Consider the following 72,089-nt stretch of genomic DNA (forward strand, 5'->3'; position numbering starts at 1 on the left):
CGAGAAACGTTTTAACTTGTAATTGAATCTTAAAATATTTTTTAAAACCATCTTTACCATCGACTGAGGCTTCAGTCGAAGTAGAAAACAACCAACTTTAGAGTAGATGTACCTAGTACTGTAAATGAAAGCAAACTAAATGAAGCTGTTGTAAATGATAAAGCTGATTCTGATACTGGTGTTCGTGTTAGTAGGCCTGCTTCGTCTCCGTCTGCTACTGCTATGCCCCAGTCATCCCCATGGCCATACAGACACTTTGATATGGGGATACTTTTGATGCAAGTCGAGACTTAAAGTATGCCCATGTTCAAACGCCAAAACATTTCCCTGAAGACTCTTTAGGGTTTTCCGCGCCAACTTCGGTATTTAAAAAAAAACAATGGCAAACTGATTACACGAGATTGGCTAGTTTGGAGCAAAGTCAAGAAAGCATTTTACTGTTTACCTTGTAGGATATATAGCAAGCTAACACAGCCACAACGTTCTTTGTTGGCACTTCCTGAAGGTTTCTCGACAGAAAAACGGAAGAAACTCTTTGATAAAGTGCCCGAACACGAAAATAGCTCTAGCCATAAAAACTGTTATATTCAGTGGAAGTCAGAGGTGATAAAATCGAAAAAAGATAAATCGCTGAAGATTTACAATTGCACTCTATCCAGTAGGAGAAAGACAAGTGGCGCGAACTCTTAAAGAGACTGCTCATTGTCACTTTGTTCCTAGCTGAAAGAGGGCTTCCTTTTCGAGGTAATAACGAAAAAATCGGGGACCCATCTAATGGAATTTTTGGGAGAATTTTAGAACTGCTTGCTAATTATGATCCTATTTTGAATGAGCATTTAAATAAAGTATGCTCTTTGCAAGACAAGGCAGAAAGAATGCAAGTTCATTGTCTCATGACATTCAGAATGAGTTTATTAGTTTATATGCTGCTCAAGTGACAAACAAAATTCTAGAAGAAAGAGAAAAAGCGAGATATTACACTATAATAGTTGATGCAACATCCGACTTAGCAATATCGAACAAACCGCAATTTTAATGAGATATGTCAATTTGACTGAAAAAGAAAACCAACCTTACCAAGTTGAAGAAAGATTGTTATGCTTCACTGATAGTTCATAAAAAGTGGAGAAGCCATTGCTGAGCTGATTGTGAATAAGCTGAAAGAAATTGAAATCCCATTGGAAGACTGTAAAGGCCAAGGGTACGACAATGGAAGCAACATGAAAGGAGCATATAAAGGAGCCCAATACTGTCATACTCTCAGCCAACTATGAAGCTGTTTACTCTGCTTGCACGTATCATTCTTTAAATCTCTGTGGAGAACAAGCAGCGGAGAGCTGCTCAGCTGCAATCACTTTTTTCGGAGCTGTTCAAAAATTGTATAACATTTTTAGTTCTAGCACCCAAAGATGGGAAATTTTAAGAGAATTCCTAGCTCTCTTCACTCAATGTCAAAGACACGCTGGTCTGCTACAGTAGATAGTTTTAAACCAATTGCTGCACATCTTCCAGCTATAATAGAAGCCCTTGAAGAATTAACTCTGCTAAACCTTACGGCGGAATGTCGTCGAGACATAGAGGGACTGAAAAAAATATTTTAACCTTTATTTTACGGCTTGTCAGTACACTGCCAGAATAGTAAATCCGTTCTTTCCCGCGTGGCACTGTACTGACACAGGCGAAAGGTCTACTTTGACCCGTGAGCACACCGGTTGAGAACCAACGTTTTTGGTTCCTTTCACTATGGACTATCTCTTCATACAATAAGGCACATCATTTAAAAAAAATGTGTGCTCGCGGATCAAAGTAAACATTTCGCCTGTGTCAGTACAGTGCCACGCGGGAAAGAACGGATTTACTATTCTGGCAGTGTACTGACAGCCGTAAAATAAAGGTTAAAACCTTTAACTGCCTTCTTCTTGCATCTATGTGGTTCAAGATTTTGAAGTCAATAGACATCGTAAATCGAGTATTGCAGCAGCGTGGTGAAACAATGGATGTTGCGTCAAAATATTTAAGTTCTTTATTAGAAGATTTGAAGATGATTCGTAATGAAGGATTGAATCCGATATTTCGTGAAGCTCTGGTAGTAGCTGAAAACATAGGTTGGCCCCAGCATCTTCAAGAACAGAAGAGAGGAAGGAAACGAAAGAGACTAGCTGATGAAGAAGACGGCGATAATGCAGATGATGATCCTGATCCAAAAACAGTTTTTAAGTGTGAAGTGTTTAATGTTACTCTGGACAGTGTCATAGGAGGTATGTCAGTTCGCTTCCAATCAGTGCGCTCTTTGTGTAACAATTTTTGAGTATGTGGTCTTGCAAAGAAATGACAGATAACCAGAGACAAGAACAACCAACTGCACTAGCCCAAAAGATTTAGGAGATGATCTTTCTTATGAACTGCATATCCTGAAATTAATATATTTGGCTAATTTTGGTGAGAAAACTCTTTCACCAAGGGGCCTCCTAAATAACATCAAAACTATGAATCTAGAAATTTTATTTCCAAATCTGATAGTGGCCCTTCTATTTTCGCCACAGTCCCTGCTACCGTTGCTAGAGCAGAATGCTCTTTCTCTGGGTTAAATCGAGTAAAAAATGTTTTACGATCTACAATGTGTCAAGACAGATTATCAAGCTTAGGCGTGTTGGCAGTGGCGACAGAACTTGTAAAGTGTACCAACCTGGATGCTATTATAGATGAATTCGCTCTGAAAAAGGCCAGAAAGGGAATTTTGTATAAATATACTTAGAAAAGGATACATTGTAACTGTAACAGTTGTCTAGTAGTAACACATATAATGAATTTCTCCTACAGACAATTACTATTAATATCACATTATTAATCACAGTATAATTAATTTGAGCAATATTTCATTGAAATAACTAAATTAGGCCTAGTGCCTCATGTCTCTATTTAAGGAAGACTAACTGCATAGCTTACTTCTATATAATTATTTATAGCAACAATTTGTGCAAAGATATTCATAGTACAGGGTAGGTTGGATGGTTGAGAACATTTACTTTCTCACTTTTGTTAACTATTTAATACGTTCTTTTTGTATTTCCTTCACAAATTATTTTGTTTTGAGCATTTGATTGAGCATTCGGGACAACTTTTGCTATTACAAATAGATGTTTCTGTATTTTGATACTATTGTATTAAATATATTATTTTTTATTCATTTTAGTTTTGAAGCCTTCAAAAATCTTAGAACCAAAAAGTATAGGGTCTAAACAAAATAATAAATAGTGAATTAATAAGGTTTCTTTTTCGGCGAACAGGGAACATAGGCTAGGTTCAGAGTTCTTATTATTCACTTATTTGGAGATGTAGCAATACTGTTTAACATGTAAATTAAAATCAGTAATGGTTTAATAAAGAGTTCAAAATAAGCCCAAATGTTCATTTTAGTCTACCTTCGTTCTAAGTGGTAAGTACGTAAATAGTCATAATGGAACATGTAAGGGGCCTGGGATTGCTCAGCCCCGGGGCCCGCGACCGCTCTCGCCGGCCCTGGGAATAATCCCAGAGGACGAAGGAGATCATACTCTGGTGAAGAGCAGGTTAACAATCTGGAATTCAGTAGGGGTAACGGTTCTTCTAATGCAAGTGAAAACCAAAGATCTAGGTCACAGAGCCCCCGGAATATGGGACAAACAATTTCTAGACAGTGAGAAACGTACGCACGCTGTCTAGGAGCTACAGATAACTGTTCTCTATCTGATAGTGCTAAATTTTTACCTAGTAGTGTGCGTAATGAGGATAGTTCTTATCATGCTGAACATAATAAGGGAGAATGCGAAACTCTTGTCAAACAGTTAGAAATCATGAGATTGGAACGTAATAGCGGAGATTGCATACAATGTGACAAATTATTAATAAACAATATTTTTCGGATGATAAAAGTGCCAAAGGTAAAGATAAAGAATTATGCTTGCTTTTGAGAAGTGGAAAAGAGATTAAATTAAATAGAGATCTTTTTGATGAATCAAATGCCATTTTTCGAGATTTATTGGAAACAGATGAAAGGGAGAATGTACCTACCAACAATGTTATAACGTTACCAGAAGTAGAAACTTGTTTATTTGGTAAAAAAGTATGTGCTCTTCTTGACAGCGGAGCATCAATTAGCGCAATTAGCAGTGACTTATGGGCACAGGTAAAGAATACCACCCCACCCCCTGCATTCCTAAAAGCAAACAATATAAAGGTTAGTTCGGCTTTTGGAAAATCTATAGCCAAAATCCTTGGGCAAGTGATGCTAGTAATGACATTTAGTAATCAAGAATTCTATACTGTGGGATTAATTGTACAAGGATTAAATCGTCCCTTGATTATTGGGTCACAGTTCTTTGCTGAGAGCAAGGCTGTGCTAGATTATAATGTGGGAGTTTTGAGACTAAATTCACCAACTGAGGTTCAGGTTAGTTTTCGAGATGTAGAAATCGAAGAGAGTGAGTTAGTGGTCAGGAGTTTGACTTTAGAGTTTGAAGATGAAGAGAGATTTTTCATTTCCCATAGGCGAAATAGGCGAAATGGGCGAAATAGGCGAAACGGGTATAGAACCCATCTATGCATTTCAGATGGATGATGTAAGAAATAGAGAAGGGCATAGTAAGGAGATGACTTCTCTCAGAACCCGTCTGGATGATGGAAAATATCCGACAGCTACTGAACTTGCCAATGTAGTGTACAGCCCGCATGAATGGAATAAAGTACAAACTAAAGTCACACCAGCTGAGATTTCTAGCCTCGTAGAAGGGTACACTGACCTCAGTGTGGTCGAAAAGCAAAAATTAATGAAGCATAGAGAAGTGTTCGATTTAAAACCAGGGTGTATAAAGGGATATGAACACAGTATAGAATTGCGTGAAGAAGGGAAATTCAAAGCTAAAATGTATCCATATGCATTGAAGTTTAGGAATCAGGTGACTAACATCATTAATCGGTGGGAAGCATGGAAAATAGTGAGAAAATCTGAGACTTGCTACACCAGCCCGCTTGTTGTAGTTCCAAAAAAGGACGGAACGGTTCGTATTTGTTCGGATGCGAGACGTTTGGCAGAGGTCACTGTTAGTCAAAGGGATCAGCCAGTCCCAGCACTTAGTACACTAAGAGACCTATGTGATAAACGTTGGAAAACTTCAATTGACTGTGTAGAGTCATTTCTGCAAATCCGAGTAAAATTTGACAGTCAAAAATACTTAGGATTTTTACATAACGTAATTTCTTACGTATTCCAAAAGTTACCTTTCGGCACCAAGAAATCTCTTTCATCATGTGTGAGAGCAATCGATTCAATCCTCTCGGAGTGCAGAGAGTTTTGCGGTTATTATGTTGATGACGTCATCCTTGGAAGTTCGTCTTTTGACGAACATATACGTCATATAGACATTGCGTTAGGCAAAATTAAAGGAGCAGGCATGACTTTACGCCTGAAGAAATGTGAATTTGCGAGACGAGAAATTAGCGTCTTGGGATATAACTTGTCCCCAGATGGGATAGGAAAGTGCCCTGAGAAACTTGAGAAGATAATGACATTTAGGAGGCCCAGAAATGTGAAAGAATTGCGTAGTTTCATTGGATATTGTCAGTTTTATCGCATATTTAGTACAAAGTATGCAGAAGTCCTTTTTCCTTTATTTCAACTTTTGAAAAAAGGAGCAAAATTTCAATGGACTGAAATTCATGAGGAGGCATTTCGAAAAATAAGGGAAATCTTTCAGGAAGATGTGGTGTTAAAGAAGCCCCTTCCGGACAAACAATTTATTCTTGAATGCGATGCTTCAGACGTCAGCTGTTCTGCGCACTTATATCAAATAGATGATGATGGCAACATTAGAATTATCGAAATGACATCGCGAATTTTTAACGCTGCTCAACGCAACTATGTGATAACTGAAAAGGAATTTGTTGCGATAATATATGGTGTAAACAAATTCAAGCACTATTTGATAGGGAACAGGTTCAAGATTAGATCTGACCACTTATCGATAAAATTTATTTTGTTGTGTAGAATAACTAATCAACGTATAGCAAGGTTCGTGTTAGCGTTAAGCATGCTAGACTTCGAATTCGAGTAATCATTCAATGATGTTCAGAATAGTTTAGGTAGAACACTAGATTTGGTATTAACAAATTTAGATAATGTAGTGGTTGAGAGAAAAGAACCCTCCGTACTTAAAGAGGACAAACACCACCCTGCGCTGAGCTCCTCCGTGGCTAAGCGGTGAGCGTACGCGCCTTTGGCGTGGGAGTCCTGGGTTCGATTCCCGGCGGGAGCTCATGTGGTTCGGATTCCACGTTAATCAGTAGGTCCACGTCTCATATAGCCTCGCTGCTGAACGGGACGTTAAACTCAAAATCAACTCAACTCAACCATCCTGCGCTATTAATTAAAATCAAACAGAACAATAAGGTAAAGATAAAAAGTCAAAGTAAAGTAATGGGTTATAATTTCAGTAAGGCAAACTACAATCAACTATATCACGAATTGGAAAAGGTAGAGTGGGAGGTACTGGGTGACCATACTGACGTTGATTTCGCTGTTGAAAAGTTTTATTCCACCTTATATAATATATTTGACAAATGCATTCCGAAAAAGAAACAGAGCACGGGAAACTATCCTAGCTGGTTCACGCTAGACATAATAAATAAAATTAAAATGAAAGCACGTCACCGCAAAGCGATAAGACTCGGAAAGTCAAATATAGATTTACATAAACGCGAATTTAATAAACTTCGAAAAATGATTAAGAAAGATATACAAGTCGCATATACAAACTTCGTTAAGGGAGCGGAATATTTAATACAAGAGGACCCATCTACGTTTTGGAACTTTATTAAGAGTAAAACAAAGCATTTAAATGGTAATGTATTGTGTTATGAGGGTAAAGAGTTAGCATGTGATAAAGATATAGTAAACGCATTTGCAACCTACTTTAAATCAGTGTATACAGATGGAGCACCACTGCTAGTTGAAAGAGATGATTCGACATTAGTTGAAATGTATGAAAAAAATGATATGTTGCAAATAGCGGTAATAGAAGTGGACGAGATTCGAATGGCAATCAGAAAACTAAAATCAAAGTGTTCGATAGGTATCGATGATGTACCATCATATGTAATAAAAGGTTGTGAAGAGAGTTTCTTATTACCTTTGCACATGCTATTTAACCTAATACTCCAAACCAGCACGTTTCCAGCAAAATGGAAACTTACCAAAGTTTGCCCTATTCCTAAAAATAATGAAAGTAAAGAAATTCAAAATTATAGGCCGGTTTGTATTCTAAACTCATTTGCAAAGATATTTGAAAGCATAATTTATAAGCGCATTGAAAACCACATTAAACCAGTAATATCGGATTATCAGCATGGATTCGTTCCTGGCAGATCCACCGTAACAAATCTCGCTGTCTTCACTGACCATCTAGTTGATACATTGGAGAGTAATAATCAAATAGATGTAGTTTATACAGATATTGCGAAAGCATTTGATAAGGTAAACCACACGTTGTTAGTGAATAAACTTAAATTTCTCAACTTTTCTGATCAGTTAATTGCTCTTATGAAGTCATATTTGATGGACAGAAAACAATATGTGGTTTATAAATCCTGTAGATCATTTGAATATATTCAATTTTCTGGAGTCCCACAAGGATCTAATTTAGGGCCGTTACTTTTTATAATATTCATTAATGACCTTCCTAATTGTATTAAAACATCACATAAACTACTCTATGCAGACGATCTAAAATTATATAGGAGAATTACAACAGCACAGGACTGTGTCAGTTTGCAGGAGGATCTAGACAGAGTAAAAGAATGGTGCAAGAGCAACTTGTTAAACACAAATTCAGATAAATGCAAAACCGTGTCCTTCACTAACAAACGGAATGTTGTTAAATTTCAATATAAGATAGATGGTAAAGAGTTAAAGGGGGAACAAACTATCAAAGATTTGGGTGTAATATATGATAACAAACTATCGTTTGAGCATCATATAAATCAAATTGTAAATGACGCAAACAAAAATCTTGGATTCATTTTGAGAATGGGAAGGGAATTTAATAAGTCGAATGTTTTACTGAAATTATATTTTTCATTTGTTAGATCAAAATTAGAATATGCGTCTATTATATGGAACCCCCACACAAAGAAAGACTATTAGAATAGAAAGAGTTCAAAATAAATTTCTGCGGTTTCTGGTGTACAAGAGAACAGGCATCTTCCCCACATATGAAAATAGTACTTCTCTTAATGAAAATTTTAACACAATGTCTCTCAATCACAGAAGAGTGTTAAATGACATGATATTCTTGTACAAAATATTAAATAACAAATTAAATAGTAAGGATTTGGTCTCTGCCTTTCATCTCAGGGTACCCAATGGAAACATACGTGTGGGCAATGGAAATTTCTTTTATTGTAAGAAATCTCGAACAAATGCAACAAAACAGTCACCAACGTGGAGGATGGGTGCAGTCTACAACAAACTGACTAAATGTAAAAATGTTCTGGATATACATAGTATGGGTCAGAATAGATTTCGCAAATATATTATAGATATTCTATGTAACACTGGTATGAACACTGTAATTGGGTAGAATAACCTGTTGTGTTCTTCTTCTTAAATAAATAAATAAATAAAAATAAATAAATAAAAAACAGAATTTAAGTGATCATTTTTCGAGATACACCCCTAACACAGGAAAAGAGTTCGACGTTAATAGAAAACTAGAGATAAAAGAGTCATTGATGACAATTTTGACAGGGATTCCCGGGGAATTGCGCAAGTTGATCACAATCCTTCCTGAAATGCAATCATCTGATGCATTCTGTGGAAAGATAAAGAAGTGTATAGAGAGCGGAGATGTTAGTAAGAAGATAAGAGGTGATAAGCACATTTACGAAATAAGTAACGGAAGATTGTGTAAACGCGATTGTAACGGTCTGCGCATCTGTATTCCCGAAGTGCTGGAAGAACCTTTGCTGCAGTACTACCATGACGAGAGAGGTCACTTATCTGCAAGCAACCTTTCTCCGCTTCTTTCTGAATATTTCGTTTGGCCTAAGATGAGGAACATCATCAGAAAATATACAACATCATGTGACATATGTCAAAAGGCATCACCGCCTCAGTGTTACCAACCTGGACCACTGAATCCAGTGCTAGTAGAGAGACCAAACCAATTGATATGTTTAGATTGGCTAGGGCCACTTCCAAGAGGGGTTGGTAATGTAAAATATGTATTAGTCTGCATGGATGCTTTTTCGAAATTGATCGGCCTATATGCATGCAAGACAGCTACGTCATGTTCGGCCATTAGAAAGCTTAGAGAGTTCCTGAAACTATGTCCAAATGTGGATTTTGTGTTAACTGATAATGGGACTCAATTTAAATCTGAGAGATGGAAAAACGAGATGAGAGAATTAGGGCTAAAACACATTACTAGTACGCCTTATTATCCCCAGGGAAATATGGCAGAAGTGAGTGTCAAATCCACAGTGCGAATGCTGAGAAAGTACTGTCACGACAGACAGACTCAATGGCCAAAATTTTTAACGAAGGTGGAGAGGTGTTTGAATTCGGCCAAACACTTGTCAACAAACCTTAGTCCATATGAAGTACATTTTGGACAAACAATGTCAAAAGACATCGCACGATTATTTGAAATTCCAGAGATAGAAGATAGAAAGGACATAGAGTATTATGTAGAGATAGCATCCCGAAATCTAAAGAAAAGTGCAGAAAAAAGAAAGAGGGAATTTAATAAACGGCATGCAACAGTGCAATACGAGGTAGGAGAACTTGTTTTAATTAGGATATTCCCAAAATCTGATGCATTTTCAGGAATTACAAGGAAAATGTTGTTATTATATTCCGGGCCATTTTCTATCCTCAAGAAGACAGAACACAATGTGTATGTTTTGGGTGGCCCTGTGACAAAAGAAGAGAAATGAAGGAGAAACGCCTACCTGATCAAACGATACAAGGCAAGGACACTGCAGGAAGTCTGAGACAGGTAGTGCGGTTAACAATACGAACTTGAGGTACTCTCGAGAGAAAAAAAAAGAAAAGAAGAAAAATGTATTCACGTTCAGACTCAGATAGCTCTGTTAGTATACATTTAACTATTTAGAGGTTAGATTTGTTTGTAGCAATAATTACTTGTATATGTATGTAGAAATATCAGGTTATTTAATATGTAGAGGTGTTGAAATTTTAAATGTACTTAGGAATACATTAAAAATTTCAAAGGGGGATGTTATAAGAGGCACACATATAGCTATTTTCTATTTAAAATTTTTATGTTAATTTCACCCAAAATTTTTGCATAATATTAGAATAATTTACATATCTATAGGTTAATTAAGAATATATAAGTTAGTTAGGTTAATTAGTATATAAAATAGGTGAATTAAACATTGTCATTTGGAATATAAAAATATATGTAGGAAAGAAAACTTAACTTGGAAAAGTACCACTGAGTAAAAAAAAAAGAGAAATTGTTCCGTAGCAGTTAAAAGCTGTGTACGTGCACCCAGGATTGCCACAGTTAAAGAAGAATTGTGGTATGAGAGAAATTTTATCTAGGTCATATATTTAAATCATACTTCTAACTCAGTTAGGTAGAAGTGAGCAGAGTTGCTAATGTTGCTGCAGATAGTGCCCTGGCGACATAGATCCTACCCCATTACCTTTGTGTATTTCTGCTCAGATATTTTAGCAAGTGAGTTTGAAGTCTTGGGAACAATAAGGTGTTATTTTTTTTAAAGTGACCATTTTTCACACTAGAAACTTCGATAGCTTGGGTTGGATCCCGCCAGAAAACTAGCCTATATTTTTTTTCTTCAAAGCGCGGTTTCGACAAGGAAGAGTTTCTGCTCTTCCTGCGAGTGGGTTTTATCCCCATTGAAAATTATGAATGCATCATATTCTAGCATTATTACATATTTAGAATTGTAGAAATGTAAGATAAGATGTAATTTTGGTCAGAAAAGATGTTTTCGTTGTTACCTTTACTTTAAAACAAAAGCTTATTACTTTACTGTGCTTGGTGTTGACATTGCTGTAATTGAGACGACAGCGATACGCAGTACCGTGAATATCATAGCAGCCGATATGTGTATATTTATTGATTATTAATTCTAAATTGAATGTCACTGCTGGAATCCTATGTAAATATAATCAGAGGAATATTAGATACAATGTAATATAGAATATATTGTTGATTCATGATGATTATTGTGAAAAAAAAGTGAAAAACCAAGAACAAGTGTGTATGTGGAGGTTGCGAGAGATCACCGCTAGAGTACTCTGGCGAGGTAAACAAAAGCACATGGACTGGTTCGGCAAGGAAGATTGTTTACAAAGAAAATGTACAGTGACGCCGGGGAAAACAATACGAAAACAAGTATTCAACATTTGAATAACAAAGTGTATGATACACCGTTTTAAAGCTTAGTATTTCCTCTATCCAGTGGTCAAACTCAATACAGATGACAAGCAATAATAATTTAAGAATAACTGAAAGATTACATGAAAGTGTACTACCCAGACATTTTGGCGACAAAACCATTAGGGTCCGCGAAAAGGGTCTATACATTGAATTTTGGGTAGGTCAGGAGCGAGCCTTTGAAAATCGTGTTGTTTCCTCTGAAAGAAAACTGTTTGACAGGGAAGGAGCGAGTTAGTTGGTGTTAAGACGCGATATACAGAGGTCATCCTCTGTAATAGTTTGTGCAAGACTCATCGTGACAATGGTCTGTTTTGTGAGATGGGCACATTTTAAATAGCCGAATTGCGACGTTACTCGAGATTAAGTTTTTTTTTCTTGATCTGAAATATCAACAGTAGTAAGTCTATCTCAGTACTTAACGTCATCTCAGAACTTAACTGTGCTTTACAGGAACACATGTTGTGAGACGAGATGTTAAAAAAACAGGAGAGTTAGAATATTTTTTTTTTATAGATGCAGAGACTGAGTTTTGAATCTGCAGCTAGGACAATGAATACTAGCATATAACTCTCGTATGTAGTTTGCCGTGTGATATATGTATAAAATTCGAAAAGTAAGATTTTAAGTGCGTCATATGTGGCCGAAGTAGTGAGAACTTTGAAACTGGACCGTAGAATCAGTACATTTCCAGAGACTTTTGAGGCAATCCAGATGAAAATTATTCAGTAACACTGCATAAACCAGATGTCTTCAAATGGATCCAGAGATACTAAGAGAGAGACACCAGTGCAGCGGAGAAACAACCAGAGCAGCACCCAGTAGCAGCAATTGATACCTTCTAGGAGATTCCAGGATGACGAGCAAACTTCAGTGAGAAGAGAAAGGACTGAAGGAAGAAGACAATGAAGAACACGTCAAAGCAATACGTGCACAAACTATGAACAGAAATATATAATGGCCAAATTTTCATAAAAAGAAAAATAATTCATTTTTTTTGTTTTGACCGGTCACTTCAATTTAATATTCGTGTGAATATAAAATAATTTCTTTTTGTGTGTGTGTGAATATCAGTGTTTAAAATCTGTATGATCTCTGTGGAGGAGTGGAGTGTCTATTTTATCAACATTAAAAATTCGACAAAATAACATGGAAGTCTTTCTTGTACGGATTCCAGACATCAATTAAGGTATGTGCATAATTTCGCATATGTTTTTCTTTTACAGCATGGCAAGAACATGTACAGAGATGGGTGTATGGTTGTAATCTGACCATTTCAATGGAGCATCTGAGTTGAAGTAAAGCCACTGATTACCTGAGTTAAAGAATATTTTGTATATTTCAAATCACTTATTTTTTTTTAAAAAAGCCGAATATTTCTTTTATATCTTTAATATTTTAAGTAATCACAAGTAATTCATATAATTCATTTACATAATTTCTGTTAATTACTTTATTTAAATACTTCTTGGGACTGTCCATTCAGGGCACTCCACCATTGTGGTGCAAATATTTAAGTATTTTAATTTCGAAATCTGGCTATGTCCAACACGTTCACTTTAGCCCACCACAATTACCAAGTACAGCATATTTTGATAAGCTATTCGCTTTTCTTACAAACATTTAGTTTATTTAAGTAGAAAATACCGTATCCTAAAGAAAAATCAGATATTATATATATTTAAAAATAGTCTTGAAAATAAATTAAAATTTAATTTTATTCTGCATTAACTTAAAAATCTCTGGTTAAGGGTTTTAAACCTCCCATTCCCCTTGGTACGACCTCGGAAAGCCGTAATTTTGTATGTTCCATTAGTGTACTTTTATTACGAGAAATTGACATAGGCGTCTCTGGCGGGGGGACGGGCGGGTCGCGTCCCCCCAATATTTTGAAGTACAAAATATTCAATATTTCATTCTAATTTAATTTATTTACCAACGACAGAATAACAAATAAATAAATAAATAATTATTATCATATTTATTTGGAATATATTATTCAGGCTGTGGAACGATTATATCAGAGTTCTTGATATACCTTAGGGTCTCCGTAAAGGTAAGCAGAAAGGTAACAAATGGAATCGAAGATAATAAAATAGGTTGGGCTAGGTAGCACCATTTTAATCACTTTTTTCGATGTCTCCTCCGAATTTTACATGCCAGAGACTCCAGTGGAAATATAGATAAAAAGAAATATAGATAAGTGATTGAAAGAATGAGTTGTATAGTACCACTATATTCTTCTATATATTTTAAGTTGCAGTTCATTGTTTGATTCTGTTTAAAGCGGCATGTTACTGGAAATAAGTCAACAACAGTGCTGCGACGCTGCTCGTGCAAATCTTGATTTGAACGTCAGAAGACCTCAGTTCCTCCCCTCAGCTGCCCGCGTTTCTCTTCCGTACTAAATACAGAGCAGCCTATCACGGTCGCTGCTCTGTTGTGGACGTAGTGTGATGATGTAATGCATATACGAAAGGGGTAAAGTAAACGAAGAATGGAAACGAAACGACAATATAATAATATTCTAAATATTATTAAATATATTAAGGAGCAACAAACAGCTCACGACACTTAGTGATTCACGTGCTCTTGCGAACTGCACAAGGCGACGCCACTGTATTAGCATTCACTTTCCAGTGACGGTATGTCTTTATCACTGAAGAACCAGAGATGGTATGTCTTCAGCACTGAAAAACCAGAGGCAGTATAGTATACCACTGCATACCGTCTGACTTCGACCACTGCTAAGTGTGAATTATCAGCATTTTCGTTGTACTACTTTTTGCCAAAGTGTATTGAAAATCATTCCGAGGACCTCTGAAACCCTTACTGTCCGGAGACATATTTAAGATAATTGCGACGTGGATTTTCTCGGGATTCTTCCGTTTTCTTCCACATTATCATTTCACTAATACTTTCATAATCATTAATTTATTTTCATAAATCATATGTCTCCTTTAGCCTAAATAGCTTAATCGTGGAATGCAAAACTAGAAATTTGATTTTCATTTCATTTTAAGGTAAGAGAGTGAATTGGAAATTTCGTGGCCTGACCTACAAAATTAGAAAATATTTTATTTTATTTTTTCCACGTAATTCCCCTTGACCCAGATACATTTACCCTCCTCTCCAGTAACGCTTCTATACCACTTTTTAAAAAATGATTTCTCCAGGCCTGCAAAATATCCCAGTAAAGTACTTTTCACCTCTGCATCCGAAGAAAATCCCGAAATTTTTAAAAGTTTCTAAACAAGTGAGAGCCTGCGATGCCAGGTCAGTTGAATAGGGCGGGTGCAACAATAGTTCCAACGTACAGGAATGAATTTCTACCATGGATGCAAGGGACGTTTGAAAACGCGCATTGCCCTGGTGAAACATCTTTCTTCGCAGCATTCCTGGCCTTTTAATTTTGATTTTCTCACACAAAAGTAACAGAAGGGCACTGTACTGTTCGAAATTGACAGCTTTTTCCCTTTTCCAAGAAATCAGTTTAGATAATACAACTATTATAAAAAAAAAAAAAATGCCATAACCTTGTTTGCAGACAAAACTTGTTTGGCTTTCTTTGGGACAGGAGATCCAGGTCGTTTCCATTGCTTCGATTGTTGTTTTGATACCGATGTATGATGGTAAACCCACATCTAGTCCATAGCCACAAATCTGGCAATAAACTCCTCAGGATCATTTTCAAACAGTATCAAACAATCACGGAAAAGGGTGAGTCGATTGCACTTGTGAATCAACTGAAAGCAACTTGGGTAATATCTCGCGTACACCTTAGAAAAACCTAATATTTTGTGCTCGCTCATAGGAAATACTTACAGTCTTAGCTATCTCTCAGATTTTGATTCTGCGCTCATTTAAATTCAGGTCACAAATTTGATTAATATTTTCTGTAGTGGTCAACGTTGAAGGCCTGCCACTGCGGGGCTCATCTTCAATGCTACTTTCGACACTCTTAAATTCAGCTACTCACTTTTTCACCATGGAACAGGAGGCACAGAGCTTCCTAGTGCCCCAACCATGTCCATGTGAATTTCATGTGGTGTTAATCTCCTTTTTGCAGGTATTTAATGACAACTCGATGCCCGATTTTCTCCACGCCACAAATTTCCGTTACTTCCGTCTTATAAACTCTTCACCAGGAACAATAGAGAAACTAAATTTTATTCAGTGACTACCAACAGAGCTACGCAGGTAATGTACACAAACACAATAATTGCTTTCTTCCTAGTCAGGCCACGAACTTTCCAACCTTTCTTGTATCTGTTTGTGCGGACATCTTGGGTTCTGTAATAATATCCCCACTTTAACCAGCTTCATAAGGTACGGATATTTCCTTCAGTTTTCCGCAGACACTGATGCCGTCTGCAGGAACGTACGCAGGGTGGGTCCTGGGGGTCCAGACCCCGCTGAAATTTCAATTTTTGTGTAAATTTAGCCTAATATTAGGGGCAATTTTAGGAATTTTAATATAAAATACCCTTATATTGAGTTTGGAGCCCCTCCGAAATAATTTCCTGCGTACGCTACTGGCTGTCTGTTTGTAATACAATTTGTGATTTTATCTATTTCACTTTATTTTGAATGGTGTAACGCAGGCGCGCACCCAGAAATTTTTGCTGGGAGGGGTCTAAAGTTTAGAAGCGGCCCAATACTATAGGACGCTACGTCTGTGTAGTATTCAACCGGTGTTCCGACAAGGCGAAAGAAATTGTTTGCTATTATAAGAAAAAAAGGAGGTATGACGTGTAAGATCAAATTTTTAGACTACACCAATCATTTCTATTAAACAAATATATTTTATTAAGAAAGTAGTATACAAATGTATTCCAAAAAAGAAGTATTTTTCTGGGGGAGGGGAGCTCGGAACCGTTGGACCCTCCGCGTGGGTGCGTCCCTCGTGTAACTGATTTTCCTTTTCTTAGTGGCATTTAATCAGTGGTGTTATTATAATTTTTAACAACCGTTTCTTTATATATATATATATATATATATATATATATATATATATATATATATATATATATATATATATATGTCTAGGTAGAGGGAGAGAGAGAAAGAGTAGATTAAGCGGTTAGCGTACGTGCCTTTGACGTGGGAGACCCGGATTTCATTCCCGGCGGAAGCTCATGTGGTTTGGATTCCACGTTAATCAGTAAGTTCACGTCTCATATAGCCTCGTTGCTGAAAGGGACGCTAAGCTAAAAATCAACTCATTTTAGGGAATCTTAAAGAAAAACTGGGGGGCGGCTGAAGTTAGCGGAGGCCGGATCCAATCATATTATAGTTCATCACCATATTATATTTCATTTGCAAGCCTACCGTGAAAATTTTAGGGGGCCGGCAAAATTTTAGGGGTGGGCAGGCCGCCTAGACCCCCCTGGATACGAACCTGCTATGAGCTCCAGACGAGTGAATAGAGTTGCATCGGGACGAACGGACGGACGAATGAACAGACGAACAGACAATCAAAAATTCGCTTTTTAATGTATTCGCCTTGAAACATGTAAACGTATTGAAATTCTGACTTTGATTTTTATAGATTGTATATTGTTTCCTATCCGGCCGTTTTATTCATTAGATGAATAATTTATGCAACTTAAACGTGATAGTTAACATATTGTAACATTTTGTTGTATATTTTGACGTTATCTATTGCCATAATTGGTTCAAAGACAATAAAATTTATTATTATTATTAATTTACAGTAATACGACATTATGCAGAATCTGTGTTTATATATATAAAAAAAAAACTTTAAAGTAACGTTCTTTCATTACTTTTACTTTCATTATTATTTAGCATCATATCGGAAAATTGCTAACAAAATAATTATTCTCGGTAATAACGACAATTTAATTTATTTTCTTTCTTGAAAATAGACCAGCAGATCTTATTTATACACCGCAGTTCCGTCGTCAACTGGATGAAACTAATTCCTCTGCCATCTGCTGGTAACAAAATGAACACGAGTGGTGTCAAAAATGACTGTGGTGTAATGTAGATGGAGGAGGTTTTGCAAGTGTTATTTTCCAAGTAAAAGTTAAGGATTTATTTTACAGTACGGCATTTTCAATTCGAAATAGAGTAGTTTGTTTCAAAACATAATACGGTGAAGAATTTAGTCAGGTGTTTGAATCGAAGTGCTTCTTCAGATTTCACGGAACATTTCTTCGCACATGAATAGTATCATTTGGAGGAAAATTTGAACTAAGTATTTGTTCCAGCGAAGTTGAATTTAGTTTTATTGTTTTGGACTATGATTTCGGAAACTGCTGCATCCAGAAAACCAAAAGGAAAGGAAAGGAAATACTGGTTCACAAATATATGTAGGAAAAAGAAAAGATGAAAAAAATAAGGATGAAAATATTTTTTGTGACTTGAACACTGAAATAATCAAGAGTGAAATTAAGCCAGGTAAGATAGTATAATGCGTCGTTCGCAATAATAATAATAATAATTTTCGCTAAGGATTCCTGCGATAACTGTTCTTACATCTAAGTATGTGAACAATTCCTAGGTTTTGTCTGTACAGGGTGGTCGCAGAGTTTGTGTATTATTATTATTATTCACTTCGCTACTTGTCATAGTTTGTCCCTCACAGTGTATAGGCCACATATCACCTATCCTTAAGCTGGTTGTTTTAAAGCTTTTCGGGCTACGTGCCAAGTATTTTGTTATATTCATATTTTTTCATTATTCATTCTTATTAGTAATTGATGATAGATCTGTGAAAGCGTACAAGAAGATTCATTCAGATTTTAAATCCGAATTGCTTAAGAGTTCCCACTTTTCGATTTGGGATATAGGACACTCCCACAATAAACATGGTTTCTTAGAATTCTTTATTGGTTGTGCTAATGTGCCGTACTTATGGATGCTTCATGGCATGGTCCAAAGCCATGCCTAAGATGTTTTCCGCTTCGTATATTGCTATTGGAAGATAGGGTTAATGAGAAGTTAAACATTTTATCGTATGCACGCTAGGTGCCAGTGATCTCTTTCTTGTATTTTAGTAAAATTCTTGGGTAGAAATACAGTATGCAATTTTAAAGACGATTTATTACGAGGTGAAGTCTTTATTGAAAAGTTAGAAACCCGATTTTGAAATTACAATCGTTTGATTAAATTTCTGTATTCCTAGCAGTGATTCAAACTAGATCACTCCCTAAATTATCCTTCCACTCTCATACAAAACACTTTGAATGCCAACGCACAATACGTTGCCGAGACAAGAGAGATCGACATCATAGGTATTTATCATTTATAGAGCTGCACACTCAAGAGTGAGAAAATATTCATTTTTTTTTTTAAGAGAGAGCGAGTTGCGATGATTTGTGTGATTTCTATTTTATCATTTCCTTTTTTGTTTCTGTGTTAATTAATGCCGTAATCGGTAGGATGTAGGATTCGCGGGTTCTGTCCACAATAAGAGCAGGCTTTATTTTCTCTTTATAATCACTACTCCAAATCCGGTTCAGGAGTTCTAAGCGGCCCAAGGATGGTGCTGTCCTCATTATATCTTCTGTTTGTCTAGAGAGGGGTCTTTCAATCCGAGGTTTGCGAACGGAAGTGAAATAAAATATGTACAATTAGGATAGAACGGGGGACGAGAGATTGTTCGCGCTTGTTCCCCAACGGTACAGGCACTAGTGCTGCAAACGTTCGGTGACAGAAAATTTAGAATCTTTAGCAGCAACGATAATAAAATTAACGCTTATGTAGCGTACTTCGTAGACTATTATATATCCGTACTTTGCGTTCTTTCGTTTATAATAGAGTGGATTTGCACGTGTGTACGAGCGCGAGTAAAGATTGCGGGTGCTATTATTTTCAAAATTTAGGAAAATATAGGAAACTAGTATTTTATATTTACAAATGTGAGGTTGTGTCAAATCATGGCGGTGCTATATTAGTGTTAAAGGAGTAAGTACTTTTGAAAGACGATGCTTACAAATGTAAGGTTACGATGTCACACCATGATATCGCCACTTTTATGCGATATAAGATTTTTCTACCATCCTTATCTCTACGCGTACCCACCGTCACTGACGCGCCTGCTCCCTACGGACGCGCAACCGCGCCCAATCTTCCTGCGCCCCTTCCCTGGTTTAGTTAAGTAGCACTCTTAATTTTTGTACAATAGTTATAATGGCATTCATTAGAACATATAATTGTACTCGTGAAGGATCACATCAGTTTGCAGGCATATTATCAATCTGTACACGCATGTATAGGCATGAGCCAAAGAAATAAGAGTCCACACTTTCTTAGGCATCAATTTAGAGAAGGAAAGTTAAGTATACAGTTTTTTTATCTATCTATCTATATATATATATATATATATATATATATATATATATATATTGACCGACTATTCTCAAATTGCACAGTTTACTATTCCATAATCTGTTGCCGAAGAAGGCTGGGTTTAATATGTCCTTTTACCTACACCGATTGTTATTTTTGTAGGGCAAGCACTGGCGGGAATCCCATGGGTTTGAGGGGGACATGTTCCCTCCGATCTTGGAACTGGAGGGGACTGTCCTAATCGATTTGAATTTTTTTTTTTTTTTTTGGGGGGGTGATTTTTGTGATCATTTGTGTCCAATTGTCACAAAGAAAAGAGAGATGAAATTGATGTCCCCCAGAATATGCCCCAAATCTGCCCGCCTCCCAATGTAGAAAGCAACTGTGTTCCCCTGATCTTCCACAGCATTGTCTTTCAAGTTCATAAATATTTTGAACATCTAACCCCCCCCCCTTGGTGTTGAAGACGGATTTGGGCCGTTGGGGGCAAGAGAATACTTACTGCCTCTCAGAGCATTATCTGTTTGTGTATTTATTTCTGTCGTCATTATGTTATAGAATTTTAAATTGGTTTCTGTGTGTATATGCTTGCATTGTGCTTGCACATGCAACAGCCGAGGAACACATATTTCGCTTTTCTGTCTAGAACTACCGTTTATTAATGTGTGATGTATTTCTGAGTATATAATTTATTTTCAGGTTCTAACTAGCTATATATAGGCTTAAATATACAAAATAAAATCAGTTGCTTCTACCAAATTAAAGGCAGTCCTAAACGATATTTCTGATTCGTTATTGTCACTGTGATCCTGATGGCCTGGCTACATTGCTTATTAACTCAATGCGTAATACCTGGGCAAGTCATGGTAGAGAAGAATATCTTGTCGTAAGTGTAATATTCAGTTTTATTTGGAATTGAATTAGTATAGATTAAATTATAGTTGATTTGCTGTTTTAGTAGATGGGAGTGTGTTTTTCTCATTTTATACCAGAAGTGATACAAAATCAAAGAATTAGTTGTAAACGCGAATAACGTCAAAAGGATTCACTTGAGACTGAATGGTTAGCGATTCTGTCTGATGCGCAGATGGCTTTGATTCGAGATGAAAGCTTATGGTTAGACATTTGTTTCGTAGTATAACACTATCCTAAAAGGTGGGATATTGCATTCTTTAAGAACTGTATGTTGAGGTAGGAACGTTAATCTAAAGTCATTCAAGTATACAGTTTAAACTTGCGTACTATTACTGTACTTGCTGAAAAACATGAATTAAACTTATAGTGCAACGGTTCATACATGGATAGAAATTTTAATTGGTTGTTCATGTGAAGAATTCTTACTGCAATTTCTTTGTGAAAAAAGTGACAATATCAAAGTAACATCGTGAAAGACCTGCAGACACAGACTTGAGATTCTTTGCAGATTTAAAATCGGAAGCCATGCCTAACTTCATTGTGTATATTATATATATATATATATATATATATATATATATATATATACACTTCTTTTTCAGTAAATCGACAGCTTTTACTTGAAACAATCATTTTTCATGTGTGGATTCGTACCTCTTAATTTGAATTAACTTTTTGAGGGCTTAAGCGTTATGCGTATAAATACAGAGTGTGTGCGTTTACCATAAAAAGTATAGTTCAGAAAGCACTAAGCACCTTGTGCTAAATTATCACTAAAAAGCACATACGTTATCTCACCGAATCGGTATAGAAGCCCGGCAGTGTAGCCCGCTCCATGTTGCGTGCGCAGGGAATAAGCATGTTAGTGACGGTGGGTATACGCATAAATGAGAATAGCGGGAAGTTATTGTGTGGCGTTAAAACTTATTACTTTACGGTTTGGATTATATATTACGTTATTATGGACGTCAGAGATAATGTCTCAATATGAATTTTTTTATTATTTATATACCTACATTTGTCTAAAATGGGTAATTTGCATTAAGCCCCGCCACAATAACTGAATATTTGCAAAATTTACCGGGAAGGATTGGCGAGTGGTTTTGTAGTGTGTGGTAGAATTTAACAAAAGGTGTAAATTAGTGTATAGTTATGGATACTGGTGATAGTGAAGAATGATCTATTTTGCTATGGCTGACGTTACCGCGAAAGGTTACCCTCTTGTGGAGGAAGCATATTGAAAAGATGGCGATTGCTGTGACTTAAAAGTGTTTACCTTTGTGCTGTTATATACTAACAACAAAGAAAATCTGCTGACTGTGGGAAAGTTCTGTATTATTGAAGGTAAGTACTCGATGTCGAAAGTGTAGGGAAGATAAATAAAGTTAGGGTTTCAAGTGTTATGCAAGATTCAAAGGTGTGCGTTCTTATTGAGAGAGATCAGTAACAGAGGTATCGTTTTTTGAGCGTGCTCGATTGTCAGAGGAATAGATGCTTTTATTTTACTCCATAAGGAAGACATGGTGAAGTGAAGTGCCAGCTAAAGGGAGTGTACAGAGTGACAATGGAAGTATTGAAATACTGTGCTACACTCAGGGTGTGTTTTTATGGCGTATGATGATTTTCTCCTTACTGTCGTTCATACGTATACTCATCGTCGCTGACATGTGTAGTTCTTACGGACGCACCCCCTGGCTACTACTGCTGCTTTCCTGCCCCGGCTGTTAAATAACGTTCGTGCTTTTTAGTGGCCACCTGACACAAGTTGGTTTGTGTTGTATATAGCCTTCCTTAAGTCAGTCTTCACCCAGTAATGCAACACCTACCTTAAGGAAGACGTTCTAATGTAATAAGAGTGCATTTCGTGCTAAAATAAGATGTCAAGATTTTAAGTGTGCCCCCCTAAAGTACCATGAAGAAAACATAACTCCCTGTAACCTACCAGCCAAGACTGCCTTCGGCAGGTCATTTGTAATTTTTGATCCGTTATTTCTGTTCATTGGCTGGCGGGATTATCGGAGTAAATACTACTTTCTTACCTTCTAATCTTTCCAACCAGAACTCCACATATGTATAAAATACACCGTACTACGGTATTATGTAAATGCACTTTTATATGCGTTGATATTGGGTGTGAATTTTGTATTTAAATATGAGGATATATTAGCAGTACCAACATCATAGCGAAGGTCTGCGTATTTCGTTGTAGATCTCGTGTAATGAAATATTGACGAAATCAAATCGCTGAAAAATAGATAACCACTGTGTGTATGTGAGGGACACAATATATCTCAGTAGTAGCATTTACTTTTGTTTCGAGGGGTTCTTTGTTCTGGCTTGGGTCATATGAGTTTGTGATGCACAGTAAAACTCTTGTTCTCCCTTTGTTTTCTCGAATTCCTTTCTCTTTGTTTCTTTAATAATAATTCTCTCGCATTTATCATCAGGATTTCTTAGCGTATATGGGCCAGTAGTTACGTGTCTTTTTGGGGTTGAATTAATTTTACTGTATTTGTCTTGCGTATTCCGTTTGGTTGTTAAATCTATAGTTCTAATAGAATGGATGCCTAAATTTCTTAAAAAAAAAAAAAAAAAAAATGATCGAGCAAAAATTTCGTGAATAAGAAGAAAAGGAAAGAAAAAGTCTGATCAAGAGTCGTGGTCGACCCTGTATTAAGTATGTTCGTTGCATAGTGGATGAGCAAGCTAGGACTTGAGGAAGTGTCCGCAGAGATGTGACTAGAACAGTCGTGTTCTTTGATGTCATAGTATGATTTTTCCATTCTTAGAAAACACAACAAATGGTGTACAAAACAGACCAGTGTAAACAGTCTAGTCGTAGCAAGCAAAAAACTTCCATAACCGAGTTGATGGTCTTTTAGTTACTTTCGTGACGGTACTCGTTTACTTCCAATACTTGTAAGCACTTACAGTATGAGAAGTTGAAGCTTCTAAATGAATAAATCCTTTTTGTTTGTAATAATCAGACATCACCCAAATGATAGGAACAACCAAACCTTCCATTAGTACAAACTATCTGCCAAGTGTTTTTATGTCCAAAACTTCTGTTTTCCTTTTGTTAATGGAAATCATATATCACATTGACAAAAATGGAATACAATTTTAACACTGATTTAATTTTGACATTTTTTAAAAATCTCTTCTCAGATGAAAGCACACAAATTGGTTTGGAGCATGAGGTTGATTGATATTTAATATACTAGTGTAAAATCAGTTGTAGAAGCTGTGTGGAGTGATTGGGAGTTGTGAAGTTGGAAAGAGTAAGCTCCTTATTTACTTTGAATAATTCATGTATTAAGACAACAAAAACTTCTGGCAATGTATGTCGAATTGATTAACCGAAAATAGAATATTTATGAACGTGATTCTATTTTGTTCCCGGGCAAGATATTTTTCTTTAAATAGTTACTAGTTACAATGTGTATGAGAATCTAGGATTTTGAACTTCCATTGATTTTTTTTTTTTTTTTTTTTTTTTCATAAGCCAGTTTGATTATGAAAGCTCGAGGGTAGCCAAATATTAAACTCTTTGCGTTGCAGAGTAACCCATTCACCCTGTTTGGTTATTAGGATAGTTAAGTAAATGAAACCTGTGAATTATTTATGTGTATGTGTATAAGGGGCGAAAACCTGTGTTTTTAACCATCTGCTTAATTTACCCTGACCTATGTGGCTTAGTGCAAGTATTTTTCTTTTTAAGACTTCAATAAGTACCAGATGACGCACAAATGAATGCTTTGGTAAAAGTATTTCTGGTCCCGTAATCCGTAATAAGGGCCCATAAATTGATTGATTTCATGTTATTGCAACTAAGTTGATCAAAAGTGTTGAAGATTGGTAGGTATACACATAGACGAGGATAGCATAAAATCAATAACTTTACGTCTTACATTATGTATTTCCGCGTTATTATCGACATTATAGGTAAGAACCCAATATGTTCTTTTTGCTTATACGCCTACAGTAGTGTTCTAAAATAGTTTCGTTGAGCCTAACCACGATAACTTAATATTTGCAAAACTTCCAAAGAAGAATTGGTGAGTGATTTTTGTAGAGTTTGGTGGAATAAGAAAAGGGATTAAATTAGTGTGTATTTATGAATATTGGTAATAGTAAACAAGGATCTGTTTTGCTATGGCGGACGTTCCGGTGGAAGATTACCCCATTGTGGAATAAGATGCTGAGAAAATGGCAGTTGCTTTAATTTAACACTGTTTAGGTTTGTGCAGATAAATAAATAAATAAAAAAGATAAAATTTTGCGAAAGATACGTGTTGATGAATTTAAGGACGTGATGTCAAAAGTGTAGGAAGTATGCAAAGATAAGGAAAAAAAGTTACCTTTTTAAATGTGATGCATGGATCAATGGTGTGAAATCTTATTGAGAAAAAGCAGAAGCAAAGGGAACACTTTTCGACCGTACTCGATTGTCAGTGGAAAACGTGCTGTTATTTCACTCCATAAGGAAAACATAGTGAAGTGAAATGCTATGAAAATGAAGTGTACAAAGTGATCATGGAAGACCTGCAACGCTGTGCCATGCACAGGGTGTGTGTTTTTATGGCGTATGATGTGTTTCTCTACTACCTTCGTTTATGCGTATACCCACCGTCACTGACGCGTCTGCTTCTGCTGACACACCCTCTCTGGATACACTTGGGCCCCAGTGTTGCGCTTTTGTCTCGACTCTGTTATATAGTATTTGTGGTTTTTAGTGGTCACCAAGCACAAGTTGTTTCGTATTGTATGTTCAGCACTCCTTAACTCAATCTTCACCCACTAATGCGTCACTTACGTTGAGATACATTTCCAAAGATGGTAACCGCAGATTTTATGCTTAAATAAGATAGTATCTCATGAATGTGTGTACCCCTAAAATTGTATTAGTACCATGAACGAAACGTAGCTTACCTTAACCTATCAGCCAAGACTGCCTTTGGCAGGTGATTTGTAATTTTTGATCCATTGCTTCTGTTCATTGGCTGGCGGATCCTAATAAATAGATACCTCCTTACCTTCCCATCTCTCCAACCACAACCTATTATATGTACAGACAACACCATAATACAGCATTGTGTAAATATACTTTAAGGGGGATACTTTGGGGCCGAGCCCCCTGTCAAATTCATATCCCTGGGACATCCAAAATTAAAAAGCAAATTGCTACCGGTATCTAATTGAGTCAGACCAGGACGTAGGAGGGGTCCTTCAGCAGCAGCGAGGTGGTGCGTCCGTAGTGAGCAGACGCGTCAACGAAACTAGGTATACTCTTAGTGGAAAAGCACTTCATATGCCATAAGATCGCATGTTTTGCGTGTGGTACATCTTGTACACATCTTAACACATTGTCCATTTTCTTCACATGCCACTTCATCATGTCATTCTTGTGGAGTAGTACGTGGTACAGAGCACACATTGTGTATCGTATTCTACATAAACAAGTAGAGATAAGAGTCTTTATTTGTTATGCCTCTAACCTCTACTTATTTATGTTCGTGGCTGTAGAATCTTATTGTAAAATCAAATAATATGCTTATTTCCTGAATTTGACAGATATGTTTTCCCATAAAATGGGATGTCGTCCAAACTTTCGCTCCATTTTACTACATTTGCTTCAGATGCAATTCCCCTCTTGTTAATTTTCGCTCTGCATTTTTGTATTTCCTTCCATTGCTGCGAAACTTAGGATGGTATCCCATTTTATGGGGGCATACTGGGTTGGCAAGAACCATGGTTTTTATTGGAAAAAACAAACAAAAAAAAAAAAACAGTTTTTTGGTTTAACCCAGTTTTTTTTTTGGTTTAAATAATTTGCTCTATGTATTTATATCACATATGGAAAAAAATAAGCTTGGTTCGCCTTGGTGTTAGTATACAATAACGGGGTTATGTTGGAAGGGATCACATAAGCTTAAAGCGGAATCCAAACCGCTTCTCGGCTTACATGCAAGGGAAATTGTCCTCCATTTGAACTCGAAACCGGGACTAATTGGCCACAAATGCGATACTTCTGCCGACTCACTCACGAAGGACTCTGGTAAAAATGCGTTGAATAATCTTTACATATTTGTTAATATAATCATCAAGAATCATTAGGACTGGACGAAAAGATAAACAAATGCACAACTGGAACCATTATACAGAATTACATATGGATAATTTCAAAGTACTACGGAGTACAGAAGAACTAATTTAATGCAAGTCAGTTCACTACGACTTTTATTGGTCCAAGTTAAAGAAATATAACGACTTACTTTGCATATCAGTAAGAAAAGTGAATAAAGATACGAATTATTTGAGTCCACTTTGGACGTTCATCAAGATTTTACGAATAGTTACACTTTTACTAACATTTTTCGTTTTTTGGTTTAAACCATTTTTTTTTTTTTTAAATAACAGCTGGTTTAAACCAGCCAACCCTGGGGACATATATCTGTAAAATTCACGAAAGAAACATGTTACTTGAGCGTAACTGGAGCGTAAAGTCAAATAATTATACAATCGACGTTTAATCCCACAAAACGCACTTTTGCACAACTCACTGCGTTAAAGCTTGAGCGTAGGCTGTGTTGACTTAAGTTTACAGGTTCTTCTGCAATTCCTCTTACTGTACATATTGAGAGTATTTCCCCGAGTAGATGTCAGTACCTATAACTTGCATGAAAAAAGAAAAACTTTACTGTTTGTAGTTTCAACAATCGTATTTATAGGCGACCTCTCATTCCTCGGCACAAATATACTTCTAGGTGGGTACAGAAGTTACGCCTGTCAATACAGCCTTTAGTGCAAATTGAGAATAGATCGCCAGAGCAAAAAAATAATGTTTCTCTCACTTCTGTGAGTAAATGATACCCTAAGACGCTCTGGGATGTAATTTTGATTTTCGGCACGTGCACATAATTTCATATAGTTTGATCATATACGTGCAAACTGATGTGCCATGTAAACGATTAGTTTTTTAAAAAAATGCACAAAACTGTGAACAGAGTATGTAGGCTAGGTTTGAGTTTATGTGGTTTTCATATTAACATGTATTTCAGTAGCAAGGCTATATGGCACATTCACCTGCAGCTAACGTAGGATCCAAACGACTTGAGTTCCCGCTGGGAATCGAACCCGAGTCTCCCATGCCAAAGGCACGTAAGGTAGGTTAGGGTAGTTTGGCGTAGAGTAGGTTGGGTTATTAGAGGAGCGTAGGGGGGTAGATTAGATTAGGTAGGTTATTAGAATGAGTAAGGGTAGAGTAGGTTACATTTGGTTAGGCATGTATGTTGTATTTTCAAGTATCTTAATGTGCTTTTGCGGGTGTTCCTGTAGCACTTGTAACATTTTCACACTAGTAACGCTGGGGGCGCGGTGGCTCATTGGTAGAGCGTTCACCTCCGGTGCATGGGGTCCCTGGTTCCATCCAAGCTCGCGCCGTGTGGACTTTGTAGTAGATGATCACCGTGCTCGTGTTTTTTTTTCGGGGTTCCCCCGTTTCCTCCCACTCTTCATTCCACCTTTCACTCTTTTCTCATTATCACCGTCTCCTTTAGCCTGACCGGCTTAACCATGGGACGTTAAAGATTTCATTTTTTTTTTTTTTTTAATTAGCAACGCTACACTTGAAAACACCAAATACACCTTCCGTAGACTGTCCAGAAATATTGCGCTAGCGAAAAATATCTAATGCAGACTTCTTTTATGGTTACTTACACATTTCAACCGTCCTATAGCAATTGCCATGGTCTGGGACTAGTAACCTTACATTTGAAGACATGAAATACAGGTTCAATACACTCTGCTGAAATACTCCGCCGGCAAAAATTAATACGTAATACAGTTCTCTTTCATATGCGGTCACTTATTTCACCGTAAGAATTCGTTTCTATGACGACCCATTCTTAATCTGCACATAGCGTTGTAATTTGTATGCATAAAATAAAAAGAGCAGCTGTCAATGTGATTGTAATTCTACTTCTGCTCAAGGGTAGCCAAAAGTAAGGAACTGGCCCCGCGTGGCGTAGTCGCTGACGCTCTCGCCTTTGGTGCGAGCGGTCCCGGGTTCAATTCCCGGTGGGGACACTCGGTCGAAAAAGTATAGCAGCTCACACCAGGCAAATGCCGGGATGATACCTAACATACAGGTCCTAGGCTGCTTCCTTCCTTCCTATTCATTGGATAGTGTGCTCGCAGAGGGACATTATACGTGAGGGCTAAACAGCCTTAGATGCCGACAGCCAAGAAATCTAATTCCTAATCCTAATCCCAAAGATAAGGAAGAAAAGAAAGAGAAAGAATAAGTTTGTACCGATCTGGTACCGATGTAGTTTACCCAAACTGTTATATAAACACAGTGACATTTATTAAACTCTTTTTTGTTTGTTTTTTCCTTTTTTTTTTTTTCTTCAGGAAACTGTAATACCTCAGTTAATTTGGAAACCCATTCATAAACCTTGTTGGTGGTGCACAGTTGTCAGGTCAGCGTTATTTTTATATAGTACATGTAAGTAAATGAAACGTGTGATTTATTTTTGTGTATCACACACTTTACCTCTTGGATTATGTATTTGTACGTTAATTATTAGGGACGTTAGGGATATAGTCCCAATATGTTTTCGTTACTTTGTCTACATCGGTGTTCTAAAATGGTTAAGTTGCATTGAACTCCGCCGCAATAACGGAATATTTGCGAAGCTTACCAAGAAGAATTGGCGATTCGTTGTTGTAGAGTGTGGTAGAATTAAAAGAGGGTAGAAATTAGTATAAAAATAAAAATTATAAAAAAATGTAACACAAAATAATTTGGCTACATAGTATCAATTTGTACTTTGATAGAAATGGGCTCCCCAGTTCATGAATCGAAAGTATATAAGTTCTGAATATACATATCCGTATTGGGTATACTCCTCTCTAGTTAGTTTACTTTTACATATGGTAGACGAACCCAATATACAAGAAAGATTTCTGAAAGGTCCCGGAACTCGAGAAGAAATGCAATCAACCACACTGGAGGAATGTCGCTACTTTTTTCGTAGTATGGAAATGTGCACGTAAAGTACCACGTTCAATCCAAGTGAAATTACACACAAAAAAATGACAGATTGCTGAGGGCAACACCGAGTTCGAATCTTCCTCTTGGGGGCGGCTGCTCCATTAATTTAATTTGGATGATTTAGCACCAAAAAGATTGTAAAATCAGACGCAGCTAATAGCTCAATTAGTGGAGCAACTGTAGTACAAGTATGAGATCCGGATTCATTTCCCAGTTAGGACATACACTATGTGATCAAAAGTATCCGGACACCCCACAAAACATACGTTTTTCATATTAGTTGCATTGTGCTGCCATCTACTGCCAGATACTCATTATCAGCGGCCTCAGTAGTCATTAGACGTCTTGAGAAAGCAGAATGGGGCGCTCCGCGGAACTCACGGACTTCGAACGTAGTCAGGTGATTGCGTGTCACTTGTGTCAGAAGACTGTACTCGAGATTTCCACACTCCTAAACATCCCTTGGTCCACTGTGTCTGATGTGATAGCGAAGTGGAAACGTGAAGGGACACGTACAACACAAAAACGTACATGCCGACCTCGTCTGTTGACTGACAGAGACCGCCAACAGTTGAAGAGGGTCGTAAAGTGTAATAGGCAGACATCTATCCAGACCATCACACAGGAATTCCAAACTGCATCAGGATCCACTCCAAGTACTGTGACAGTTAGGCGTGAGATGAGAAAACTTGGATTTCATGGTCGAGCGGCTGCTCATAAGCCACACATCACGCAGGTAAATGCCAAACGACGCCTCCCTTGGTGTAAGGAGCATACACATTGGACGATTGAACAGTGGAAAAACGTTGTGTGGAGTGACGAATCACGGTACACAATGTGGAGATCCAATGGCAGGGTGTGGGTATGGCGAATACTCGGTGAACGTCATCTGTCAGCGTGTGCAGTGCCAACAGTAAAATTAGGAGGTGGTGGTATGGTGTGGTCGTGTTTTTCTTGTCGGGGGCTTGTACCCCTTGTTGTTTTGCGTGGCACTCTCTCAGCGCAGGCCTACATTGATGTTTTAAGCACCTTCTTGCTTCCCACTGTTGAAGAGCAATTGGGGGATGGCGATTGCATCTTTCAACACGATCGAGCACCTGTTCATACTGCACGGCATGTGGCGGAGTGGTTACACGACCATAAGATCCCTGTAATGGACTGGCCTGCACAGAGTCCTGACTTGGATCTTATAGAACACCTTTGAGATGTTTTGGAACACCGACTTTGTGCTAGGCCTTACCGACCTACATCGATACCTCACCTCAGTTCAGCATTCCGTGAAGAATGGGCTGCCATTCCCCAAGAATCCTTCCAGCACCTGATTGAAAGTATTCCTGCGAGAGTGGAAGCTGTCATCAAGGCTAAGGGTGGGCCAACACCATATTGAATTCCAACAGTACCGATGGAGGGCGCCACGAACTTGTAAGTTATTTTCATCCAGGTGTCCGGATACTTTTGATACCATAGTGTACGTGACTTTCGTAAGATTTTATTCTATACAGGGAAGGAGAGAAGGAAGAGGGGAAAGGTATTTTTTTTCTGTTTTAAACATTTTTTTAATACGTTGCAATGATTCTTGCTCTACTTTATATTGGTAATGTTATTTTTATAGAATATTATTTTTAGGCTTTGTAATAGGAGGTTGCGATTGATATAAGTATTTGCAGGATCGGAAGTTAGTGCTTTCCCAAATATGACATACTCTGTATTTTATAATCTCCTACGGGATTTCGAAAATATGTAACTTCGGGAACAAACTTAACGAGAAGACTAAAGTATGTTGGTGAGAAGGATGAATATCTAGGTTTTCTTCATGCACTGCATGCTAGTAGTTACTATTTGTTCGCTAGGAGGCAGCGATGGATTTATGTAGTAATACAGAAGAGAATTGTAGTACAAAAATGTACAAAAAGCTTCCTCCGCACCGTCGCTGAACGCAGTCAGTTTTAACAGGGAGCGTCGTTTCTGAACCGATCTTAGAGAGGTAGAATTTGAAGCGTCTGTAACTGTTGTGATTTACAGGAAGGTCTTTTCAGAACTCTCTTGGAGGAAGATTCTTGTACCAAACAGGACTTTCTTGGACTACAAGCGAACAAATCAGTGAAAATCTGGTATAGGAATTTTAAAAACTTAGTTTTTTTCTCTGCCAGAAAACGAATAGGCAAGCCAAGGCCATCTCCTTAGATTGCGACGCGTAGAAGAATCCTTTACCAAGAGTCCTCAAAAAATGTTTGTAAGTCACGCCGCTTACAGGCGCTTCTCAAGTTCTCACTCTTTAAGATCACATCCGTTACGAGCTCGGCTTTAGAGCATCGTTGGCTTCTGGTTGTCTCCACCTCATATAAAGGGTAAAGGGAAAAAAAGAAGGAATGTCACAAAACTGTATTTTCAAGAAAACGACATTTTAATATTGAAAACCGGGTACAAAATGAATATGACTAGTCAAATCTTTTGCCCCTTTCCTTGAACATTTCTACATCTACGCATGCATGACATATGCAGTCAAACAGTACCAAGAATCATCAATAGGTAGGAGAAAACACCCGTTAAAGCATACACATGGACATTCCTTGTTTTTTCCCCTTACCCTTGATCTCGCAGATTTCGATGAAGTAGAAACTCTTGACAACTCTTTGTCATACTTTTCGTGGAAACATTCGAAATTCCAACACGGTCGATCGGTTCGCACAATTGTCATACTAGTGTCAGAGACTGAAACTACACAAGTGTTTAAACGGAACGGGTCCTGGGGTCTCAGTAAACTCTGCATAGATATCACATTCTTTTTGATGTCCGTAATCGGTATCGAGTTCTGGTTTCTGTACTCGGTAGAACTAGCATTTAGCGTTCTGGGTTCAAAATCGGTGAAATCCCGGGTTCAAGTCCTAGGATCGTCTATTTGTTTCGCGAACCATACATTATAAATCAGTGTTACTGGCGAAAAGGCAATTGTCCATCAGTTATCACTTATCCGACTAAATTTATCAAATTCCCTCTAAACACATTATTAAATAATATTGAACAACGTTATTAAATTAATAACGTACTGAATAATATTTCAAAATTCTCATACATTTCACACGATGCGTGGATGGTATTGGGACGCAGATTATTGAAACATATTCTGTAGTTGGTAACCCTGCTGCCTAGAGATGTTTGGGTGTTAGTTTTATCTGTGGCCACGACCCACTCACCGCTCTGTTGACCTATAATACAATTACAAGCCGGGATTCCGAATAAATAGAATTCACTGGTCTTATCTACTCACTATTAAACCCGTTGCATTTCAACTAAGAAACTATAGTCACAAAACACACTAGTCGCACTATATTTCACTTTCCAGATTGTACTTGTCACTCCAAACTCAAAATTTGAAACTGTCTAACTCTCGGTTGTCGTCCGTATTTATACTACGTGTCCTCGGTGCGTAGATCATATTCGAAAACTCGCGAAAAAACTTGAATCTTCCAAACAAACGATCAGGCAGCAGAATTTTTCCGGAACAAGCTCTAGTTCTGCTATTCGCTACGAGATGGAACTGTACACTATGACTAACCAAGCAATTCTTCTGCTGACCACAATATGGCGCTTGCGTCACAGTATGTTGATATTATGAGCTAGCTCGGTCTTGGCCCTTGGTACGTAGTGTAGTAGAGAAGTTGGTATCGTCCTTATGTTAAAAAGTTTGGAGATCCCCGATGTAGATGAAATGTATTCGTAGCATGCTTAATTGATTGCAGAAAACCCCTTCTCGCTATCTATTACCATTTTTGTTCTATAGTGATAATATGATTGATTTCTACCACTTCCGGCTTTATCACTTCTACCAATGCACTCAGTTCCGTACTTTGGATCCTCTACATCCTAGTCAAAATAGATGGTAGTCCATTAAGTAGTACTTGAGATTTTTTGTCTCCGAGATGGACATACACACGAATACACGGATAGATAGGGTCAGTATATAAAGGAGGTTTGGTAAAACTCTTTAAAAAGGCTTGAATTTTACTTGCGATGACTCATAATCAAATTCATTAAACACTATAATGTAGCTGGGAGTGGGAAATTCTCTGTGAAGAAGTTTCAACCTTATACAAATGTCGTTTTGTCCAAGTAATCTATCATTGTAATATTCTTGTAGCTACCATTTCTCTAAACATTGTGATCCCTTCCAAAGTTGCACATTGAAATGCTGTTGTCTCGATCAATCCTTCTTTTATTATTTGTTATTGTTATTATTTGTGTTTGTTATTGCTCTTTTAAAGCCTTAAGTATGCAGTCTATTGCTCATTCTTGTCCATTCAAGTATTGTTCCTTCATTTAAAATCTGGTATTTATTTTAAATTCGCTTTGTTGTCACCCAACTTGAATATTATTTTTCAGGGTAAGAGTGTCCATTTTGGTTCAAATGGAAAAAGTTTTCAAAATAAGACGAAGCAAACAGTAGTAGAAAAGTCCAGTAAGACATCTAGAAAGACGCGTTCAGAAACCTACTGATTGCTGTTTGGAACTTCAAAGGCTTTCGATCCCAGCCAAGCTATCTACAAGGAAATCAAAAGCTGAGTCCAAGGTATTTTTTTTTTCTTTCTTAAGGTTTGAACTATGGTAAATGGCCTAATAAAAGCACGATAATAACTAGAGATCTGGATTTTTCCAATAAAAATAAATTCCGAAAATTCAGCATTGGCAATGGTAAATAAAATCTTAATTATGTTCTATAGAGTATAGATTAAAGAAGATTGGAGGTAAGTGCAAATAAAACAATCACGTAAAAACGTTCATGTAAACGCGAATGAAAAACATGTTAAGATAATTATTTCACGTTAAACTCTTCTAGAAAGAAGTAGTAAATTACTCATCACGCGTTCGAATCGCAACGACCATCTGTTAGATGTATTATTAGAATAAAAAACTGAGGTGTAATTTATAGGTGAAAAAGAAGTTCCAAAGGCTTTCTTATTTTAATAATACTAATCCTGATGAAAATTGCTGTTGTAGTTCAGATCACGTGGAGTAATTTACTTCCTGTTTTTATTTATTTATTTATTTATAGAAGAAAGAAGCTGAAATAATAGTTTATATAGATGAATTAAGATTAAATATTAAATTTGAGAGCTCTTTTCGCTGGTTTATTAATCTTCCATAGGCACGAACTGTGTGGGTCTTGTTTTGGTTCTAAAACGTACAACAACATGGAATATTTATAGAGAAATTAAAGAAAAATTTAGGAAATCTTTGTAATTAACAGTACTCCAGCATATTTTGTACACTAAAAATTAATGCCAATTTTATTTTTACGTTAAGAATTGAGTTTGACGATTTTGATCTTTCTAGTGTAGGAAGACTCTTAAAAGATGAAATGAAATCTTTTAGTTTTACGTTCCGTGATTCTGTCCTATAGGCTAAAGGAGACTGTAGTGATAAGAATGAAGAATGAATGAAATATTGGAATGAAGAAGGTGGGAGAAAACAAAAGAACCCATGCAAATGGTATTTGTCCACCACAAAGCCTGCTTGGCGCGTATGCCGTATGAAGTGTTTCTCCACTATCCTTGTTTATCTTTATACCCTCCGTCGCTGACACCTCTGCTATCTACGGACGCTTCCATTACTACCCCCTGCTATGATCCTTTCTGAACCGGTTTCATAGCACTCGTGCTTTGTAGTGGGCACCTAGCAAAGAATTTATTGGTGTTTTTTACCTTGGTTCTTGATTTATACCCAGCCCTCTTTAAGTCGATCTGCACCAAGTAGTGCAACACCTACCTTAAGAAACATTTTCTAAGATAGTAAGAATGCATTTCGTGCTAGCAGAGGATAAATTTTGTGAATGTAAGTGTGCCCGCCTAAAATAGGGTAGTGCCATAATTAACGCAACTTACCCTAACCTATCAGCCATGACTGGCAATGCCTTCGGCACGCGATTTGTAATTTTTCGTCTTATAAACTCCTCATTACCAGTAAGTCCATTTTATGGGGAGGAGGAAGGTGCAATTTCTATATTTTTTTCGACACATTCAAATAGACGTTATAGACATTCTTTCTTGTTTGTGATTCCATTTCGGAAAACGGCTTACCCATTTGAAATGCATCTTGAGATATACTTAGTTTTTACCTTAAGATTTTCATGTCACATTGATTAAGAGGAGGGAACCGAAGGTCTCAGAGTTCGTATCCCAGTCCAGTCATGCACATTTTCACTCTGTGTAACATTGAATTCGCATCTATAGAGGAATTGGTGTGTTAAGAATGAGGTTTTCCTCCATTCGTTATGAAACTAAAAAGTTTGGTGGTAAATGAATGAGAGAAAGAAACAAAAAAAAAAAAAATAAAAAAATAAAATAAAATAAAATAAATAAATCGCAGATTAAATTTGTATGAAGTTGCTGCAGATTTAGTTTTAGTAAGCTATTGCATCGAAATAGTAAATGTGCTCAGGTTAGGTTGTTTCATTCTACTCTAATTTTCACATTTGATGTTTCAGATTACCTTGACTCCTTTCTAGATTGGCTTCATCGATGTCTTTTTTTTTATCTCTTAAAAAAAAAGTCAATGATTGTATTCGTTCAGTATAGTACATTTACGTAACTTTATTTTGTGTTAAGACGCATGGAGATGTTCTGACAAGCTAGAAAACGTCTAGTCATCCTCCTTAACGTGCCTTGAATGCTATTTGATTCTAGTGACTATTCCTTTTTGTCATACCTATGTAGAATTCTTTGCAATGCACATTGTACGTTGTTAACTTCTGATGATGATACGCGATCAGAAAAGTAATATTTACAATGGCCAAAATGGTGTTGAAATTCGGTTTTCGATTTTGATAATTTTAATATAATTATTGAAATTATCACTTTTAATGTGGACGTTTTAGACCTGATTGTTCTTTGTTTGTTCTTGTTTGAAGCAGATTTTTGTTTGTTTAATTAATCTATCTAAATTAAAACCCCTTTGTTTCGAAAATTAATAATGCTTTCACATTGCTTGTTTACTTCCTCTTTTTTCGAAACTCTTCTCAACACAGTAAAGAAAAAGTGTTTTCAAACACTGGCTTTGGTCATATAAGAATCTGACCATTTTTGACGTTCCAGATTGAAATGGCAACACTGTTATGATTCGATTGTCATTTGTCTGGGAGACAAATGATGGGCGTAGTATGTTCCTGAACAGTGTAGCGATCGTGTTGACATATTCACATTCTCGTATTACAGTGTGTGTGGTCTGTTAAAGTGAGGTGCGTGTGTCATATCGCTGTAGACATTGCTTACTCCTGCAGAACAGCGTCTTACCATCATCAAGTTTCAGGTGACACGAGGCTTAAATGTACGTCAGGTCACAAAGAACTACGTGACGCGTGTGGTGATATTGCTGTCCCTTATGAGACGGATGCGAAATAGACTGCAGCACTTGAGACAAGGTGCCAGTCGGCAGACAAAGAACATGGTGGGGCCATGTTCCAACGACGACAGATCAACATCGTGTATAGTGAACTGGCTAATGAACTAAATATTTCATCTGTGTCAGCGTACCACATGCTAACAGACGATCTCGTTATGCGTATGATTGCAGCTAGATAGGTAGCACATGTCCTGATGAACGTGAAAAACTGAGAACGATGGGAATATACACGCTTACATTTTGAACATTCTGCGCAGCATTGTTGATTTTCTTCACCGCATTATTGGACTTGACGAAACACATGGGAGATCATGCAGACCAGAATTGAAAAGGCAGTCCAGTGAATGGCGGTATTCGGCGTCCCTACGAACTTTAAACGTCAAACAAGAGCCAACAATCGTTAAGGTCATGATGGTAATGTCCTAGAACCCGAAGGCATTATCATCCCACATCAAATAGCGCCAGGGGTTACCGTATATTTAAGTACTATGCCTCGTACCTGAGTCACCATTTTCTGCTAGCAGTACGACGCAAATGACCATACCTCCTGCAATCTGGACCAATTCTGCGTTATGGCAACGCCAGATACACAGCCCACGTTATACAGATGCTCTTAGAATGGTCAGGAGGTAGTGGTCCCTATGATATTGGTTTGTTGCCAAAAGTTAAAGAACGACTTTGGGGACAATTTTTCCATGATATTTCCAGCATTGTCCATGCCATAGGGAGATCTCTCCATTCCCTCTCACAAACAGGGGCTTTCAGTGATTTACATCTGCCATATATCTGGAAACGTGTTCACCAGGTAGGCGGGGACTACATCGAGGTAGTACCGTGTGCGTGGGTTTTCTCGGGTTCTCCCGTTTCCTCCCACTTTCTTCATTCCACCATTTCATTCATTATTCATCATCACCGCCTCCTTTAGCCTAACCGGCATTACCGTGGGACGTTAAACTTAAAGATTTCATTTCATTTTTTACATCGAGGTAGTGTAAGATGTTCACATGCGAGTAATACATTTCCTTTTTATTTCCCAGATATGTTTTCACTTCAGTCTAAATTACCCTCGTAATTACATGCGTTAGGTTTTTCTAAATATGGACGTTAGGGGTTTGTTGCCTTCTCTGTAAATTTTGAAGTCGAAATACTACTTTTTGATTCGCGTTCTGAAGTAGATTTTAGGTTTTGATGATTGTTGTTGGAGTCATTAAAAACCTCTCACAAAATTTTAAGTTACTGGAAAGCGTGGTGTTTTAGTTGTGTAAGTCATATTTAACTTGTTCAAGTATTGATTTGAGTGTACTATATATGTTACAACATAGCTATTTATGTATTATTTGGCTTATTATTCATGGAGTTGTTTAGGCGACTTTTTACATATTAGTGTGCACCGAACATTCAACTTTCAGGTTGTCGCAGCTGGCGCGATTAATAAAGTCAATGTGAAGAAATAGAATTTGTCTTTAGGTCAAATTATACGCTGGACAAGTTTTATTTTCTAGTAGTGACGCTAAGTACTAACTAACCAATTTTGTTTTAAAAGCTCCATAGACCCACTCTCAACTTGCATATTTTTATGACAGTCTTATCCAGTATTAAAACAAAGAGATATGGATTGTTATCTGCTTTATGTAGATATGGTCGAAACTTAACGCTGCTTAGAACGGGAGAAGGGAGAAAAATCTGCTGTCATCTTCCAAGTAGTCTCCTTATACAGCGACACATTTTGCTTATAGAATGTGCCAATATTTTGTTTGAACAACCCTCATAATAGTGAGCAGTGTTTCTCCAGGCACACTTTCGGGAGGACTTTGCCCTCCCATATAAAGTTGAAAAAACACCCCCATTTGTTTTCCGGATTTAAGATGAATTTGATAGCTCTCTTGACGAGCACGTCCTTTAGGAGATAATGTTCTAGTGCAGCTTTGTTACATTTTGAATGCTTCTCACCTGGATTAAATTTTCTGGAAGAAAGCGTGGCAGATTCTTTTTGTCATGCTTTCTAGGTCGTTGCTCTCACTGAAATCGCACGAACACGTGACGGACTGGAAAATCACTTTCGAATGTAAATCAACTTCTGGTATACAGTTGGTAGTTCCGTTTAATACATAAAGTAATATTTGAAACTGACGTATTAATGTAGGTGTAGTTTTAATTGATTGAGACAGAACCTACTGTTTAAAAATCGGAACCATTACTCCAGTGTGGTCCTGGGCAAATACCCACATTCACAACCGGGAACCGCTCACAAAAATGACCATGTTAGTCACGAAGAGGCATTCTGAGATTTAACGATTACCATAATAGATATTACTTCTTCTTACAACACTCATTAGAAATTTTTGTATATCCTATACAATTCCTTAAATAACACATATTGCTACTATATCATTAACATTTTATATTTTGACAGTTCCTGACGTCTTAGTCATCGTCGGGTCCGTAGCAAATGTATCAATCGAAATTTCAGTAAGTTGCCTGTTTGGACAGTCCCGATCCGATTTCCGTGGAGATGGTTGCCTCGTACACGAAACCCGAGGATTGTTTAAGATTCCAGTTGAAGCAAGTGTTGTTAACCACAGGTTTGTTTTAGGGGACACAGGTTGCAACCATGAGATTATTTGGGAAAATAATTTTCATAGGAAATGGTACAGTCAAACCAGAGAATGGTAAATTTCGTGAGGAAAGAATGTTTTGGGTGACAGATGGTAAATTTGAAGGGTAGAATGATAAAATTGAAAATTGCGCCCAACTGCTTGGGGGACTGGGTCGCCTACTTAAGCAATAGATCCTGTCTCATGCAGTCTAATGCTGAAATGGGGCGTTAACTTGGTCTCTGAAAGTTAGGGAACAGTGGGGTACTTTTTAGGTAGCCCAATTTCTACAACTTAAAAGGGAAAAGGCCTCTTTGCCACTAAAATGGTCTGTGATTCCCTATATTTTGTTTACAGTAAACTTATCGAATTACACTTTTTTAAGAATAACCATGATAATATAAAGGAGACATTTTTATATACTTTCGACTCATCTAAATAAAGCAGAATTTGAAATTCATATTTTATTTCTCAGTAAGTCGATTGGTATTTTGTTTAAGTGCCACCTGTATTTCTTACAATTTCGACTGATTGCTTCCTATTTTCTAAATAAGATTTGAATAATTTGAGACAGTTTCAGCGTATACCGCAATGCTTTCTTTTTTTATTTTTTAAAGAAGTATCTTACGGTTTATTACATCAACCACCGTACTCGGAATGTAAAAAATATCGAATACTTGTAATATGTCATTTGATCATTTTAGTATATGGTGTATTAAGCTATAGGTAGTGGTTTGGGTGCCTTTTGTTAGGCATAGAGCCGTGATGCCCGTTCGTTATATTCTGACGTATGAGAAAATCCAGTAGTCTGCCCTTTATTAGATGTTGAAATATTTTACTGAAAGCCGGTAGCAGTGAGATTGGTCTGCAATTTTGGATGGATGTGGAGTCTCTCTTCTTGTATATTGATCTTGCGCTGTTGTAAGAACATCAGAAAACACACAATTTTTTAAACATGGATTGAATAAATACGTTAGATGCGATGTCAAAGACAGTTTACATACTTTCATTATTTTTGTCGGTAGTTAATCGTTTGTCAACTTCGTTTCCTGCAATTTACTAATTTGATGCAGTTGCTGGATTCGGAAATTAATGTTTGATACTGAAAGGAAGATTTTGTGTACTCAAATGGCCAAATCAAGGAAACTTTTGCCTTAAATTTTCGTTTTAAAAAAAGTCCTATGACAATATACTGCTTCGAAAATTTCATTTGGTTAAGAAAAGAATAGTGCTACATACTTCATTGCATGGTTAAAACTTAAATACACTTTGCACTGAGAAAAACCAGAAAGGCTATTACTCACCGCAAAAAAATATGTAGCAGAATTTTCTTTTACATGCAACAGGTAGCGCTTTCGGAAGATGCAACTTCCTTCTTCAGCCTGTGGTAGACTTCAAAAAGGATAAAAAGCATGAAGGAAGGTTAAAAGATTAGGCTATGTAAAAAAAACAAATCTGTCAAACATTAGAACACACGGGAATAGAAACTCACTGACATTGTACACTGCTGTTTACTGTTTTCTGTTCTTGCTTTCCAAATGGTGAAAGTATGTAGTGAAAATATTACTCCAAATAGGATTTATTTCTCTTCTATCCAGGTTAAGTGAGGGCCTTTCTTTGTGAATATAATATGATTCTTTAACCTTCCTCCATGTTTTTTATACTTTTTGAAGTCTACCACAAACTGAGGAAGGAAGTTGCATCTTCCGAAAGCGATACCTGTTGCATGTAAAAGAAAATTCTGCTACATATTTTTTGCGGTGATTAATAGCATTTTTTTCTCATTGAATATAATTACCGCTCGCAATATTGTGACACTTGGCACTGGTTTTGCAAGTATGTAATACCATGAGAATGAACAATACTGTTCAAATGGAGTATTATTATTATTATTAGTAGTATTAGTATTAGTATTATTATTATTATGAAACCACTACGCAGTATCTTAAGTTAATTTGAATGGTATTTTGATGATGATGATGACGGAAATGATTATTTTATAACGAAAATGATTATTTTATTTATTTATTTATTTATTTGTTTGTTTGTTTATTTGGAACGACTATATTTTTATCCGTATAAATTTGAAAATTAGACCGAATAATCGATAAAATATATTGTTTATGAACACTAATTGATACAGTTATCGATATATAACATACAAAGCACCTACCGGGAGACATTTTAAAGGAATTCCTCACTTGTTGTGAATATTTATCTTTTACAGTGTACTGTTATGTAGTTTAATACTGGCTCGAGGAGATAATTATAATATTAAAAGCTTGCTTTTAACATTTGTTTAATTAATGCGCATTATTCGCTTTTAAGTGACTTTTTAGGAAAGGGGTATACCTTAGTCCAGTGTGAATAATTTCCAGTTAAACTTTTGTTATCAGAAATCGATTTCTACTTTCAGGCGTAAATCAAATACATACATACATTTCATACAGATCACTAGTATAAGTTCAGCACAGATGCTATGTGAGACGTAGATTTACAATTTAAGATGGAATTCGAACCATTGTGCTGCGTTCAGAATGCAAGGTTGTCCCACCGGGAATTGAACTTGGGAAGTTGACCTTTTTATTGTGAGAATTGTCTGTACAATGTGCTAGGAAACTATCTGACCAAAGTGTAAGGGATTATAGAAAGTGCCAAAATAAACTTTACTGACATACAATATGGGTCTGGAGTTACCGAGGTTAAGTGCTAGTGAAGGAGACGGATCGGAAAGGTAAAATCAAGGACAGGCTATTTTTTATCAAAAAAATTGCATTGATTTTGTCTCTTTTTCTAGCCAACTGTGTAAAATATCATTAACAAACTGTATAATACAAATTACGGAAAAAAAAAAAAGTTTTCACAGTCTGCTTCTGTGTGCATCAGAGCTTCTTTAATTTTAACTGTAGCTTCCTCTTGGCTACCATGGTTACATTCTTGTCTTTAGAACAAGAGAACCGAATTAGATCCCGGTTGAAGTGCATATAGTTCGGGTACCGTCTTAAAATAACGTCTTATACAGCCTTGGTTCTAAAAAGGGCGAATAAATTTCAGATAATGGTATAGCTCCGCTGTGGTTTTTTGATTAACATAAATGAATGTAGCGCGGAAACTTGAATTCCAACATTGGAAAAAGGATGTTAAAAAAAATCATTAAAACGAATATTCAATCGCATGATCATTTTCTGAATTTAAGGATATGTTTGTATATTTCATTCTTCTTTTATTTCTGTAGAAGAACGAACAAAACAGCTAATATCCCTGGTACTTTCGTTGCATTAACATGATGTAATTAAAGGAATCATGAAATACACGTGTAAGTGTTACCAGTTACATTGAAACTTTTTCTTCAGTAAATAAAATACGTAATTATCCAACAGTTTATATATATTTAAAAAAAAAAAAAAAAAAAAAAAAACGAGAGACTTCAGATCTCTAATATTCCACACGAAAAAATGTTACTCGTTTTACGTTACTAAAAACATTTTTCTTATTTTTGTGTTCGATTTATCGGAATTTGTATATTTCGTTTTGAAGAAATACATATTAAGTTTTCTTCCTTTTTAGTTGTTAATAAAACGAGAATTCTAATATTTGCATCAAGAATAGCAGTTACGCTATGTACAGGGAGTCCATAAAGTCCTGCAGGAAAGTAAAACTCTATAACTTGGAAACTACGTAATGTATTAACAAATACTTTTTGGTGTACTTACAGAAAGGTTCAAAGTTTTGTTTCAGCTAGTTAAGGTTCATCGCCAAACCTCCAATTGTGCACCATTCACGTCCAAACACACTTGCAGTTTTTTTGGGGAACCAAGAATTCCGTGTTGGTAGTGCTCGTCTGAAATGTTCAAAATCACATCAGTTATTTTGTTCTTGAGATCGTGCAGAGTAGCTGGCTTCTGCGAATACACTTTGGTCTTCACGTGTCCCCACAGCCAGTACTTACAAGGCGACAAGTCTGGTGATATTGCAGGCTAAGGTGTGGGTCCTCTTCGGCCAATCCATCTCTCCTTAAATTCTTCGTTAGGAAAGTGTCGAACTTGAAGGGCATAGTGCGGCGGTGCCCCATCCTGTTGCATGTGGACCTCATTAAGGATGCCTAACCTAGTAAGTTTTGGCAAAAGGAATGTCTGTAGCATGTTCAGATAATTGTTACCATTTACCGTCTCTTCCTCGAAGAAAAAAGGGCCGATAATGTGGTCCATTGAAACAGCACACCACACATTGATTTTGGGACTACCCCGCTTGTGCTCCTCGAATTCACGTGGATTTTCCACCCCCCAAATTTGGCACTTGTGCCTGTTCGCTTTTCCCGACACATGAAATGTGGCTTCATCTGAAAGCAGAAATCGAGACAGAAGGTCACCATCATCTTGTAAGCGGGTAAGCATTGACTCACAGAATCCCATTCTCATGTAACAGTCTTCCTTTGTCAGCTCGTGCACAAATTTTAACTTATAGGACCGGACCTTCAAATTCTTGCGTACGATCTTTTGTAACGTTGATTTTCATATTCCCAGTTCCAATGACCTATGTTTAAGCGACTTCATTGGACTCCTGGCCTTCCACTGCGTGGTATATCTGACACACTCCCGTTTTTTTGAACTTCTCGTACCACCTCTTGATACTTGTTTCTGCTGGGGGCGTTTCCCATATGTTGTTTGGAACTTTCTCCGCACTAAAACGCAAGATATTAATTCCGCAAACCACAAAACACATTGTGCCTTTTCTTTAATAGACGCCATCTTAAGTCACGTGATTTCCAGCGCAAATGTCATCGAGCATTGTGGCCAGAACAAAACTTTAAACTTCCCTTCTTCCAACCCCAAAAATTTATACACTTAAACGCAACGGTTTCCAAGTTATAGAGTTTTACTTTCCTGCAGGATTTTATGGACTCCCTGTATTATTATTTCAGATTACATGAGTTAAAAATAATCTTAAGCACGCTTCGGGAAGAAAGTGTAAATGTCATACTCTCATCGCTTTATGTCTTTCCTGTCCACCTCCATATTAGTTGAAAGACTGTCAACACTGATTTCAAAATTGAATCCTGTGTGTACCTTTACCTTAATCTTCTATAAGTAAAACGTAATGTGGACATTTCCTCGTATCTAACTCAGCTATATCAACAAATCAAGTTGTTTATAGACGTATTTACTCATTACAAACCAGCGACGCAACTAGGCTGGTTGTCGCCCGGGGCAAGAACTCGTCTTAGCGTCCCCTGACCAACCAAACCAAAACGCTCCCCGACTTCATCTCATATTTGCATCACACAGTAACTTGAAGTGGTAAAGCTTGATTTCAAAATTACAGTACGTAATTTAAGTTTTTAGTACAAGATAAAACACCAAACTAATTAGTATTTGATTACCAAATAATCTGAGAGTAGCATGGCATCTTAACGTATTCTTATCATAGTAACTGCAAATCACAATGTTTGTCGAGTTATAACGGGATGTGCATATGTGTAGAATGAATCAACAGTCTGTTGCTTTAGAATAGAATATTTAATTATGAGAAACATTCAAGGTGTTATCTCGAGTATTATACTCGGAAATTTTTGAAAATCTCTTAAATCGATGTAAGTTAAATGAAAACACAAAGTGGAACTAAAATTTAACTTTTTTTTTTTTTTTTTCTGGAAGGTTTTTGCAATGTTCTCAAGAAATAGCTTTGAAGCTATCTTGTGCTTTATGGATATGATGCTAAAGTTTGAGAGTTGTTCTGTTAAGTTTCTGAGGTAATTTTTTATTATCTTTAGTTTATTAAAACTCTTTTCCTTGCATTATAGTGAAAATAAATATTTGCCCATTTTTTCGCCCCACCAATCATACGCCTGGGGCACAAGCTGTTTGTCCCACCCCTTAGTTACGTCACTGTTACAAACTTAGCTTGTTAGATTGGCGTTATTTGAGCGAAACCACACAAGAACATGATGTAGTGAGTTTGCGCCTTTCGTAATTATTATAAAATATTTCTCGCTCCACAGATCTGCAGCACCGTCTACCCACATTGATATTGAGATCAAATAAAATGTATAATATAAATTAGCAATAATACGATTATACAAGTCTTTTGCAGTTTCTTATTTATTAACCTATAAGAAATTTACATTTTTAAAATTTTTATTTGTTTATTTATTTTTTTATTATTTTGTCAACTCTTGAGCATATGAAAACTTTGTTACATTACGATCGCAAACTATCAGTGAAAGCGCAACTTGCTCTTTGATACTCTAGCAAGTACGCCTGCTTCGACGAAAATATGTAAAGAAAAGGAATCATTATATACTTCGTCCTTGATTTTTATTTATGTCCTTTGTGAGGAATGAGGCTATATACAAGATAAGACCTACAACCTAAGTGGGTAGACTAGCGATCAGTTCTCAGATCATATTCGACTGTTGCTTTTTTTTTTTTTAAATCCTAAAACAAGGATCATTCAGATATTACTATCACAGTACTAACAACATGTAACTCCAATATTACCTGTAAATTTTCTAGAATTTATTGAAAACCTCATTTGACGTTGAATATTTATGGTAGAATTGGAAATAATAATTACTAATATTATTTTGACCTGCACATTCGTAGCAGTATGTAATTTAGCTCTCTTTAAAGTCTTGTTCGTACATGATTTAAATTTATTTTTAGAAGCATTATTTTGCATTTCCTCTAATGTTACATCTTTATAAGTTGGAAACGTTCCAGCATTTCAACAAGTTAATTGCAGCAACGGAAATACGTAAAATCAGACAATACATGTTCTGTCAATTTGTGTTTAATAGACAATTTCACGTATACTTATACAACATAATAATGTTTCAGATTGCGATGGAGGGAAAGGAAAAAAAACTTTCAAATCGTCGATGTACGTGTAAACGAAGTCTACCAGATGGAAGAATAGGTTTGAGACAAAGAAGAGTAGATCAGGTGAAGAGGAGATTGGAATTTAATGAAAGCTCTTATGTAAGTAATACATTTTACTTTAAGCTTCAGTAGAATATTTCAGCATATTTTGTATTAAAAATTGAATCCCAACCCCTGAACTCCCACAGGAAATCGAAACCATTTCCCCGGAACACTAATAACAACATAAGGAACGAAATTGTTGCATGAATACAAATCTTAACTCGGACTAAGCTTGGTATAAAAAAAATAAAAAAAAAGGTACTTACGAAGAAATCGTTCCTTGGGGAGCCTAAATATTTGTCATATGTTTCGGAACGCCACACTTGTTCCTTTTTCAGTGGCAAAGTAACAAGAATAAAAACATATAGGAGATAAAAGGTGTAAAATACAACGTAAAGGTTTGTTTTGCTCTGCTTGTGACATTTCATCCATTGTTTATTATTATTATTATTATTACCGTAATATTATTATGTATTCTGCCTTTTGGCAGGTCCTGGGACTGAAGAGTGTTTTTATTTATTTATTTTGATTGTTTTGTTTTTTGACGTGGTAACGTTTCTTCCACGTTTTTTGATTTTCAGCTTCCTCTTTTAACTCCCAATATTTTCCTTTGTCTCTCAATCCATTCTTTACGTTACATTTATTTAGTGGTATATATTCCTTGTTTTACTCCTTTTATGTTCTATCCGTTTTTATTCTTGTTACCTTGCCACTGAAGAAGGAACCAGCGTGGCGTTCCGAAACGTTTGGAAAGTATTTAATCTTCCTAAGGGAGGATTCATTGGTAAGTAGCCAATTTTTTTTGTTAATTTGGATCATCCTCTCATGCGCCCATATAATTTTAAGCTTCATTTAGTAATTGCCAAAATTTTCAACGGGAATTCTCACCTTTCTCAGTTGCGTTTTCATGTCAGCATCTCATCACATCACATGACATCAGTCATTATGTAGAAGTATCAAGCAAAAAGTAATAAAAGTATACACAAATAATAACTGAAACTAATCTGAATAATGTTCATTTCGTGTATTTCTTAACTTATATTTAATGTCCTTCCCGCGGGCACGCTTCGTCGGGGCTTAGGCTTTAGGCATTCTTCTCTTCAGGTTTTCCCATAGCTTCATAACTACAATGGAGTGTATATACAGTATATATATATTCTTTTTTTAATACAGTATAATTTTGTTAGTCACTAACACCTAAATCTATTATGTTTCTCTTTTTATTGGAACCCTATCATGTACTCTTCTACGAGGGGGAGTCCGAAAATGTTTCCCCAAGCGACTGTGGATAGAGATGGGGATGCAAGAAAGAAAAGAAAAAAAAATAGCATGTGCCATTAAAGATTAGACGTACTTTTATTTTCCCATCAAGTACCGCGTACATTGAGATATTTGTCATACCAGTCTATAAGCTTCAAAAACTCTACCAGGAAAAAATGTAGGACTCTGCATACGGAAGAAGCGTCGAATAGCTTCTGTGACTTCAGTATTGCTTCTAAAGCGCCTGCCGCCGAGAGACTTCTTCAAAGCCGGAAACAGTTGGAAGTCATTGGGTGAGAGATCAGGATTGTCTAGCGAACGGGCAAGGCGCTCCCACCCAAGAGTTGCAATATAATTTTGCGTTGCCGTCGCTGAGTGTGATCTCGCATTGTCATCCAACAATAGAACACCAGGCGGTTATGGACTTTTACTCCCTATACGCCACGTGCCCATTCATAGCGGACAACCGACGTACTTCCTTCTTTTGACCATGACGTCAAAACGCACCTTCTCTCTATAGCTACCAGTCTCAGACTAAAAGACACGTCTCTGTTTTGCGCAGGCGCAGCGACGGTGCCGTCTGCAGGATCGCGGGCAGACGATACCCACTTGTGTCTGGGTATGTTGCACGTGCAACCACTGTTTTTACTCCAATGCTGTTCGCTTTCCTAGGGAAAACGAGAGGGAAAACTTATTTTCGAACTCCCCCTTGTACGTTTCAGGGGTTTAAGCCTACATCGTGTTGGAAGACAATTATATCCAGCGCAGGATAAGATCCCCCCCCCCCCCAAAAAAAAAGAGAAACACGTTTAATTTAATTGTTAGTGCATTAACAAAATTGTACTATTATTGTAGTCGTAATCTTATATTTTGTTTCGAGTCGAATCTGATTTTCATTTTAGTTATATACACTTACGAAACATAGGGACAATCGGTCGAAAAAGTGTAAAAGCTTTCCTAGGTCAGCCATCTTTTCGGTTTTCTTTTTTTTTTCTTTCTTCATTCCACCATTTCATTCATTACTCATCATTACCGTCTCCTTTAGCCTAACCGGCATAAGCGTGGGACGTAAAACTCAAAGATTTCATTTTATTTCCAAACTAAAGTACGGTAGTAAACTCTATAGGAAATTGAACGCTTCATAAATGAATTATCACCAAAAACAACATCTGGTATAGATGGATTATCAGCAAATGTATTGAAACATACGAAATCAAATATATTAAAACCTTTATAGTATATATTTAACCTAAGCTTAAAAACAGGTGTATTTCCTGATGATTTTAAGACTGCTGTAATAAATCCTATATATAAAAAGGGCTCAAAGTCTGATCCTAATAACTATAGACCTTATCAATCCTCAGTAACTGTGCTAAACTGTTACAAAAATGTATAAAGAAAAGATTAGTTAATTTTCTTGAACAAAATAAATTCTTTTCTTCAATATGGATTTCAAAAAGGTAAAAGTACATCACATGCGTGTTGGTAGATATGGAATGAGGCTGTGGGCCTGCAAGGTTTTGAAATAATAGCACATACCGATATTAATAGGTTGCTAGGGATATACTGTGTAAACAGTTAATTGATATAATGGATGTAGCTTATGGAATCTAGATGAATATGGAATTACGATTGGTAATAGATATATATTGATTTGTTAAGACATGATTGCTAGATTGATCAGAAGATATTATAATGATGATATAGCATTATTTTGGTGACTAAAGTAATATTGACATGAATATCCATGTTAGGGTATTTGTGGAACATTATGGATATAATTAAGTGTGTTGCGTAGGCACACATTAAGAATAAAGGTATAGAAAAACTCACCAGTTGTGTAGATTTTCAAGATTACTAACAATACGGTATACAATTTAACAGAGATTGTTTGTAAAAATATTGATAAAGCTGAAAAAGTAATTGCAGTTTTCCTAGACTTAGCTAAAGCATTCGGCACAATATCACACATGGAATAAGGGGTATATCGCTATCTTGTTTTAACAGTTATTTGAAAGACAGAAAACAGGCCGTCCAAATAGGTAATTTTCAAAGCAATTATTCATATGTAAAACAAGGAGTCCCACAGGAACTGAATGGGGCTCAATATTATTTTTAATTTATATAAATGATTTGTGTAATTTAAAAATGGACGGACATATACAATCATTTGCTGATGACACCGCTCTTATATTTACTGATAAAACATGGACAGATGTATTCAAGAAAACTGAAGCAGAAATGAAGAAGGTAAAACAATGGCTTGTTAATCATCAGTTAGTATTAAATGCTGAAAAACCAGGTGTATAACGTTTTCGCCAACTTTAACAGGACGGCCGGAAAACATGTCACTAAAATTACGTTATTGTCAAAATACTGAAAATTGTAACTGTAGTCCTCTTATTACTGAAAACAAAGTAAAATACTTAGGTATATTTATTGATAAACATCTAAAATGGTCTTCTCACATTACACATATCGCCACAATACTAAGAAAATTATTATATAAATTTGTTCAATTACGAAACATTGTAAACATAAAAATATTACGTACTGTATATTATGCTCTTGTAAATAGTATACTTACATATGGTATATTGGGATGTTGCTTACCCTACTCATTTAAAATCTTTGATTGTTCAGCAAAATAATATTGTAAGAATATGTTTTAAAAAGGGACTTGAAAGTAGACTAGATAGACTCTATAACCAATTATCAGTGTTATCACTTTCAAAATTATATTTGCAGAAGGTATTAATATATATTAAAAAGAATAGAAACAAACGGGATGGGAAACATATGTATATAACCAGAAATGTAACAAACAAAAATTTAGAAATTAAAACAACGAGTAAATCTATAACACTATACCAAACATATTACAGAACTCCGGAGATCTGTAATGAACTTCCACTCCGAATCAAAGAGGAAAGTAATTTCAAAGTATATAAAAGGTTAATTTTACAGTGGTTAAAAGAATCAAAAAGTATTTAAAAAATTATTGTTAGCTAAAAGTAAGAATTATGAACCTCGTATGTTACGGTAAGAAAATAAATAAATAAAACATGAGAATTAGGCTCACACAAGCATTTGCTTATGTGAGCCATTTTCTATCTTTTCTTTATTCTTTGCATAAGAAATACAAAAAATTCGCAATATAGAAAAAAGTGCATTCAATTAATCTATCCGACACCGGAAGGTAGACATTACTTCTGGAAGTCCGAAGTCCTGTCATCTTTGAATACCGGGTATGTTAAATTCTATTAATAAAGGAAATTTAGGAAGTTCGATTTCCTTTGGAGAAGTAATAGCACTTACAAGTAGGAAATTTACTTGTTAATTTCTGTAGCAGTTAATTTTTCCAAAAATAAAAAATAAATAAAGTTTACTTGTAAACAATTTGTATGTGAAGAATTGGATCATGATGTAAACACACATTTATACAATGATGTCTGTGAATTCGTCTTAAGCGCTGATGACAGGTTCACTTACATAACTAGAACTCATTACTAGAGGCACGAGTTCTTCGCAATGACCGGTAAAACAAAATGGGCCAGAATTAAATAATTTTCAGTTTCTTGACGTTTTATGATATTCTATGTATATTTTCATTGGTTTCCGTTGCGCGATAAAGCGCGAAATTGGCAGTTTTGCACGAAATTTGTAACTACGCGAAATAACGCGAAATTTTAAAAATACGTTTTCATAAATTTAAAGACGCCAGTTTTCCGCTGATGAAACGGTAGAACGCGGCATGAACGGTGCATTTTGGGTGATTCGGACATGACTGTAGAGAATATGTTGCGCGTTAGTTACTGATTTTCCTTCACTTTGATTTTAAAAATTGAAATTTACAATGTCAAGTGAAATATTTAGTGTTTTATATATATATATAAGTAATTAAAGGTTTATTTCTGTAGTGATCTATGAATAAAAGGAACAATTGTAAAAATGTCACGGTATAGCTTTTTCACAGGAGTTACAAAATGGGAAACTTTCTTTGGAAATTCTACAAAATGCGAAATTTTCAAATTCTCAAAAACTTAAAAACTTGTGCCCCTATTCCTTACGGAAGGTTGGCACCGATACTTCTTAGTTTCGAAATTTCTTCTGGAACCCGGACTCGGATAAGTTGTGCTAATACTTATTTCTCTGGTTGGTTTAATCATATGTATCTCGTTTGCTCCTCACATCTGTTTTTCATTCATGCCCTGTTTTTCCAGTGTGTGTTGGGCCACATTTACGTGAGGTTAAATAAATACCTGGTGTTCCAGTAAATTAAAATTTAGTTAAGGTTGTTTAGATATGTTCAAGAGCTGATCTAGTTGGTTTGAATATAGTCGTACTTTACGGATACTTAATGAAGAAAACACAAAAGGATAAAATTTTGCTACACCAATTAGTTTTAGGGGCCGCGGCGGCTCAGTGGTAGAACGTTCACCTCTGGTGCGTGGAGTCCCGGGTTCGATTCCAGCTCCCGCCAAGCGAACTTTGTGGTGGACAAACATCGTGTGCGTGGGTTTTCTCGGTTCTCCCGTTTCCTTCCACTTTCTTAATTTCATTCATTTCTCATAGTCACCGTCTCCTTTAGCTTAGACGGCATAATCGTGGGACGTGAAACTTCAAGATTTTTACCAATTAGATTTACTAACATCTTACAATTGCAAGTACTATATAAATATTAGCAGGCATGAACTATTTGAATCGTATTCTGACTATAAGAATTTGCACTGTCTGTGGAAGACAGCATTTCTCAGTACTTCTTGTTTTAAATTAGCATAATGTTTACATACCAAAAATATAACTTACAGGGTTGAGGTTGACAAGTCCTGCTTTCTAAACACCATCCTGCTCATTCTAAGCCAGAATGTGTTAAAGTATGAGCCTCTAATGCTCAGCGTACCAACAGGTCTACTTCCAGAAAAAAAAAAAAAAAAAAAAAAGACCCTTTATCCATTTCGGAGACATACTTCCTATTTTCATATTCAACAAACTTAGAAAGTTGGTTACTGAATTTTCTGTGTCTGTCTGTGTGTACGTCTGTCTGTTATTTCTGAATTTTGAACCCTCCATTCCATAGAGCATCAAAAGCTATTTGAAAGAAGTGATGGAATTTTTTGCGTCACTCTTACCGTTCCCGAGATATTAGCCAAAAAAGTTCGATTTTGGGAGATTTAAGGAGCCGTATCTCGGGAACCGTAAGTTATAGAGATCATATTGGTGTTGATCAATATCAATATCCTGTAGAGTTAATACCAAAACATTTCAGACATAAAATAACGAATGCAGATCAATACATTTTTTTATAGTATTATTAATGCGTCAATTATTTTCTTTATACATTTTTGAGACGTTGATCTATTTCGGCTTTTGGCTTTGGTTACTCACAACTTAATTTGACATGCTACCTAAATAGGCTTAACTTGATACCAATTTTGGTCCAAATGGGACAACCCGTTCCTGAAATGAAAATTTAGTGGAGAACGGGTGACTTATATTATTGTGGAACATTATGATGGCTCACTGTAGAAAAATAATAATAGCCATAGAATAAGTCTTTAGTCAGTTACAAGGAGATAAAATGACACTGGAGGTCTCTGAGCCCCAGAGTAGCTTACAGGCAGATTACAGAGAATCTGCTGTGTTTGGGGAGTAGAGTTTACATTCTTGCTTTATATTATTTTGTATGAAAAAGTGTAATGTACAGGACACATGCAGTGATTTGTTATTTAGGCTAAATGCGTTGTTAGAGAACCTGACCTCATATCTACCGGATTACTGAGTCTGTTGTATATATTGTAACTGATCAGTAGGCATGGTGTTTAGTTTTACTTCTGTTGGTTTTATTAAACTTGAATTACCTTTTTATAAAGATATCTGTACCTTAAATATTAAGTTAGTGTGTCTGCACAAATGAAATGTTCGTCACTTTATCATATTTATTTTCAAAAACAAATTAAACGAAATGCAGGGCCGCGGTGGCTTAGTGGTAGAGCGTTCACCTCTCGTGCATGGGGTCCTTGGTTCGATCCCAGCTCGCGCCAAGTGAACTTTGTAATGGACAAAGATCGTGTGCGTGGGTTTTCTCAGGGTTCTCACGCTTCTTTCCACTTTCTTTATTCCACCATTGCATTCATTCTCATCATCACTGTTTCCGTATAACCTACGCTTCGTTACCATCAGACGTAAAACTTAAAAGATTTCATCTTAAAGGAGATGCAAAACTAGCATTTGGATATAATTGAATTAAAATTTAGAAATTAAGTAGCAAGAACTTTCTCTAAAATATTTCCAGCTTAGGAATAAACCAAGTACCCATTATGAGTCACAGCGTGAGCATATCGTATTTCTCACATATAAACAAGACATCACATTACACTATTTTACAGGTATAGTAAATTTGATAAAACAGTACAAATTTTATTTGGACAGATCTAAATGCCATAAAGAAGATAATACATTAGCTTATTTGATTTTTGTTTATTTTCAGAGTAGTAGCAATATCGCTGGACCCAGTAGTTCTCAGATTGGGACTGGAGGCCCATCTGATTTGAAATCGTCTAAAGTTACCAATAGTAATGATAATTTACGGAATAAAACCCCTTCTTCAACCTCAGCATCAGAAGAGTTGATAGATGGAGATAATTCTTACCTAAGTGAGCTGAAAATATTGAATAAGTCTGTTTCGTCGTTTATCGATATGCATGTCAAGCAGGATGCATATTGCATCCTCCTTCCTGTGATTAGGGATTACGAAAGTCACTTGCGAAAGATCCTGGAAAAAGCACCATGTGAAGAGGTAAGTGCAACAAAGGAATGCGTGTGGCTGTTTTAAAAGCAGCCATTTCTACTACATTTAGTCTGTCGTCTAGGTTTACTTCCAATAGCACACGAACTAGTTCTGTTTTTAATTTTAGAGATAAATCACAAATGCAAATTCACGGATTCACCATCATCAGATAAAAGTCAAGATGTCAAGACTCCGGGTTTATTTGCTTTTAGAGTCGCATATATGAAAAGTAAAATAACCTTAGTACATGTAAAAATATTGGTGGATTCACTTTTGCCACTGAGCGTTCTAAAACTGATGATAAAACAGGTAGCGTGGGTACAAATAAAAGAACTGGAAGATTCACTTTTCGTTCAAGGTAACACAAAAAGTTATGGTAAAATCACTAGCCTATGTCCAAATAAGGAAACTGGTCGTTTCACTATTGCCACTGTAGAAACGAAAAGTGTTCCCAAAATAAGTAGCATGAGTAGAAATAAGAATATTAGGTTTATTTTCGGTTCCAGAGATAAGAAGAATGACGATGAAAGCACTAATTTTAGCACAAGTAGTGCTGCATTTTCATTATATTCTTAATGTGTTAAAAGTGTTTACGAAACTGAAAATATAAGTTATGAAAAAAGAGGGCCTTAGAAAGCAACTGAGGAAAATATTCACTGACAGTAAAAAAGTTATTTATTAAAATCTTGAAACAAGTACTTCTATATTTATCCTTTAATTAGTAGAAACAACACTAAAGCACGATATGCACAAATACGAGGGAGAATCAAAAACTAAGGTTACAAGGCCGATATTTCTAGAGTTTCGCCTGTTATATAGGAATGAGGAGTATGCGGTAATTGTAATATATAGAGTTGACAAGTATGAAGAGTTTCAGCCATCCGCCACCTCCGCCGCTAGTAGTAGGTAAACACAAATGGCGACTTGTTTGGAAAACTGATCTCGCGAAGAAGTCTGCTTAGTTATTTGATTTCTGTGGGTGAAACGTGTTACCGCGGCTGAATTCCCGGCACCTGTAGAAGTTTACTGAGAGACTGTAATATCTCGTCAGCATGTCGCAGAGTGGTGCGGAAAGTTTGCTGCATGTAGAGAAAACGTCACCGACGAAGAGCGCAATGGCCCACTCAGCATGGCATCAACAGATTTCAACACAGCTCCTCGCATGGAGGCGCTGATTCAGAACAACTAGAGGATCACTTCAAGCGACTTTCACCTGTTCCCACAATTGAAGAAGCACATAGGAGGTCGTCGCTTCGCTTCAGACGAGGAGGTGAAAGACTTCGTAACAACATGACGGAACATGCAAGGACAGGATTTTCACCAGGAAGGAATCTTCGAACTCTTCCAACGATGCGAGAAGTGCCTCTACCGATATGGGAAGTATGTCGAAAAATAACCTAATGTATGTAGTATCTGTCGGCTGTGTTGGTTGTATGAAATAATATATACAGGTTTCACTGCAGATTTTGTAACCTTACTTTCTGATCACCCCTCGTATATATATAAATATATATAGTAGACAACTTTAAATTTTGTCTGAAATCACGGTGAAACGCATTGAAATAGACGAAAACTGAAAACCATCCGACTCGCAAAGAACGACAATGCTAGAATTTCATAAATATCCTCATTGGCAGAGTAAAGATGCGACAAAATAAAAAGCGAGGAATTGTTGTTCGAAATACGTGGGTTTCAATCTAAAATGGTTGAAAGGTTTCAGTCGTGCCAGCCGATTTGGGCTCCACACTGGCAAATCGCATTATGTTAAATGAAATAGCATTGTCGTCTTTCCTTGCGTCCCCACCAAACCCAACCATAGAGCATTGTTGAGAAACGGATTTGAGGTGTTGTAGGTTCCCTTCACATAACAATGTGCAAATTTTCTGTATCGTTTATGCATGCCCCTATGTTGTGTTGGAAGAGCCTGCTGAATCGGAAACCTTGCTTTTTCGTTTAGCATAGAGCACCTTACCAGCGTAGAGCCCATACGGCTGGTGCGATTGGAAAATTTCAACAATTTTAGATTGAAAACCACATATTTCCAACAACTTTTTTTTTTTTTTTCACTTTCTTCTCTTCGTTTCTTTAAGTTCTAAAACAGTAGGAAAAAAGGCTGCTTTAAACTGTTAACTTCTTCAGATGTATTACTGCTTATCCATGGATGAAGAAGACCTAAGTCATATTGTCTTTTTTTTTATTTTCTATATATATGAGCTTACATTGGCTCCTGCGCGAACTCTAGTGAAATTTGTCATTGCTAAGTCACATGGGATACAGGAAAGTCTTTCCACTTCCAAGAAAAATGATCGTTTATCCATGGCTCCAAGAATACGCTAACCATGTAACTACTAGGGAGTTATGGTTCCTTTTGTCATACAATTGATACTTAGGTATAGATCATGATCATCAATTACAGTTAAAAAAAAAAAAAAAAAAGATCTTGTGAATTCTTCCGTATTCTTCCACTGCTTGAATCGATGTAGGATGAAAACTATAACAAAGATTGAATAGGAAATGTGCAGGACGGGACCTGGTTTCGGGAGTCCCAGTAGGGTATTAGCGATATAATAATTCAACTGTGAGTTTGTTTACGAAGGATTCTTGAATAATTGTTTCCTATGAATAGCAGAATGACTGACAGTATTTATATACAAATAATAGTGGTAATTTCTTGCTTTGTTGTTAGCAGTTTATTTTTGCACAATATAAGGCGCCTTACTGTCGCGTGCCTTGTTTTGCAGTAACTACGTATCCAGGTTTTTACTGGCGAAATTGCTTTTCCAATCTTTTTCACTTTCGTCTATTCGAAGTATAAACTTTCCAGTATCAATGTTATTTTAATATAATTCTGAACGTAATAACGGAAATACTCGCTTAATTTAGTCGTAACAAGGTCTGTGTAATAAATACTCGTAAGTGCGCAAATAAATGGCGATTACCATAGCACAACCAGCATGTTATGCTATTGTACCGCACGATGATAAAAAATTGATTCTGATTAGTGTGTATGCTCTCATATATTAGATGCTAACTGTTTATTTTGATTTATAGTTTATTTGTGTATCGGATTCAGAAGGGGACGACGACTAGGGAAAATGGACAGTTGGCCCTGCTTCGGCCTGGACCATGCAGTTGGTTTGCTATACCATGAGAAAACCTTTTTTTTCTTCGTCGTCGTCATGGCTCCAAGTGCAGTGTAAACAAGTGCAGTGTAATCTGAGACATTTGTAAGGCAAGTTATGGGAATAACATCTGTTTTTGAAGGTAACAGATAGTTATTCAGACTGTATGAGATAGTTATTCAATATATTTATATTAAAATAGTTATTCAGACTGTATGAGATAGTTATTCAATATAGTTATTCAATGTCTCAGTGTAAACTAAGTCATTTGTAAGGCAAGTTATGGGAAAACATCTGTTTTTGAAGGTAACAGATAGTTATTCAGACTGTATGAGATAGTTATTCAATATAGTTATTCAATGTCTCAGTGTAAACTGAGACATTTGTAAGGCAAGTTATGGGAATAACATCTGTTTTTGAAGGTAACAGATAGTTATTCAGACTGTATGAGATAGTTATTCAATATAGTTATATTAAAATAGTTATTCAGACTGTATGAGATAGTTATTCAATATAGTTATTCAATGTCTCAGTGTAAACTAAGTCATTTGTAAGGCAAGTTATGGGAAAACATCTGTTTTTGAAGGTAACAGATAGTTATTCAGACTGTATGAGATAGTTATTCAATATAGTTATTCAATGTCTCAGTGTAAACTGAGACATTTGTAAGGCAAGTTATGGGAAAACATCTGTTTTTGAAGGTAACAGATAGTTATTCAGACTGTATGAGATAGTTATTCAATATAGTTATATTAAAATAGTTATTCAGACTGTATGAGATAGTTATATAGTTATTCAATGTCTCAGTGTAAACTGAGACATTTGTAAGGCAAGTTATGGGAATAACATTTGTTTTTGAAGGTAACAGATAGTTATTCAGACTGTATGAGATAGTTATTCAATATATTTATATTAAAATAGTTATTCAGACTGTATGAGATAGTTATTCAATATAGTTATTCAATGTCTCAGTGTAAACTAAGTCATTTGTAAGGCAAGTTATGGGAAAACATCTGTTTTTGAAGGTAACAGATAGTTATTCAGACTGTATGAGATAGTTATTCAATATATTTATATTAAAATAGTTATTCAGACTGTATGAGATAGTTATTCAATATAGTTATTCAATGTCTCAGTGTAAACTAAGTCATTTGTAAGGCAAGTTATGGGAAAACATCTGTTTTTGAAGGTAACAGATAGTTATTCAGACTGTATGAGATAGTTATTCAATATAGTTATTCAATGTCTCAGTGTAAACTGAGACATTTGTAAGGCAAGTTATGGGAATAACATCTGTTTTTGAAGGTAACAGATAGTTATTCAGACTGTATGAGATAGTTATTCAATATATTTATATTAAAATAGTTATTCAGACTGTATGAGATAGTTATTCAATATAGTTATTTAATGTCTCAGTGTAAACTAAGTCATTTGTAAGGCAAGTTATGGGAAAACATCTGTTTTTGAAGGTAACAGATAGTTATTTAGACTGTATGAGATAGTTATTCAATATAGTTATTCAATGTCTCAGTGTAAACTGAGACATTTGTAAGGCAAGTTATGGGAAAACATCTGTTTTTGAAGGTAACAGATAGTTATTCAGACTGTATGAGATAGTTATTCAATATAGTTATTCAATGTCTCAGTGTAAACTAAGTCATTTGTAAGGCAAGTTGTGGGAAAACATCTGTTTTTGAAGGTAACAGATAGTTATTCAGACAGTATGAGATAGTTATTCAATATAGTTGTATTGAAACAGTTATTCAGACTGTATGAGATAGTTATTCAATATAGTTATTCAATGTCTCAGTGTAAACTGAGACATTTGTAAGGCAAGTTATGGGAATAACATTTGTTTTTGAAGGTAACAGATAGTTATTCAGACTGTATGAGGTAGTTATTCAATATAGTTATATTGAAATAGTTATTCAGACTGTATGAGGTAAATCCCGAATTCTACAGTGCTTTCTCCTTGAAAAGGAAAGCTGTAATGATAACTGTAGTTGTATAAACAACTTTTAGAGCGTATAGAATAAAGGCCGTTAAATCGCGATACAGGTCATGTTAAATAATTGTCTGTTTTTAAAGTTCACTATGACATGTTGGATTTTTTTTTTTTCACATGATTTTACAGTTGGTTATCCACTAAACTTTGTGCACTTTTTGCAGTGATAATTCTTTTCCTTTTAAAAAAAATTAACGCTTCCGCTTATTTTAAGCTGTCAAGTTTCTGTTGTGTATCTGCTTTGTATTTTGTGAGGCTCTCTGATTGAAATATTGGAGTTACTGTTGTAACGAAGCAGGACTCTGATGATTGTAGTCTACAACTGCAATCAGAATGTAAGATGTGAGCATTTGTGTCTAATTGCTTTGAGCGTATGTTGTACAAATAATCTTAAAATGCATAAATAAATGTAAGAGTTGTACCAAAATGTTGCAGATTTTGTTTAAGAAATGGCAATAAATAACTTCCTTAGAATTTGATGTAACCTGTGAATTCGATGGACCTTATGATTAGATAAAGATTTACCAACAGTTGGAAATAAAACCGTGAACTTATAAAGAGATATTTATTTATGTTATACTTTTTTTTTTCTTCTTTTACTTGCATATAACTGCAAGGTGGATTGTAGATGTTGAATACTCATACTCGAAATGGCTGTTTATGTACTCTTACCACTTTTTCATTACGTATTTTGATAATATTGAAGAAAATATTTTTTTTTTTTTTTTTTTTTTTTTTTTAAGTGTACAATTGAATAGTTTAATCTAAAGGGAATTAGTCAACAAAATTAAGTTATTAACTTCGATGTTAAGAAATAGAACTGTGCACACTGCTGTGAATAATGAATATTATAAATATTGTGCGGACTTACTGAAAGATGTATTTTACGATGTACACTCATGTCCAAAATTATTGTCGCATGTCTATAAATATGTTGATCTAGGAATAATTTGATAACGAATTCGCCCGGTATTTCTTATGATGTTAGTATGTGTATAATCAGCAAAGACATGTATATGGTAAATTTCATGTCAAAAGAGCAGTAAATAAGAACAGTAAAACAAAAATAAAATTTTCTTGTCCATTTAGCAACATTTTATTTTATTCATTTTTGTTTTCGTATTTATAATTCTTTTCCTATGAAATTTACCACAAATATACATTTCCCGATTATACACATAGTATCAGTATTAAAAATAGCCTGCAAAATCATTAGCAAATTATATTCTTACAAAAAGACAGTTATAGATATGCGATAATCATTTTGGACATGAGTGTACATTAATCAACCTTGTCTGCTCGGTATATAAACGTCTTTCAATATTTTGCATCAGCCCTGGGTAAAATCATGTGTATATATAAATAAAACTTGTTTGTGCGACAGTTTACATGCGTTATAGATCATAACGCTGTTAAGATTTCGTCTCGGTGCACTATTCTTTGTATCTTGAACGTAAGTCAATGGAGAATTCCTGCTGCAAGGAGATTAATTCGTGTGTTTCACGAGTTTATTTTATATTTTTCAAGATAGTATATGACATTAAGTCAGTAAAGTAATGGATAATCTACTTCCAATCTGCTGCTACTACTATATATATATATTATGTATGTACGTGACAGATACAAGTACTGTCCAATGATGCGTACAAAATTAAAGTGATAGCATCCAAAGGTTTATATATCTAGAAAACAGAGTGTTAGTAAAATGGAGATGTAGTGGTTTTGCTTTATATATAAACGATCAGTATCAAACTTCGTGTTCCCTGCAATTTTTACTCAGCTCACTGTAAATTGTAATTGTTCACATGATCAAAATTCATACTGTTAGCTATAGCAAATTAGTAACACATTTACTTGAACTGTTGTGATACTTTTCGATTTGTATTTGTTCTCCACCGAAACTGTATGAGACGTGAACTTACAATTTAAAATGCAATCTGAACCACTGTTGTGTATTCACTGCTTTCCTACCAGGAGTTAAACCAGGGATTACGTGTCCCAAAGGTGCATGCGCTAGCCACCAAATCAGCGGAAGGAACTGAATCTTTCTCTTAAATGAATTATGAGGTCTTTCATTTATTTTTGGGTCATCCTATGTCAATTCAAACAACGCATGCCACCCCACCGACAGTGCTCTTTGTGAAATTTTGGTAGGAGGCTTTGTATACTAGCAAGGGAATGTAGCAAGATTTTTTTTTTTTTTTGGTTGCAGTGTTTTTAAGTTACACTCCGTTAAAGTTTGTCAGTTATCTATAATAGCTGTGACTACTAGTAAGTTCACATCGAAGCAGAAGTTATTATTTGTAATTTTTTTTAAGTAATTGTAACCATGGAAGAGAGATGAAGATAGATAGAGTCAATAAATGCATTGTACGGTACGTATATATGTGAGAAACATGTGGTTTTCAGGCGTTAAGCACCCACGCACCAATTAAGTACTTGGATTGTTCAATACGTGTACAGAGAGAGGAACAGTATATGTATCCGAACATCAAAAGTGCTTGCACATCGCCCTGGAGATAGAGTACGACTTACGCATGGGAAGCCAAGTTGTAGCATAGTTTCACGATCAGTGCAATATTATCTCTGAAAAGATTAAATTCTTTTCGATTTCTTGGCTAATTACATAAAGCTGAGCACCACAATTGTATCAGTGACAGTGTAGATTATATTATTTCTGAATATGGTCTGTAGAGCCTATTTGCTAGAACATTCGTCACCAGCGATGAGGTAGAGAAAGAAAGAGATATAACGTCTGTAAGATCTATATGATTCACTAAACAACTATGCACGTTTTACAAGGCAGGCAAGAGAAGATCAAGGAGGTGCAAATATGATTAAAATTCCCAATATCATAATGTAACTTTTTCCTCTTCTCTTATATTTTACTATACTTACTTGGGCATCCTCTCTTTCGAACATTACGAGATAACTCCATTTTATCACAGTGCTAAATTTAAAGTGTTTGAATAAGTGGTGCACATATATTTGTTGCCACAAAATTTCCTGATTCTAATAGAAGAAACATAAATACTTAATTATCTTAACTCTAAACTACAGGGTGTCCAGTATACAATGCAACCCATAGTTTGGGATAGTAGAACTTTTGAACCGGAAGCAGTACACAAATAATGGTTATACCAAAATGAAGCCTTGTTCATGCACATATTTTTAAACTAGGAAGCAACGATTGAAATACACTAGGAACAACACAGTGTTGCCAGATGTAACCGGTGTATTTTTTTTTTTTTTTTTTTTTAAACAAGACACGTAAATTGACTCATAACTCATACGTATAGATGTTCTGTCGTTAATTTTCAGTTTGTATAGTTGGAGTAGCTTGGAAACTATGGAATGGAAAAAAGAATTTTTCATTTCCACCGATAACTAATCGGATGAGGCCTCTGTAAAGAATTACTAGGGAAAACGTGGCTTTCATAAATTAACGTTCTGAATTGGCAATAGTGCTGATGTTTCAGTGCATCAAAAGGTGTGTTAAGGATCTGTCTACATTATGCAATTCCTGAAAACGATGTAAAAACAAACTTTAAAATTATCGTGATAAAACTTTTACTTATATACACTCGGCGAACAGCTATTCATTGAATCAAAACGGGGGTACTTCCAGAATCTGCCGTAGAACTGACAATTCACTTCGTGATGAATAGCAATGTTGCCGGGTGCATGTAAGTAAAAGTTTTATCACGATAATTTTAAAGTTCAGTTGTTTTCAGGAATTGCATAATGTAGACAGATCCTTAGCACACCTTTTGATGCACTGAAACATCAGCACTGTTGCCAATTCAGAATGTTAATTTATGAAAACCACGTTTTCCCTAATAACCCCTTACAGAGGCCTCATCCGATTAGTTATCGGTGGAAATGAAAAACTTTTTTTATCCAGTCCATAGTTTCCAAGCTACTCCAACTATACAAACTGAAAATTAACGACAGTACATCTATACGTATGTGTTATGAGTCAAGTTACGTGTCTTGTAAAAAAAAAAAAAAAAAGATTGATACCTTCGGTTACATCTGGCAACACTGTGTGGTTCCTAGTTTAAAAATATATGCATGAACAAGGTTTCATTTTGGTATAACCATTATTTGTGTACTGCTTCCGGTTCAAAAGTTCTACTATCCCAAACTCCGGTTTGCATTTTATATTGGACATGCTGTAGTATATAAAAAATAGTTTTCATTTTAAAAGCATAATATAGTAAAATATTCGAAAATTTTCATTTTCCCACTTTCCATTTTTTCCAAGCTCGAGAAAAACCGTAAACTGTTTTTCTTTTTAAACCAAAAATTTCCTTCTTTTTTTCACGACACATACATTTCGCTGTTCCACCTTTCACCTTTACATACTTTTTACCATACACAACACATACCTTTCACTGTTTCCATGATTTGGAGGAAATCGGCATATCACAGAACAGACGATTATTTTTGTCTAACAAAAGTGAGTGAATCACGTCGAAAACAAAGAAGTGTGTACTATCTGTTGTGAGACTTGTATGCCACATTGAGGAAATGTTGGTATCAGTGCCTACAGAAAATGTGACAGAGAGTGATGGTGAATCCGGAAACGAGCATGAAGAAAGGCCGCACACATTTTGACACAAGAGAATCTCAGCGATCTTGTTTGCGTTTTAAATATGTGTGAAAATTTAGCTTCGCAATTGAAAGGGTGAAATCTCCTTTTTTAGGATGCGAAAGTGAGTGTTTTCCGTGACCGTCGTGCTGTTTTTTTAAAGTAGGTAGCAGATTAGTTGGAAAGACACTAATTATTTCTCTCTTTAATAAGCACAAGGGAAGGGAAAGAGTTTTATGAGGACCAGGCATTCGTATTTCTATAAGGTTCCCCTGTTACAATGGTGTCGTTAGACCAACTTAAGTGGAGGACCTTAATGTTTGTCTCCCACTTAAGTTTGTTTGCCAACACCAATGTAATAGGGGACAGTATGTAACCCTGCGTCTCATTTTAGACATCTCTCAGCATTTGCTTCGTGAACCAAGGAAAACATGAATAGAGAGGGCAGTCCCATGTCCGAGATATAAACACGGAACCTCTCGAATAGCAGGCTAATGATTTAATATTGACAAACTATAGTTCGATTACTTCGATATAACCAAGTTGTTTTTTGTCTTTGACATCACCCAGCACACCAACGTACCCATCCTTATGACCCACCCCGAGTACGGAACTACGGATTTGCAATGTGGACTGCGGAGGAACATTAGTTCGAACTCAATGACGACCATCCTAACTGATTTGGGGGCACTTGGTCGAAAAAGTGTAAAACGTTTTTTTCAGGGTAGGCATCCTTCCAGGGTTTTCCTCATTCACACTAAGCAAATGTCGGGGTGGTGCCTAACTTATAGGTCCCAGGCCGCTTCCTTTCTTCCCCAATCTTTTCTTTTTCCCTCTCCCCAGGTGCACGCCAGGCGTGACGGGCTAAATGGCCTTAGATGCTGAAAGCCCAGAAATCTAAATCCTAAATCCGTCTTAACTGATTGTGAGAATTTCCAGGGTGTCTCAGTTTCACGAGACGAATGCCTGAATGATACCGTAGCTAAAGCTGTGGCCGACTGCTCTTACGTCCAACCCATCCTGGTCTGAACAATAGATGCCTAAATCCATAAAAATGATTTTTTAAATATTATTTATTATTATTATTTTACATAAGCTTTCCAATATTTGCCTATCTTTTCCATTTTACACTTGAAAGAATCGAAATGTGTTAGAATTGCCAGTTAGAAATCTAATAGAAAACTAAATTTCATATCTCTCTTTCTGAAAAATACATATATTTTTTACATAATATACTAAATGTGTGTTAGTTATATAATCATACTTTTTCTTTCTTGTTGGAACAATAGTTTTCCAGCGTATTTCCTGCTCTCGTCATAATCCCGAAAACTATGGCAAACCTTCCTAAACAATCTCACTCGGAAGTATATTCACTCTCGGATAACCAGAGTTAAAATGTGTTCCACCGGAATAGTTTGTTTCTTCCCTTGTTAGAAAGGGGAGAAAGCGCCGTGGACAAAGTTTACAGGTTGTCTTGTTCAACATTCCAATGATTACCCTTTGTTGATTCCCAGCAATCAGAAAGACGAACTTTTTATATCTTTAGCTGTCCCTTCGGAGAAAAAAACTAAAAAAAAAAGCCATCTGGAATTTTTTAAATGCAAGTTGTAATGAACAAAACAGGCCCTTTCTGAAACCTATAGTTTCTACGAATCTGTAGTCTTTCGAAGAAGCAAGGAAGCCTGACAATTCTTTTTCTGAGTATATTAATGAGTGCATTCTCAAATTATGGGGATGTTAAAGTGTGTGGGGAGAATTTCTTTTGAGGGTGTCCATCGAAGTTTGCGGAGTATTTGGAGGTTTTAGTGGGTGTAGGAAAATCCCTGACCAGATCTTTGGAACTCTTGGATGTAGAAGTTGAAATTTTGTACAGATTTGCTCCTTGAATCTTAGACTGAGGATAGGATGGAATTTAAACAAAAAGTAAACCAAAGGGGAAAAAGTGGACTCTGACATTCTTTTTCGCTGTTTACCAGCTCTCCAAAATAATTGGGTGTAGGTAATTTGAATAATTTAATCTAAAAATGTTTTCCTCAGACTCTACACTACGAATAAGACAGAAATTTCTGAAATTCGAGATCTAAATTAAAACGTTCAGCATACAGTCATGAAATTTGTGCGCTATGTACGTGTTTTGACATACACGATACGAATATCTCATACGAGAAAACAACTTTTTTGATTACCAACACTGGCAAATGACTTAGGATTGATTTTGGGAAACTCAATTTGAAGGATATGAATTTAAAGTAACACTTTCCATGAAATAGAGAAAATCTTCAGGTGTAGAAAAGCAAGTTTACAACAAACTCTGACAAAATAGACGGTCTTAAAAATGATGACGGAATTGATTAAAAATTTGAATAACAATTTCTATGGATTTGAGGTAATCCATTATTTCCGGATGGAAGAAAACGAGTCGATTTTGACGTAGTGAAAAGTTATTTAGGAGCATTTGTGAACACACTTTCAGTAAAATCAGACTGATTCATATGCATTTGAAACCAGAAAAATAGTGCATATACCGTAGATTTGAAATATTTATAAACCTTATTCCGTATTGATGCACTCTAAGGTAGCAGAAAATCCCCCCTTTTGTGACGGGTTTCAATCTAGAGACCGGCAATCTTTATTCCTATTGGGAATTTGTTGTCCATCAATTAAGATCCAAGCAGCTTTCTAAGCTGGAGTTCATCGTCTGGATGGTTATTAACATCGGTTATTCGCCTACACGTCGCCAGTTGTCAGCTTATTGCAACGTCAAAATATAACTTCATTAGACCTTATTGTTTCCATTCTACAAGGAAGTCCTTGTATTTGTGAAAGGCTTTTTAATAAAGCTGTGGTAGTATTTCCTTGTATTTTTATCCCGTACATTGCTTTGTCAGTCTCACACGCGACGCTTTTAAGTTTGTTTATGATGTCAGATGCTTAATGAATTTGTGTCTTACTGGTCCCTAAAAGTCATGTCAACTTCAAGACATTGTCCGTTACGATAATTTATCTGCTTGTCATTGAGACGATGAAGTAGTCTTGGTTCTTATGAGTCCTTTTTCCTGGATTTTGGTATGCGTCTTTCAGCAAATGTTAGCAGCTTAGTTCGAAGCCTATTGGCCTTGTTTTGGATCAGCTGTAAGAGGAAATGAGGACTTTGTCTGTATCACTTTGAAGTGATTGACCACCTCCATGTGTTCATGTAAGTGTTGCCTCCTTCTTCTCACTCATGACGTCAGTGGGACAGTCTGACCAAAAGCAATTGAGAAAGCCCAATCTTGGTCATTTGTTGTTCATTCATGAGTGACTACGCGTTTGGTCACTTCATGGTCATACTGCGACTTTTCGACTTTCGATGTCATAATCGAGTGACGATTAAGTCTTTAGCAACGGGAACTTAGGATACACCCCGCTCTACGAGTCTCCAGGACTTGGAAAACAACGATCATTTTCACTTATGAGACAGGGAGGAACTTGGTACAATATCAACATTGGTGAGACTGTTCATCGTATAACGGTCGGTTGCACAATGTTGGCCTTATGCAAAGCGGAGCTGTTAAAAAAAAAAAAAAAAAAAAAAAAAAAAATAGGCGGCAGATGAACTACCGCTCAACTTCTTAAGCGTAGTTTTCTTGCGCATTCGATGCTTCATTGTTTAGAAAATTCTGCTTGAATGCTGGGTAGAATTAGAGATGCCGCCTTACACTGTTGATGGTTTTGAAAGAAAGAAAATTACGATTAGAAAATTTGGTGAAAATATCGGATTTATCCAGCGACGATGACAATTATGAAATTCTTGAACTAATGAAAAATATAGACAATCACAGAATTCATCGACCACCCATATACGTGGAAAGAATAAATTTCCTCGAGTTAGAAGATAATTTTTTTTTCGCCCGCTTTCGCCTTACAAAAAGAACTGTTGAACGTTTGCTAGAGGAAATACAGGATGAACTAACAACAATACCAAGTTTGCGGTAAGTAAATAAATAATAATCTTACTGTTTGCTTAAAATACAAGAATTTTAGGAATGATCCAAAAAAATCTAAAGATTGCGATATTGGCCAATAATTAGATGTTGGGTCAGGAGCCACAAAATTTTTGAACGGCCTCTAAATCGAGTTTCCGTATATTTTACGGAATAAGCACATCATCCTGAGTTAAGTTGTAGTTTTGGTTTGGATACACTATATGCAGTTCTCCCGATATAAGACGTACAAGAAAACGTTTGGTTGAATGAAATATATTGGATTTTTTGGATCAAGGGCCACAAAAATCTTGAGTGGTCCCTAAATCGAGTTTTTGTATTTTTTTTTTTTTTTTTTTTTTTTACGAAATAAGGAAATCATACTGAGTTAGTGGTAGTTTTGGTTTGGCTGCACTGTATGTAGTTCTCGAGGTATACGGCGTACAAGAAATTACTTGATTGATTGAAATATATTGGATTTTTTGGATCAGGGGCCACAAAAATTTTGAATGGACCCTAAATCGAGATTTCATATTTTTTTTTTTACGGAATAAGCACACCATACTGAGTTAAGTGGTAGTTTTGGTTTGGCTACAGTATATGTAGTTATCGAGATATAAGGCGTACAAGAAAATTAGTAATGAAAAGCATGGATTGTTTGGATCAGGGACCATAAAAAAAAAATTGGAGTGCCTCTAAATCGAGTTTTTTTAATATGGAATAAGGACATCATATTAAGTTAAGTGGTAGTTTTGGTTTGGCTGCACTATATGTAGTTCTCCAGATATAAGACCTGCAAGAAAATTGCTGGCTGAAATATATTGGATCTTTTGATCCAATAGAATGGTAAGTGTAAATGTGACAGGGTTCTAGAATACTGACCCGCTTCCAGGTACAACTGTGAGCAAAATAAATTACACATCTCTTTTATTCTGAAGTTTTTTTGAAAATATCTCAGTTTTTTTTATATGTTCGAAATTTGGTAAGGTTTCCCCAGCTGGAAAGGTTAACAACAAACCTGTTTTTAATATTTGTGTTAGATATTAGCTTAAAATAAATAAATTAGAAGGAAAAAACCTTTAATCGACCGAAATTACAAAAATTACCAACTCTGCTAAAGCGGCAAATTTTCAAGAACGCGAGGGAATTCTGCAGTTCAACACGAAGTAGCGACATTGTCACTGAGAGAAATGTGGATTAAATCTACAAACCAAATTTTTTACGAAATATTTCTAGTATGTCTTATTACGTGCATTATCTGCGAACTTCAAATATATGGATGTATGTAAGAATTAACGAACAAAGAGACAGAACAGTTGAAATTGCCTATCGAAAAGGGCGAATTAGTGGCACGATCATCATGAAAATCGTGTTTACCGTAGAGCAGGTTCATTTCACGTAAGAAAGTGAATAATTCAGTTAGTTAAAGCAAAGAATCTATATGCCTGAGGTAGTAGGTTCGAGCCCCATAGAATTGCAATTTTCATTTTTGATACTACGGTTATTTTATTTTTTTTTTATGTGGAAAAGGATCAAATTGTAACATGTGTAAAACTTATAACAATACGCAATAAAAAAATGTCGTTGTCGCACTTGCATATTAGTGTCCCTAATTTTGGTTTGCAAACAGTTTCGTAATTATTTCCCCTGTACTCACTGCTCACTACATTCTCACTGGTGCATAACGAATGTTTTCCAGTAAATGTTAATTCTAATTTGGAGGATTTTATAAAGTTTCACAATATTTACCACTAGATAGTCTTCTGTCTACTTTTTTGACACTTTGAAAACAGATTTCCTCATTAAATGTTTAATTTTCCCTATATTTTCCCTGTATATTTAATTACGGAAAAGTTCTACAATGTATTTGTCTTAATATATATTGTTTTGAATTTACCACATGAGGTAAGTAGCCCGAAGGAGGAGAACTCAAGTAACTGATATTCTACGTAAAAGTAACCAATTGTAGAATGATGATGCTTCTTACCTTCAGCACATAGTCTTTACGTTAGAGAGTCAGACAGAAAAGTCCTGTTTTTATCTCCCCTATGACCACTCATCTTAAACCTCTACATGTAATGATTCGTGTCACATAATTTCGGCGCCCCAAAGACATTCATATTTAATAATAATAATAATAATAATTATTATTATTATTCCTGAATATGCCATCCTTACATAATGTAGTAACCTTAGACATCTTAGTTTAAAGTGCTTTCTTTAGTAATAATTTGAGCAACCACGTAACAAAATTTAAAATGTAGGAGGGGGCACGACGATTTATTTTGCCTCTCTCTTTTCAGCACCCTCCCAACAGAAAGTATATAATTTCTGACAAGCAGGGCAGACAAAATGAATAAATATATTTAGAGCATCCTTTCCGTCTCCTTGCATGGAATATCATATAGCATTTTTTATTCTACAGAAGACGACCCTAGGCCGTTATGGTTAGGCAACAAAAGAAATACCTAATATATTTATAGCGTCTCTTGGCTGTAATATTAACGTTTCTTGATTTGCTTGATGGCGCCCTACACAACCAAGGGTGACAAAAAGAATAGAAAAAAGTCTAAAGATTATAAAGCACTTCATATTTTGTTCGAAGCAAGGCAGTGTATACACAGCATTGCTTTCGTTAACAAGTGTTTCACCCTTGAGTCGCTTATAAAACTAGGCAGGATAAATTTTACGCTTCTTCGGAGTCCCCAATATATTCTACCAGAATGTAAGGAAGGACGCAAAGCCCCCTTAACCCCCGTCTTGTGACGCCACTAAAATTAAATCTAGCTGATCGTAAATAATAGTAACGAAAGTTAACAGGATCTGCAGGAGTTAACTTGAACATTTCCAACATATTTCCAGGGTTTCAAGTATCAGAAGCAATCTGTTTGTAGTACTAAAACGATGCTGTATTTCCAATTGAAACATTATCATCATAATGATAACACTTTAATACAAACTTCTTTACAGTCGCTTCAATTAAATTAACATATTACATTATCACATTAATTAGAATAACAACTAATAATAATAATAATAATCTATAATCAGTTTTCCTCTCACTATAAATTTCTAAGTAATATTAGTGGTGTAAAAATTGTTGAAAATGTACAGAGAAACTTCTAGTATCTGAATGTAACAATGATACGTATGGGGACAATGCGTTGAGGTATTTAATCCTGCTATATTAAAGCCTGTGCATGTAATGATTAGATTCTGTACTAAATTAGAAGTAAACATGCTAAATAAAACAAAACATCCATTGTAGGCCTATAATTATGCCGAAACTATCTCCAGTAATACAAGGGTGAATTTAAGTATTATAGTAGACAATTACGCCAATTAACAAACTCGAAAATATCACTGTCTTTGTTCTACATTTCACGTTCACAAGGAAAATTTCAGGTCTCTCCCTCTTGCCTATTCACAAGTGTATCACAAGATTTTAGGAACTTCTGGTTTCACATAGACAGATACAGAAAAGCACAGGTTTACTTATTTGATCTCTAGTACCGTCACCTGTCAAATTTCAACAGGAAATGTCGGACGTCACTTGGGTATTGTTACCTATAGGAACAAGATAATAGAGTGCTGTAGAATCTCTGGCCTGAGTAATTAAGATTATTTTTAACTGAAAGTAGATATTAGTTTGTGAATAACATTTTAATTGCTTTTATTTGGAAGGAATGT

General features: G+C 36.0%; 1 protein-coding gene across 3 annotated transcripts; it reads left to right on the plus strand.

Annotated features, from left to right (window-relative positions):
* Nucleotides 1-17,410: 17,410 nt before the first annotated feature.
* LOC145674339 (uncharacterized) lies at nt 17,411-60,270 on the plus strand. Of its 3 annotated transcripts, XM_081744271.1 has the most exons (5): nt 17,415-17,891; nt 34,138-34,324; nt 46,583-46,723; nt 54,417-54,725; nt 57,768-60,270. In XM_081744271.1, exons 3-5 carry the CDS (start codon nt 46,589-46,591, stop codon nt 57,804-57,806), a joined length of 483 nt encoding a protein of 160 aa, XP_081600397.1. In that variant the 5' UTR covers nt 17,415-17,891; nt 34,138-34,324; nt 46,583-46,588; the 3' UTR covers nt 57,807-60,270. The 3 variants fall into 3 exon arrangements, with proteins under 3 accessions (XP_081600398.1, XP_081600397.1, XP_081600399.1); XM_081744272.1 differs by lacking the exon at nt 34,138-34,324 and having other exon boundaries at nt 17,411-17,891; XM_081744273.1 differs by lacking the exons at nt 17,415-17,891; nt 34,138-34,324 and adding an exon at nt 45,421-45,495.
* The last annotated feature ends 11,819 nt before the right edge of the window (nt 60,271-72,089 follow it).

Source organism: Thermobia domestica, chromosome 17, assembly GCF_964235325.1.
Source record: "Thermobia domestica chromosome 17, izTheDome1.hap1.1, whole genome shotgun sequence".
In the NCBI taxonomy this organism is placed as follows: Eukaryota; Metazoa; Arthropoda; class Insecta; order Zygentoma; family Lepismatidae; genus Thermobia; species Thermobia domestica.

Excerpts from the sequence above, each read along its gene's own strand:
- LOC145674339 (XM_081744272.1), top strand. The coding sequence starts at position 46,589 with ATGGAGGGAAAGGAAAAAAAACTTTCAAATCGTCGATGTACGTGTAAA. Across the intron at positions 46,724-54,416 it reads AATTTAATGAAAGCTCTTAT|AGTAGTAGCAATATCGCTGG; the intron begins GTAAGTAATACA and ends GTTTATTTTCAG. Across the intron at positions 54,726-57,767 it reads AAAAAGCACCATGTGAAGAG|TTTATTTGTGTATCGGATTC; the intron begins GTAAGTGCAACA and ends TTTGATTTATAG.